This window comes from Nesoenas mayeri (genome assembly GCF_963082525.1).
Source record: "Nesoenas mayeri genome assembly, chromosome: 7".
In the NCBI taxonomy this organism is placed as follows: domain Eukaryota; kingdom Metazoa; phylum Chordata; class Aves; order Columbiformes; family Columbidae; genus Nesoenas; species Nesoenas mayeri.
Genome location: NC_137551.1, coordinates 5,560,752 through 5,632,519, shown reverse-complemented (window position 1 = coordinate 5,632,519; position 71,768 = coordinate 5,560,752). Strand labels below are relative to the sequence as shown.

The 71,768-nt window shown below is 42.1% G+C and overlaps 1 protein-coding gene across 10 annotated transcripts; it reads left to right on the top strand.

Annotated features, from left to right (window-relative positions):
- The first annotated feature begins 13,639 nt into the window (after nt 1-13,639).
- On the top strand, nt 13,640-55,186 carry CCAR1 (cell division cycle and apoptosis regulator 1). Of its 10 annotated transcripts, none has more exons than XR_013922350.1 (27): nt 13,640-13,697; nt 14,490-14,608; nt 21,248-21,420; nt 22,014-22,058; nt 22,725-22,757; nt 23,695-23,888; nt 24,424-24,538; nt 24,622-24,814; nt 25,897-26,029; nt 26,360-26,521; nt 26,959-27,184; nt 28,461-28,574; nt 29,470-29,636; nt 30,349-30,559; nt 31,366-31,449; nt 32,100-32,285; nt 33,861-34,052; nt 34,535-34,768; nt 35,078-35,204; nt 35,465-35,506; nt 36,925-37,007; nt 38,043-38,189; nt 38,565-38,685; nt 39,259-39,444; nt 39,828-40,033; nt 40,785-42,756; nt 55,100-55,186. XR_013922350.1 is itself a non-coding variant. In XM_080347738.1 (27 exons), the coding sequence occupies exons 2-26, from the start codon at nt 14,536-14,538 to the stop codon at nt 40,842-40,844; spliced, it is 3,507 nt and encodes a 1,168-aa protein (XP_080203864.1). In that variant the 5' UTR covers nt 13,640-13,697; nt 14,490-14,535; the 3' UTR covers nt 40,845-40,882; nt 42,661-44,097. The 10 variants fall into 10 exon arrangements, 9 of the variants coding, with proteins under 9 accessions (XP_080203864.1, XP_080203865.1, XP_080203866.1 ...); XM_080347738.1 differs by lacking the exon at nt 55,100-55,186 and having other exon boundaries at nt 40,785-40,882; nt 42,661-44,097; XM_080347739.1 differs by lacking the exon at nt 55,100-55,186 and having other exon boundaries at nt 22,731-22,757; nt 40,785-44,097.
- The last annotated feature ends 16,582 nt before the right edge of the window (nt 55,187-71,768 follow it).

Below are 71,768 nucleotides of genomic sequence, written 5' to 3'. Positions count from 1 at the left end.
ATACATGTAAAAATTGTTGTTGTGGAAATTGTCTGTTCTATTCTATTTTTCTTGTGTGTCTCATCTGTTTAGAACGTAAACTTTTTTTATTGTCCTAACTGAATAAGGCTAAATGAATACTGTAATTGAAAAATATATTTTAAATCTTGTCATGAGTTTTTAAAAAGACTATTACAAATTGTATCATTCCTGATCACACAGAACTTTGTGGGTGGTTTTAAATAAATTTTATACTTCTATTTTGCACTTAGTAGTCTAATTTTTCTTTCCTGCATTTTTCATGCATTTCTTCTTGTAAAATGTTTTAAAAAATAAAAGAAAATTGTTTTCCCAATACAAACCAAACCAAAGTCATGCTGAAGTATATATAAAAACTAAAAATTTAGGCCAGGAGAGCTTTTACCATACAAATTACAGTGAAGTTAATGCCCTGCTCCAAAATACATCATATAATGCTACATATATGCCTTGTTTAAAATTATTACATGCTTGAAATTCTAGACATGGAATTCTAAAATTACTGATTCTAAAACTAGAAATAGTCTAGTCTTGCAACATACCTGAGGGTGCTGAGAACCTCATCAAAGATGTTCTAATAACTAGTCCTTAGATTCTGTATGTTTATACCATTTACCCAATAGTCAGTAAAACAAAAGTTGGTAAAACATCTTTTTAAGGGAGGAATATAAAACTAATGTCTAATAAATGTATTTTAATTTTATGAGCTGTTTTCTGTGCAGAAACTTTGCTCTTATAACCAATAGCCACTGTTACATGTAGAAATAGATCTATGAATTATTAGGTTGGTGCAAAAGTAATTCCTGTTTTGGAGCATGAATTTTAAATCATTATAACGAGGTTCAAACACATCTTTATTAATCGAAATAGGAACCATTACAATCAACACAGTTTTGCCAGTGAGAAATAAGTTTGATTCCTGTAGTGTAAAAAATCCATGCTTTGAGATTTGATGAACCCTTGGAAAGCATTTTCTGCATCCTGCTGGTTGCAAAAGCGTTCTCCCTGCAGAACGTTATTGAGATGCTTGAAGAAGTGGCAGGCGGCTGGTGAGAGGTCAGTTGGATATGGAGACAAAACTTTGTAGCCTGATTCATTCAACTTCTGAAGCGCTGGTTGTGCAATGTGCAGTCAGGCGTTGTTGTGGAGAAGAACTGGGTCCTTTCTGGTGACTGATGCTGGCTACAGGCGCTGCAGGTTTTGGCGCATGTCATTGATTTGCTGAGCATCCTTCTCAGGTGGAATTGGGGTTCCGAAAGCTGGAGGGGATCAGAAGTGGCAACAGACCATCAAACAGTGACCGTGATGTGGGTTTTTTTTTTTGGCTTTGAGAAGTGCTTTGGATGTTCTCAGTTCAGCCACTGAGCTGGTCGTTGCCAGTTGTCATATAAAATCCCCTTTTTGTCATACATCACAATCCGATTGAGAAATGATTTGTTGTTCTGTAGAACGACACTTCAAAATGATGATTTTTTTTTTTTTAATTTTGGCTCAACTCATGAGTCACCCTCTGTCGAGGGTTTAGATTGTGGGGTGACAATAAAACCCTGGCAGATGTACTGTTAACCTCCTCTCCCCCCCACTTCCTCTTTTTGCCTTTCCCTCTCCCCCCTTCCCACTAAGGACAGGGGATCAGGAGGAAAAGAAATACAGGGGAAGAGAGTTGGAAAAATTAAAAATGTTTTATTAATGCTGCTAATAAGAATAGAGAAAATAATACAAAATATACAAAACCAATCTTGAAAGTCTCAGCAACTGCAGAGCTGGCACCCGAAGTCCTGGACTGGACTCTGTAGCCAGCCGGAGCTGGATTCAGTTTCTCACTAGGCCTCAGTTCACAGGGACGACTAGCAAGGTCCTCTCCTAATGTCGGCCATAAGCAAAAGGGAAAAGAAGGCAAAAAAGGATGAGATCCTCGTGATCTCCCACTTTTATATGAAGTATTCAGGTGAATGGGATGTTATACACAGTTGGTCAGTTTCCTGGTCACCTGTTTTCTCGTTGCCCCTCTCGCGAGATGTTGATCTGTGCTTATCAATAACTTCACATTCCATTGCTATGTTTACCAAAACATGTATCTGGTTCTCCAGGAAAATGCAGCTAGTATGAAGCTTTAGCTGACAGGCAAATTCACTAAAAGAGAAACTTGTTTTTTTAACAAAATCACGACACCCACTTATCAGGCTTTTTCACCTTTCCAATTTGCTTCAAATGCTGAAGGACTATAGAATAGTCAGCCCCATGGGACTACAGTAGGTTCACCCAAGTTGGTTTCAGCATTGGAAAGGGACGGGCATACATCATGGAGCTCTCTGGTCCCTGCTGTCACTTGGCGTTTGCTTCATGCAGGACTGACCTGTCCCAGGCAGGGCCGTTCGGCAAGAGAAGCAGCCAGAAAAGAACCATTTCATCATCTGACTAAAAAGGACAAAATGGTTTGTGAGCACAGCTGCACAGAGCATCTTTTCTTCTAGCAGCCCTGTCTGGCAGAGCAAGGTTACAGGAGTCACTGTGGCTTTTACTTCCCATCTAATGGAAACAGTCTAGGTTTTATTTGCTTCAAATCAGAGGGTACATTGTATTTTCTAAGGACAAAACAGCCATCAGCACTAGTCTTCTTTGCTACATGACATTTTAGTGCAGAACAATACTAGACAGAATTCCTGTTGTTTAGAGCTGAAGGATGAATACAACTGTGATTGTTCATATTTTCTTCTTTTCCTTTGGCAGTAAGTGCAGTAGCAAAAGCTGCTGTTACAATAATCTTCCAGATAACTGGAATGTCCTAGAAGGCAGAAAAATGCTGCTATCCTCAGGCTTCAGTAATTTCCTAGTCATAAACTCCCTTATATGATACAGGGCATCTAGTTCCTGGGAGCTCAATGCAGTAATACAATAGGAAGATCTCTGCCTCCTGTGTAATTTGCTGGTCTTTTAGAAGATAATATTTCATGGGTTTTTATAGCAGCAACTTGCCCCAGGCCTCCTCTAAACCGTACTATTAAATCCTTCAACAGAGCTGTGCATTCTACAGTTGGATGTTAAAGCCTGTAAACTATAGCTGAGGTGTCTAAGAAAGCACCTGGATTATAAATGGCCCTTGAAGACCTGGGAGCAGAGCCAAGAACATCATTATCAAGGGAGAAACCTTGATGAGAAACAACATTTTCAAGCTCCCTTTGAGGAACTGCTAGCCAATTGTATATTGCTTCCCCCAGCACCCCCACTGCCTGGTGGATTCCCAGTCAGTGCTGTTTCTTCATACATTATGGAGCATGTTAGATACAGCGATTTTAACACACAGCCTCACCTCGAGCTTGTGGGAACAAAACCAAACAGAGCTTACCTGCCCTGGCACCACTGAAAGGTTGCCAAACATGAGTTTATCTTGTAGAGCTCAACACCTAGAGCTTGCTTCAGTACCTTTTCATGTTTTAGGTTCCTTGCATAAATTATACAGGTAATAGAATATTAATGGAGTACAGTTGATTGCTTTTAAATTCTTAAGATGCTATAGCTTTAAATTAAAATACCTATTAGGATGGTATTACTTGCTAACAGAAGTTTAAACTGCAAGATAAACCTTTTTAGTGCTACCGTTTCACATTTCTGCAGTACTCCAATACCTGATAAAGATCATAGCACAGCAGGGTTCGACTATGTTGGATAAGGTTAATGCCGATTACTGTTGTCATATATTATTATATAATGTTTACATCTTCAAAAGGGGTATTCATTGAAATATAGCACTTTCTGTGGATCTTCTACATCAGAACAAGCATCACATTAAAACGTAATTTAAGCACAAGACAGTGCTTTGATTAGTAGTGTTTTGATTCAAGAATGTCCTAGATAATCTAAAATAATTATCACCAATACCCATCTGTGTTTTCAATCTAAGACACTGGAAAAATATTTAAAATGTGGAAATTTAAGCCCAGCTATTTCAATAACCACTGGATGGAGCACAGTTCCTAAGATGGGCCTCTTAACTCCCTGTCCAGCCTGCTCACTTGTGGATACTCTTGCTTTTATGATATACACGAGTTATACAAAACTCTTAGCAGTTAAATTCTTGAAAATGTCAATGTCTTTCTGCACAAGACAAAAAATTACTTAAAATTCCTACTGTATCATGTGTACATCTCCATTCATTCATAACATAGCTGGGTAACACTTTGCTGTTCAATCCTGAAGTAGGCCTGAACTGCTGCTAGAGGCAGCATGACTTGGCCTTATTTTTCAGCTCAGAACAGTAAAACCTTTGCCTCCTGTGGCTCAAGAAGTCAACAGCTCAGTTTCTTGTGATCACTTGGTTTACACATAAACTTGGTTTTGCCTGGTGATGACTGAGTCCTTTCACTTGAGGAATCCCTCAGGCAAATGAAGTACTAACCCTTTGCTTCATCAAGCAAACACTTTTGTTACAAACCCCCACTCACTCCCACAACAGCTGAAAGCTTTTTAAGGATTCATCTGCATTACAGCTGCTACAAATTTTAAGGGTGAGGTTTGCCAGGCTGTTGCAAATTATCCTGTTCTATGAGGGAAAAAAGCTGTGAGAGGCTCAGGTATGCCACTGCTGAGGAACCCTCCTTAGGTTGAAGCTCTTGTGAGATCTGACTAGCTACCTAGTCAAAAAAAAGAAGAATGCTTTACTGCTGAGGGCTCACCAGCAACACTTTCAGGTGCCAGAGGCTCTGGATCACCCCAAAGAGTACAGGCAAGTACTCCCTTTCTGTGTAGTTTCTATTGCATCTAAGCAAATATTAGAGTTTTACTCTTTCCCCTTTGCCCTCTCACACTGAAAGAGGTATTGCTTGCAGCTCCTACTGCACACACAAGTTCTCAAGATGCTCCCTGCTCTTGCAGTCCGCAGCACATTCAGTCTCTGAATCTCTGCACTTGGCTGTACCCATCCTTCAGATCAGAGGGCTGTGCTCTGCTGTAGGAAGAGTCTAAGCATTGCAGGCAGAAATGGAAATAGCTTTTCAGCTCTCCCTTTCAAGCAATGGAGCTAAGATTGTAAAGGCATTGAGGAATTATCTTCTGATCTCTCCTCTTCGTTGTCTGTCTATATAAGTGCATTAACTCAGTCTTTCACGTGGCTTGGTTACCCCAAGGTTATAAGGAGACAGATGAGAAATCATGTCTTGTATACACAATCAAATCCGATCCATCTAGAAAAACAAGACCTTCCTAAAGGTACTGAGGACTTTCCTAAGGCACAAGTCAGCTTGGTTAAGAAGAAAGGAATCCTTAAACCTATGCCGTTATGCAGGGCAGCTATTGCTGTGCTCCCTGGTCAACATAAATCACACCTCTTTTCCATGAATCGTGAGGAATGATCCAAGCATTATAGCTCTCCTTAGAGAGGAAGCCTCACATTAAACTGACATTCATAACAATATTTTCTCCTTCAACCAACATTAGGTAAGAGCTACTCTGTACTCTCCAAAGAAATACTAGACTCACGTAAGTGTGTCCGACTAAAGTCAGATGTTAAATGGTTAAGCAAAACCAAAAGTCATAAAATTTGAAATAAAACGTCCGATTTTTAGTTCAGCAATTACTTTACCCTTAGAAGATACAGTTACATTTTCCAAAAAGAGATTTCCTCCTTTTGCAAGAAATATTTTTCTGAAATTTCATATTAATTATGACCATCCAAAATTATTTTCAAAAGTGTGGGAGATTTGAGGGATTTTCTTGAAGTTAATGTGTGAATGGGTTTCTGTTAGATGGATATTTGTTACTGAACTAGCCAGGCCCAAAGGAATTTCAAGGCCACCTCAGAAAGCTGAAAACAGGACCTGCTGTGAGAGTGTGGCAGTTCTACAGTAACAGGGCCTCAACAAGACGTAAATCAACAGACCTATTAGCAGGGAGACTCGGGCGCATGGACAGCTTGTGAACATAGACAATATCCAGTCAGCTAATGCATGCTTGGAGCGTGGACGTGTGATCAGGAAATAACTGCATATATAAGGACGCTAGTTTCTGTTATAAATGGCTTTGCTTGAATTCATATTGAATTCTGTGGAGTCCATGATTTTTCGCCCTCGCACAAAAGGGTCTTTTGAATACATTTTTTTCAGTCATAAGAATGGGGTTTTTTTGAACTTTGGAGTGTCAAGTGGAAGTATTTGGAAGAAAAAAAAATATTTTATACTTAGTTAGGAAAAAATGTTTAGTTGCTTATATGAAATTACAGTGCACAAGCTCAAGTTACTGAAAACCAAGCTTTCTTGGGCTTGGCAGAAGAAGAGCTGTAAACAACACAGACCCTGCAGGCTGGTGTCTGGATCTGAGTTCAGAACTGAAATAGGAATGTTTTTAGTAGTCACCTCATTACCAGGGCACCAAGATGGCGTTTAGGTTACATTTCATCTTGGCACTACTGACAATCAGTTCACTCTTGTATTTACCTCAGAATATCTCTGAAGTTATTAGCAGAAACACGTTAAGAGTTTCTTATTTTTACAGAAATATGTCTCTTTCCTGAATCTAGTCTATGTTCTGAATTTTTAAGCTGAAAAATTTCTGTCTCTTGCTTCAGCTGCTTTTTTTTTTTTTAATATAATCACAGAGGCTCTGGAAGGCTTTATGCCATAACTGCAGCCACCAACTACAGTTCAGGTAAAAGCAAGGCTACATTCAATAGCACGCATCTCTTCTGTACCGCCACTGTCACTGTTTGCACCACTTCCAGCTAAAGAGCCCTCCCCAGTCCCATTGTCACTGTGGGCAGGGCTATCCTATTAACAGACTCATTTTTCTACATAGTTTCTACCTGATTTCAAATCCTTTTTTAAAAATGCTACTGTTTTTCTAAATATTTTTGTTGTTGTTGTTCAGAAATCAACTTTGGACATGGCTACATTAGGATGGGAGTTGCTTCTGTTCTGTGTCAGCTCTTTGAAACTAAGTCAGCTTTGTTATATATCCCTTGTCATATCCCCCTTAGTCATCACAGGGACAATTTTGTGAAATCTACTTGGCATACTACTTGTGTGAACTATATCATACACAGTGCAGCTGTGGAGTATTGAAAAGTTCATTCTACCTTTTAAATCACTCTGCATACTTCTAGAGACCTTTAAAACTTATCTGAAAGTTAATTCTTGGTAGCTCCAATGGACTTCGCTGGGGTTCCTCAGTGAAAGGAGACCCCTGCACTACCATCTTTCAGCACCAGTAGTGCCAGATATTCAACTAAGGCTAAATTACAGCTATGAACACTTACCAGCCTTAATAAGTAGATTTTTTTCTATGCCTGGGAAAGACATTAATTCAATTTACCTTCTAAATTCAGTGTAAATAAACATTGTACCACTTACTGAGATCACAGTGGGATTAAATGCTGTATGTCATCTGTACCAGCTACAGCAAAATGCAGACACCCTTATTCTTGACCTAGAGATGTAAGTGGCAGGAATATGAAAGGTGGTAAAATGTGCTATATCAAGACCAAAACCTCTGCATGTAATATCAATGCAGAGAGCTGAGTGATGCTCTGCGAACTATTCTAGGATTCAGCCCTCTGGGACATAGGATCAAACTTGAATTTAGGGTGGATCAACCTCTTGTCAAATACATATTTAATTTAAGGAAATAGTTACAAGTGCATCCAGTCTCACAAACACACAATGGACTAGAGATGTGACAGAAATTCAGTATTTAGGGGATGTAAAGACTTCAGTCACCTTTCTCTCTACGGTAACACCACAAATTTTTTAACCCAGGATGGTAAATGTTCTGATTAAAATCTACAAACAACCCATTCAGCAAAAGGCTTTACATAAAAATTCTAGAAATGGGACCTTTTTCAGACTAGTATCTTCAAGTACCTTTCTCACATCAATAAATGCTAACAACTTTCACCAAGAGATAAGATTCTCTTCTCTGAGCTCCCTCAAAGCATGATCTTATCTCATTTTACTGAATCACTACCAACTCCCTTAGACGGTGAACTTAACGAGTTAAATATATTTTATGTGCTGTTCATAGATCACAGAACACCCCAGGCGGGAAGGGACCTCCAAAAGATCATCAGGTCCAACCTTCTGTGGAAAAGGGAGTTGAGAAGAGATCATCTAGCACCCTGTTCAGTTGCATCTGGCCAACCTCCAGTGATGGGAACTCTACATCATCTTTGTGGAGCTTCTTCCAGTTCTCCACTGTAAAAAAATGTATTTCTTATACAAAGATGAAAATTGTTCCCTGTGCTCCTGGTGTGTATTAGCTTCAAAATAACTAAAATTAGTTTTATTTATGCTAGATCATTTATACTAATTCAAACTTTGTCAAACACATTTAATTTTGTCCCAATATAGTAGACCATGAAAGCCTTTTCTTCCTCACCCTGGGACTTTTAAAACAAACAAACGTTATTTGCAATCTGCTAAAGCTAATGAGGTTGATTTAACTCTGTCATGTTCTTCCCATGTTCTTGAGGGGTCTGACCAGTTCAGAAACACTTTTGTGAAATGCTTTGTATAGCACTATGTAATAAACTTACAGTACAGAAAGAATCCTGTGTTTGGGAAAGTGTAAAGCTGCAGAATGTAAATACCACAACAGAAATTTTATGCAAGAAGAAACTATCATTTTCTCGTAAGGTTATATAGTGCACTTGGCTCCTACAACTTATGCATCAAAAAAGCCATTAACTGAACCGTTGTCATAATCAGGTATTCCTGGATATCTAGAATGGTAAAAATATGTTTAAATCTCTGAACGATCTTTTCTGACCTCCTGAAGAAAATACATAAGAAAATACATCAAGAGCTTGTGTACACATAGGCAGGCATGTTGCAAGAAGAGCCAGAGGCCACGAATGCATTGCAAAGAGCAAGTTTTATTTTAGTTCTTTTCTGGGGGTTCTCTGAAGCCACACCTAAGCTCCCAGGCAGAGGTGACACAAGCGGGCACACAGGTGCTGGTAAGTTCAGCCCTGCTGGAAGATCGCTAGGCCTGCTGAGCTCACCTGTATTTCAAGGCTTCAGGCAGGCGCAGCCTCCCACTCTTTCTCACAACGAAACAGGAATCTCAGATGTAGTGATAAGGTGTTTAGAGTTTCTCACAGGCCTATGTTACCTAACACAGAGGTTCTACTCATCAAGCACACAAGGTCAGTAAAACGATTAGTGTGATGTGTGTGCTTTTTCTACAGACAGGTGCAAGTCACTTGAGCATATTTACATTTAACTAACCTCGCCAAATCTTCTGCTACATTCCCATACAGAGCTACAGTGAGTAGGTTCCAACAATAACGTCTAGATCTGAAAGTTAACTCAGGAATTGATCAGGATGCATAGAAAGATATTTCCAACAAGAATATGAAAAAAACCCATAATGCAAGAATCTTTCATCATCAAAACTGAGTGAAATAACCACCTCCCTGTAAGCGGCAAAGGTCTTAGGTTTAGCTGGACAGATACAATATGAACAGTTACTGATCCTTATTAGTTTTCTGTCCAGTAGCTTAATGTTTGGTATGAAACACTCATTTCTGTGTATTCTCAATTGCACAGATTGTCAAAACTGTGTTCATTAGAAGATTATAATTTGTCCTTCAATTAATTCCCTAAATACATAGTATGAATACTGTTCAATCTGTTTCTGGTTTTATTCAACCAAAAATAAGCCTCTTCTACATTTTGCTTTCACAGCATGCACCTAAGATATCTCAAACTAGTTTTGCTCTGCCTGATGCAGGAAAGATGTACCTCTGTTTTTGCTAGACCATGACAAATGTTTGATCAAAGTGCTTATTTTTGTATAAAGGACACTATATAACTGTCCTGGTTTTGTTAAAAAAAAAAGTTTTTCTTTTAGTGAATTTGCCTGTCAGCTAAAGCCTTCATATTAGCTGCATTTTCCTGGAGAACCAGATACATGTTTTGGTAAACATCACAATGGAATGCGAGGTTATTGATAAGCAGAGATGGACATCTCGCGAGAGGGGCAACGAGAAAACAGGTGACCAAGAAACTGACCGAATGTGTGTAACATTCCATTCACCTGAATACTTCATATAAAAGTGGGAGATCATGAAGATCTCGTCCCTTTTTCCTTTCTTCCCTTTGGCTTTTGTCCGACATTAGGAGAGGACCTTGCTAGTTGTCCCTGCGAACTGAGGCCTAGTGAGAGACTGAATCCAGCTCCGGTTGGCTACAGAGTCTAATCCAGGATTCCGGGTGCTGGCCCTGCCGTTGCTGGCTTTCAAGATTGATTTTGTATATTTTGTGTTATTTTCTCTATTCTTTTTAGTAGCACTAGTAAAACATTTTTAATTTTTCCAACTCTCTTCTCTCTTGCCTTCTTTTCCTTCCGATTGCCTGTCCTTAGTGGGAAGGGGGGAGAGGGAGGGGCAAAAAGGGGGAATGAGGGAAGAGGTTAACAATACATCTGCCACGGTTTTATTGTCACCCCACAATCTAAACCCTCAACAATAACAGATGCTCAGCCATAATGCATGGTGTTAAACTCTACGTATAATGTCAATAATGTATAGTTATTTATAAAGAGTAATAGTGAAGCAACCTGTGCTAGGGTAGGTAACAGGGAACTTGCCTCTGAAGCACACAGTTCTTATTGTTTCCCTACAATCAACCTTACCCGTGTTCTCATTTTCAAAAGAAGGGTAAGCATTGTAAGAGTTTATTGTTTCACTTTATTTCAAAAATAGGATACCTACTTTTCCAAGGCTGTAGGGTAGAACTTAGGCATTTCTAAAGGGAATGACAAATATTATTCACATCTGATACCCTGTCAATCCTTTTAGGCTGCAAAACCCCTGCAGCACACACTTTTGTTTTGTGGTAAGTTTATGATACACTCACCGTTATGAGACACCTTATGGGCACTTTGAAGACAGACAAGATTTATTTAATGGCAAACGTGATTGCTTTTCTGTTTCTTCAATATATCTGGGATCTGAAGTTGGAGTAATTATTCAGCTTCTCTAAAGGCAAGTGTGTTTGTAACCTCTGAAATTAATTACAGGGGTCTTTTTTTCTTTCTTGGCTGAAGGTGAGATACTACACCAAACTACAAATAAATGTGGCAAGTGTTGATACATACCAACATCAGTGCAGGTCCAAAATTTACACCATATGCAGAAACAGTACAATTTCATAATCCTTTAGTTCATGGAGAAACTCCTCTGTCTCAAAGCTAGCCATCCACCAGCTTTTTGAACACCCAGTGTGCTCATCAGAGACCTGTGACACCCACCTCTCAATCCACACTCCACCTACACAACATATCAAGACCAGAATACTTGCTACTTCAGTGTTTATACTTTTTAGAGTATTAGCTGTTGCTTCTACAGTGCTGAATCAGTAATGCCGCATGGAGTTGTGGTAGTTGAACATGTATTTTTTTCTATGATTATGTTAAATTTTATACAAAGACATGTTGTTTCTAAGAGCTCTTTTAGTCACAGATCCTTAAAAACACAACGTAGAAAACTGTTGGTTTTAAACCTTTTTAAAGAACAGTATTTCACCAAGTATCAAATGCGCCTCTGTTCAGAAGGGATATATGTGTTTTCATTCCAGAAAAAAAATCATCGCACCACTGTGGAAGGTGGCACAGAACAACCTCATGCCTGTCCTGAGCACAGGTAGGCAAATGAGTACTAAAGGCCAGAGATCCAAAGTATTATCTGCACTATGAGACTTTACTACTATGTAGCATTTCCTGGTATCAAAGTTCTTTTCTTTGTGCTTTTCTGTTCCTCTTTGTTGAATGTACTGATTGTATCAAAAGACATATGACGTTCTTCAATTAAAGCTCCAAATAATATAATTTCTCTTCACAGTATCCCTGGCTTGTAACTCCTGTAACCACTACGAAGGCTGGAAGCAGGATATGCTTTACGTTTTTTGCCTTCTAATTTGTATCTTTTAATCAACTTGACTGATTATTTTAAGGTAACTTGTAGAAACGTCGTATCTTCCAGACTTTTGCCACTTCATCAATTTTGCATTAAATTGTCCAGTGTATTTAAAAGATACTTATGATGCCTAGAGTTATTTTAAGAAACAGGACTAGAAGTGCTCACATTTTTTCACTGTGATTTCCATTACTACTGTTCTTCTTCCCAACAGCATGGATTATCTTGAATAGAGAATACAGATACCTAAAGAATTTAAAAGGAGTCATTAGTGTATTGTAAATGGCAGCAGCAAAATCTGCCAGCTAATGGTAGCAATATGTACGTGGGAGGGAGAAAGTACATAAAATGATGCTCTACTTGAGGCATGGGAAATCACACTTGTGGATTCTTATGAGCTTCCCAGGTTTTCTTTAAGAGCATCACTAAGAATTATGCATCCTCTGATAAAAAAGGCCCTGAGCCAAAAGACTGCACAGCTACTTTATAAAATTCTGACATTCTCTGATGCTTATTTTCTCCTTTAACACAATTTTGCTATTGTCCTTTTATAGCGTGGGAGAGAGCTCTGTTACCTTTTTAGCCTCTAATCTTATTTCCAGGTTGCAGAGTAGATTCTGCTTTAGTCAACTGAGTTGGGTGGACTTATGCCAGGAAGAGATGTAAGATTTAAAAAGTATAGACTTTAAAATTAAGAACTACACTTATCAGTGTTAAACATCTAAATCCTTGTGTAATTTGCAATATATTTGAAAAGCCTAAGGCAGACCTGCCTTTGTGTACTATCAAGTATCAAATGCTGACACAAATTTCCCTTCCTCTGATGGTCTCCTGCTTCTGTGGTCGTCCACCTACAATACAATCCAGCCCACTGCAAGTGAGTTTAATGTTGTTGCCTCTCAAGGTTTTGTTCAATCACTGTCATTGTTTTTTATAACAAATAAAACACTTCTAAGTCCCATTTTCATTTACCAAGTTTGTCTTGCTGACTTTACTCTCAACTGCTTAGGACATATCCCATATGTATATTACACCTCAAAGCAAACTTGGGTAAAAATCTATTTAATGGATGGAAGGCTCTTTGTAACGTTACCAGAAAAGGGAAGAGACATTACTATTGCCTGTGGACTACTGAACTACTTACTGCAACGGCTCCTGACTGTAATTTCTGTTTCAAAGCATCTTAAGTGCTTTGATGAGTGCCTCTGGTGAGTCTGCTCTCCCTTCACCTCAGACGATCCTCCTACCGTCCCACATACCAGCCTGAACGCTTGTGCCTATAAAATACCCCTCAGGACTTCAGGGGTTCACGCGTGGCTTTGCTTCCGGCTGAGGGCCGGCGGTTTCCTACAGCAGTGAGGCATCTGTGAGGTAACATGAGAAGCGTCTGACAACCGCCCTGACTGTCGCCAGCTACGAGTCCCTTGTGGGGCGGCGCAGGAGGTCGAGCAGCGCGCCAGTGAAGCACCAAGGCTGAGGCCCCGCTGCAAGATGGCTGCGCCACCTGACCCGCCGCCTCCGCCAAGATGGCGCCGAGCCCCTCCCCCACCTGCAAGCCCCTCCGCACGCGGCAGCCCGGGCGCGCGCCCAACCGCCGCCCCGGCACCGCCCCGCGCCTGCGCGCTCGGACCCGTCGACCCCGTGCCGTCGCAGCGTGACGTCAGCAGCATGCGCCGCCGCCGGCCGCGGGGGCGGGCGCGCCTGCGCAGTGGAGCCGCGCTCGGTGCGGGAGGCGCGGAGGGGCCGGAGATGGCTCCGGCGAAGCGGCGCTCAGGTACCGGTGGCGGCGGCGGGAGGGGCCCGAGTGGGGCGCGGAGGCCGTGGCGACGCTGTCGGGGGTTGGGAGTGGGCCCGGTGGGCCCGCGCTCAGGCCCGTATTGTTGGCCGAGGGGGGGCAGGAGGAGGAGGAGGAGAAGAGGAGGGGCGGGCGGCAGCGGCCTCGCCGCGGCGGGGAGTGGGAAGGCGCCTTCTTCCCGCCTGGCCTGCCGCCGCGCCGGGGGAAGGGAAGGGCCGGCCCTCGCTGCCGCCTCGTGTCCTTTCTTCGTGCGGTGGGGCCAGGGTATGCAGCGGGTGTTGGCGGCTGCCCGCGAAAACAAACAAACAAAAAACAAACAAAAAAAAGGCTTCGTGGTGCTGAGGGGGTTAAAGCCGATTTACAAAAAGAATCGGGGAGGTGGGCCGTGAGCGGCCCAGCCGCGTTTAACCGCCCCGGGGCCGGGTGGGGACGCCGCCGTGGGGCCGCTGCCCGGGGAGAGAAATAGTAACGAAAAGTAAACACCTTTCGTTCTGCCGGGTCACCTTTCCCTTCGGCCGCCTTGGAAACTGGAGTATATCTTCGCATTTCGGTAGCTCTGGTCCCATTGTTCGGAAGGGCAGAGTGGAAATCGTGCCTCAGGAAAATATAATAACTTTCCTTGCAACTTTTTGCGTTTCCTTTTTCTGTTGCCCACGAGGTTTAGAGGTGTAAATATCATCTTAAAACACCTTTTTTTTTTTTTTTGACCCAGAATTAAAATAGCCTGATGATATGTGTTTCAAAGATTGTAGCTGCGCTTTATTTTACTAGATTGCAATTATAGAAGATAGACACCCAGGAGATTTTGCCTTTCGCCATGGCTCAGTTTGGAGGACAGAAGAATCCCCCTTGGGCTACTCAGTTTACAGCCACTGCAGTATCTCAGCCAGGTCAGTTTACATATCACTTCATGTTTGAACCCTGACATCTGGTAGATTTGGAGATTCCGTAGTTTGTTATGCAGTTAAGAGTGGCACCATGCTAACTAACTTATTTAAATCCTCATTAAATGGTTTAAGTTGGGAGTTTTTCACATGATGGAGACGTTAAAGATCGTTGCCTAATACTAGCTGTTGAGGTTGTGTATGTGTGTTTGTTTGTATGTTTGTTTTTCTCCAAGGGGTGATAAATAAAATCCCAGGTGAATTTTTTTTAAATTTTCTTGGCCAGTAAACAACATATCCATATTCTTATGTCCAAATATGTGTAAATCAAATTACCTTTCATCAAATTGCATTGCTCTAGGCTAAATGATAACAGCACTAATAAGGCATTACAGATTTTTTAAGTGCTGCCTGAGTTTCATTTCACGGGCAGCCTGAATCAGTGTTTACAGAGTATTTTACCTTTATTAATAGATTCAACATATTTCACATGGTGAAGAGATCTCTGAAATTTGTTACTTGGGTGGGGAGGGTGTTTATATTCTTTAATGCCAAGTTGGGACTTGAAGATCCCTATAACCAAAGGTATCACCCTGCCGATGATAGAGAAGTTCCTTTGATTTAGCTGGGAATCCTTGTTTAATTGCAGGCCAGTGTATTTGAAACCCTAGCCGTCTAGATTTTCATGTTTTGCATTGGTTTATAGTATAAAAGGTTTTGAGGTGAGAACGTGAAGCTTGCTATGTGGTGAATCTTGTTGCTTCCGTTTCCAGTTCTCTGATGCCTTTTTCTATTCTCGAATATAGTGTGTTTCCTAAATATTGTAGTTCTGTTGTCTGATTTGAAAACGCTTCAGCAAAGCTGTGGCACTTTGAGGATTCGAAGTGTCGAAATGTGAGTGCAGGCAGTAACCTTGTTGAAGAGATGTCTTTCTAAAGAGTTGTATGTTTTTTGCAGTTGTCCTTTGCCTCTTGCTCTAGTTTGATATGAAGTTAAATGACATAACTCCTTTGTTAGTGGTTTTACATCTGAGAGCTTAGTAAAAGTCGGGAGTGCTTGCCATGCTTTAGAGGTGTATGTCTGGGGTTTAAGAAAATAAAAAAGAAAAAATGTTTCTCCTGACTCCAGTTTTCTCTCCCGAAATGACTTCTCCATCCCCATTTTTTTCTGTGGGCACTTGTCCAATCTGAGTGTGTATCCTGGGGGAACCGCACCACATGTTTCACAATACTCCTGGTGTGCTTTTCCTTTTCCTCCCTGCCCGTTCAGTCCCACTCTACCTAAACTCTTGCTGTTCTTAACCAGCTGCCTACAAGTGTTTTTTCCCCCTGTTTCTGTGAATAGCTCGTGTTTCCCTTGTCCAAATGGCGCTACTTTCCTGTAAGAAATTGCTCTACAGCTGGAAAGGGTTGGCATTGGGAGCATGGGAGAGACAAACTTTGGTTCTTGTGTCTGGGTGGGTGATACCTCAGAGCAATCAAAGGATGGAGCATTCTTGATCCGTTGGTTGATGTGACATCGGTGGAAGACTGAGGGCCAGCCCAGTGTCCTGTTCCAGAGACATAAAACGTGCAGAAGGGGAGGAGCCGCAGCCATCTTAGAGCTTGATGAGCTGGGACCAGAGGGGGCCCCTGGAGTCGAGGACAGTGGAGCAAGGGCACTAGAAGCACACACAGCTTCTCATGCATTTTCCTATTCCTGTGACTCTGCCTCTGATTAGCCTGCTTCTGGGCCTCCTTAAATTAAATGAAGTGCAAGATTTTAACTGGGATAGGACTAGTTAGTGTCAGTTGCTGTGAGAGGTTTTTCACATGCTCAGTGAGGACAGTATTTCCAGCGATCTGATCCAGCAGCACCTGACTCAAACATGAGAGCCATTAAAGACTAGCCTTTGCTTGTGCTTCTGCCTTCTTTTTCCCCCAGCTTTATATGCTGAGGATAACATCATATGGTCTGGAATATTCCTTTGGTCACTTGGGGTCAGCTGTGTCCCCTCCCCAGCTCTTGTGCACCCCCAGTCTGCTTGCTGGTGGAGTGGTGTGAGGGGAAGAAAAGGCTCAACAACAACTGAAATATCGCCGTTACATCAACACTGTTTCCAGCACAAATCTGAAATGTGGCCCCTTATTAGCTACTGGGAAAATTAACTTTATCCCAGCCAAAACCAGCATAGCTGTGTACATTGTCCCCGGATTTTTTTTTTTTATTGGCAGTGCTGGTTTATAAAACAGAGCACAGGAAAGTTCTTTTGCAAAGTATGCAGCGCTCTTTGGCCCTGCGGATTGCTGAGGAACCGTGTATACTGTTGAGTAGTTGCCTTTTGTGCACTTCTCAACACGAAGCTCTGACTGTCCAGCCAGGTTACTTGCCTGACAGAGATGCTGTCAGTGCTTAGGCATGCTGACCAGCGTGTCCTGTTTCTCAGTTGTGGCTGCACTTGAGAGGTTGTGCAGATTGGCTGACCCTTGGGAATTTCAGTGTTCCCAAACTGATTATATTTTCAGAGGATTGGCCAAAAGTGTTAAATCTGTTTATGCATGCCAGCTGTTTTTTATCCAAGTGTCAGGTTCCTTCTCCAAAGCATCAAGGTGCTTGGGTGTAGGGAAAAGAGATCTTGATTTTTATAACACAAGAAACATGATATATAGCTTTCTCCTAAGCTGTAGACAAAAGTGGTGAGTGATGGTGTTATAAACCCAACTTGATAATTGCAAAAAGGTCATTTCATGAGAGTATTTTTGCTTTGCTGACTTGGGTGCTGTCTTGGCCATCTGTGGTGAAGAAGAACCTAGATGAGTCAAGGCTCTTAATTGTTAAGGTGTGACACCCTATGGTAGTTATAGAGTGACATGCTGTGTAATGAAGGGCTCCTGGGATCCCTTTGGGATAGCTTACTTAATTACTGTCTATGCCTCTGCTATTAGAAGAGAGATGGGTAATTCCAGGTGCCAGCAAAGATCTCTGTGTGAAGAGAGACTCCTGCTTGTAACACAGTGAATTTACTTCTCCTTGTCTCGTGGTTTTGCGCATCACATGACTAAAAACAGTATAAAGTCTCTGCTATGCTGGTTAAGCAGTGCTAGGGCATAAATTAAATCGTGCATACTACAGAAAACTGAAGTTTAAAAAAACTAAAAACTATAAAATCCCTAGATAGCACAGATTGCTTTTTGCAAGTACTCTTTGTACTTTTAACTTTCCTAATGATGTGCAAGTTCCTAAAATGCCTGAAAAGGACAATACCCTCCTATTCTCTCAGCTAATAATTTTTGAAATGTCTTTGGTTTGTATTTCAGCGCTTGGCATATGCTATTCTCAGGGTGAAGATTTCTGGTTGCATAGTGATGTGCATTTTTATGTAACTGTAGTCAGTCCTGGCTATGCTGTGTTCTGTTGTCTTTGCTGTTTCAAGTCTTCATTGCATTACAGTGTAGAACAATACACCTGATGAAAGCAAAAGTGCCTGAAGTTCATTATCTTGTTATTGCTGGTGGACCCTGTGAGGTGTCTGAAGAAAATCTGTGAGAATAGGCCAAGCATGTAGGTGGATCTCGAAGCCACAAAGAAATAGTAGCTGATACACAGTTTGCTGGCTTGCTTTGAACGGATGTCCTGTGATAAATACCCTCAGCCTAGTTTCTATTGTGTGCCTATTAAAAGGAATTATTTTTGGAGTAGGTTGTATGGAATTTATATTGCAAGTGTGTTAAGCTTGAAGAAACTTAAACCCAAGGACCCAAACCCAAAAACTCTGACAGCTGTGAAAAGTGTCCGAAGCCATGGATAAGGGTGCACCTTTACTGTAATCCTAATAAATCTGCATCGCTTACCAATGAGATATATGTAGCTATATACTTTGAAGATGTTTCCCTGATCTTAAAGGTTCTCTGGAGTTTAGAAGCAGCAAGACAGAATACGAAATACTGTCTTTTTGTTTGCTACAACAGACGTTTCTGTTACCTAGAAAGATGCTTGAGCTGCAGCCTAGGACTTCAGTTTCTACCCAGCCCCTTTCAGATGGACGTGCCATGCAGTATTCGATGCGAGTGGAAGCTGTTTAGACTGCGTTTGAAGGAAGGCATCACCATGACTCTGCTTAGGGAGATAATTACAAATCCTGAAAAGCTGTTTGTCACTGCAGATGTTGTTGCCAGTACTAATAATATGGCAGTCGCATGTCAGTTCTGCTCAGTCTGTGATTCATTCTCTCTCTTGTTTTTCTGTGTGATTATTTTTTTTTTTTCAGTAGTAATGCAGATGCAATTGCCTGTTTAATCTGAGCCTGTTTGACTAAGATGAATACATAGATGAAAGGTAGTCAAATTAAACTCCTGGAATACTTCAGGGCAAATCAGTAGAAACAAGATACAGATTTGAAAAACATGTTACTGCAGGTGTTAGCCTGCAAGGGGATCTCAGTGGTCTTTTGTCCTTGTACTTTGTTAGTAAGTTGATCTGCAGTGTTGTATATGATGTGATACCCGGTTAATATTAAATGCTCATACAGTGGTGGTAGAGGTGGCAAAAAACCTTTTTTTCTTTTTTTAATGGACAAAATAAGAGTCTTAGGGTGGGCTGGGAATTGTTTGAGATAATTGTGGGTTATACTGGCAGGGAAATTGTCATAGTGGAAACTAAAGAGCGGAATAACCCCAAGATCTGGTTTTGGCGGCAAGCATGTTAATATTTTTCTGAGTATCTTTGGTACAAAAAGTAGGAAGCAACTTGTGAAACTTGTTTGATGACACTTCCCAGCTCCATCCCCTGTGTTGGTACAACGTTAGAATAGAACATCAGGCTGAACGACAATAGCAAGTGTAGTCAAACAGATTTAACACTAACAGCATGAAGGGAGTTTATACCCTACTAGGAATTTCTGATCAGCATGTGGACATAAGAGGAGAAGCATTATTGCATTGGTTATTTGACTTTTGTGAGTCAGCAAAGCAGTGCAGCCAAGAAGAGCTGAAGTTGTCCCAGGATGCAGCAGCAAAGGATTTTCATTAGTTGTAAAGGTCTGTTGAAGGTCTGTTATTTGAGGTTCCAGATGATCGCATGCTTCTGGATGGTCAAAAAACCACATTCAGATTGGAGCTGATGGAGAGACAAGAGGTAAGAAGATCAAGAGAACATATGGCCTGTTACAGGAGAAGCCTTGGATTTTAACTGCTTGGCTTCTAAATAAACCTGAATTTGGCAATTTTTAAAAGTCACATAATACTGGAAATACTGCGGTTTTGCTGTACTATAGGTTGCTTGATTTCACTATTTAAATGTAATGTTTCATTCTAAATTTGCAAGATGACCAGTGCCATCAAGTTGTTTTCTGAAGATTGTACTTTGCTGGAAAGAACAGCGTGATAGCGGGGATTACCTCAGTCAGGATCTGTTGAGGTGGTTACAGCATTTTTGTGTGTTCTGTGGTGATGATCACCAACTACAAGCAATCTCTTACTTCATCCTTGGGTCAGGAATGACAACTTCATTTTGGATCGGTAAGAGTGGTGTGGAGCACAAACTCTGCAGGAGGAACACTGTAATCTGTTCATTTCATTTCATTGTGTGTCTAACAGATTTGGAAGAGAAAGGAACCGTGTTCAATTTGGATGTTCTTCAGTTCTGAAGGTGGCTGGCTGACCTGTTTTTGCTGGCAGTTGTTTCTCTTTGGCTTTATTTAAACATGTGGACTAGACTGATAGCTTGATGAAGTGGTATTTGATCATGCAGGTGCAGATAACTTTAAAAAAACAAAACAGCAAAAGAACTCCTGCTAAAGAGGGAGCAGTTTTTCACTCAGATTTGCATTATTCAGGGCTTTTTGTCCCTAAAAGTTCCATCTATAAGGCTTAAGCATACCTCATTTGGAAGTATCTCATACATAAGAAGTATAGCATATGGATAGCTGCTCCTCGTGTTTTGTGTCATCTTCTGCAGTGAAGTAAAAGCTGATATGACAAAAAATAAGCTAATTTTTCCTTCTAGGCAGTTTGAGTCTGGGCAGCACAAACCTTTCCTAGTAAGTGGTGGAGAGAGCTTGACTTGGTCCCCTTATACGTGAGGATGGATTAAACTCCCTGTTGTTATGAGGCTGTTCCTTCTCTACCAGCCCCCACATCTACAAAATCCAGCTCACCTGGGGACAAAGACAGTACTGAGTGAAGCGAAGCCTTGTGCATTTTCAGTGGGCATGTTCCATAAGCCTCTGTTTCATAGCTGCTATTACAGTAAAGATTTATCTTGTCCTCAGAGAGAATGAAATGTATTAATTAATTTACAGAACAGAGCAACAGTTTTCATCTGGCTCATCCAAAACCTGAAATACGTTCCAGAAAGGATGTAGTGTGTGAATGTGTTGAGGGTGGGTGTGGATGGGGATGACAACTATTAGAGCTATAAAATCATGAGCAGCTTGAGGGAAGGAAACGAAATCGTCTCTGTGCCTCTCCTGTGGTGTACAATTTGTAAATAAATTCAGAAGCGAGGTGTGATCCTTTATCTTGAATTTATATTGAATTTTGCATTTGATTTATCTACTGCGTGAGCTTCTCTCAGGAGTGCAGCATCACATGCTGTGTCTAGTGTAACTCTCAGAAACCCCAGCCGTTTCAAGTTGTTTGTAGTTCTTATTGTGTGTTTTCTTTCCAGCTGCTCTTGGTGTGCAGCAGCCATCACTGCTGGGAGCGTCTCCCACGATCTACACGCAGCAGACGGCGCTGGCAGCTGCTGGCCTCACCACACAAACACCCACCAACTACCAGCTCTCGCAGTCGGCTGCCTTACAGCAGCAAGCTGCTGCTGCGGCCGCTGCCTTACAGCAGGTAAAGAAAAAGGAACGGTTGCTGTCGACCGTAGGACCTTTAAGAATGTAAAACGGTGGCATTGTAAAGCTGAAGTATCCAAGAGAAAAGCAGAATGGGAAATGGTGGAGGTTGCAGTACAAACCTGTTTAAAAAATAGTGGGATTTTAGGCCTGCAGCTGTCAATAGTTCTATTAATCTGTGAAGGTGGGAATTTTGGCTACGGAGGGGCTGACTATTGGTGGTGGAAAGCCTCCTGGGAAAAGCAGTTTTACTGCAGCTAAGCTGAGAATCTCAAGTGTCTTCCATCACTATATGTGTCCTTAATGGCATTTTTGTACAATTTCATACTGTACCCTAGCTACTGTAGAAGCATCAGGCCTAACAAAAATTGCTGATTTTAGCTAGCAAGAGTACATCAGAGTTCGCTCTAAAGGCTAAGAATATTTGTTATGAAAGTAATATATGTTGAAACTACTAGTTATGTTTTGTATTAGAATTGTTAAATGTGAATCATTTCTGTCTAAAACTTGCTTAGCAGATATCTTGTATTTGGTATTATTGAGGTAATAATACTTCCTGTTTATGAAATATTTTGCTTTTATCTGTTTCAGCAATATTCACAACCTCAGCAGACTCTCTATAGTGTACAGCAACAGGTTTGTCTGATTCTTACTGTGTACATCACAATTAACTTTAAAAATAATGTTGGTTGTGTGTCTTGTAGGATTTGTCTTTGAAATCATCCTTGTATGGGAAGTTGTTAAAGAAACGAAATAATATTTTTTGTAGCGAGAGCTTGAACTTCATGAACTTGGAAAGACGTATCCAGAATGAAAGCCTGCCTACCTTCATGGAAAAAATAGATTTAGAAATATATACTGTTCCATGTGTACATGATTCCTATTAAACTTTGCTCTAAACAGAGCTGTGTATGTTAACTGCTGCAAAGACGCTGTCCAAAAAAAGTTCCCTTTTAAATTTTTTTGTGGTCTTTGAACGTACCAGGATTTTGAAAAAGAATAAAAGGACAGGGAAATTACAGGCCTAACCTTCTCCAGCTGCCCAAACTTGTTTTGGTATTGCTATTAACTTTCAGTTACAAAAACTCCAGCATTTCTGCTTACTGAATAAACATGGATTATACAATTTAAAATGAAGCACATGAACACAGTTTTATGCATATACAAACTGCTGAAATGACCAAACCCCAAAGGACTACTAATTGACTCAGATTAAGCAAATCTCTTACTTGTGAAGAGGAGGTAAAATTGTACAATTTCCTTAAGCAAATAAAATTAATTTATAACTTTATTTATTTTAAGTTGCAGCAACCTCAGCAGACCCTTTTAACTCAGGTTAGTTTGGTTTTATTGTTTGGTCTTCATCCCCAAACACAGATAATGCAAGAGTGCAGATTTGTGACATCTTGGGTATTTTAATCTGTAAAATGAACTAATATGTATGGACATAGTAGTACAGGTTTATTTTATCCAGATGTTAAAATATGCGTAGCCTTGGTTTCAAAAATTAATGGCAACCACTTTTCCTTAATCTTGAAGGGGATATTTGTTTTGATTACATTCTGATTTTTTTTGGCACTTGAACTTCAGGTGTTCACCTAATTTGCAATAACAAACTTTGAACAGGAATTTAACTTTCCGTGCTAACAATATTGCAGTATGTGTATAGAGAAGTTTAAAAAGAACGCTGCTGAGCTTGACAGATTTAAAACATGCAGCCATTTAACACACACTTAAGTTTTTCTAGGTATGATTTCACTTAACCTTTTAAACTTGCTTTAAAAGAAAAGGTAAAAATAGGTTACTTAATTTCATTATCTTACTGTGTTCCGCTTTTGTAAGAAGGCAAGCACATGAATTGTTGTGTTAAGGAAGGATTCATGTTGGCCTCAACCTTTACTGATTTCCAGCAGTCCAGTTGGATTATAAATGGAGAATAACCTTTAGGTGTGTATTCCCAGCAAAGTTAGGAAGTTGTCTCCTCTTCAGGCCCCCTTTGTAACACAGTCTTTGGGTTTTTTTTCCTAGTCAACGTGTGTATTATGGGGAAGTTGACTTTTTAAAATAAAAGGATAAACAAAGACAGTATTCATTAAAAGTAGGAAAGAATTAATAAACAAACAAAAACAACTCACAAAACCAAAAAGCAACTTCCACATTCTGAAAATCTTCGTTCAGAATAATCACTTTAGAGACATTTTAAGCTACATGAGTAAAGGAGCTGCTCCTTGTAGGTATGTCAGATTGATAGTTTGCTTTATTTTGCTTACAGCCAGCTGTTGCGCTACCTACCAGTCTTAGCCTCTCTACTCCTCAGCCGGCAGCCCAGATAACTGTTTCTTATCCGGCACCCCGATCAAGTCAACAGCAAACCCAGCCTCAAAAGCAGCGGGTCTTCACTGGTGTGGTTACTAAGCTACACGACACATTTGGTTTTGTGGATGAAGATGTCTTCTTTCAACTTAGGTAAGATATAAATACTTGCCTGCAGATGTGCTCTGTGGCGCCCTCACTAAATAAAAAGTTTAGATTATTACATTCTAATTCTGTCACTCCATTGATAGTGCCCGCAGTTAGTATGTTTTTTCTGTCAACGTGAAGTCAGATGGTCAAATAAGTTAATAGACACTAGATCTAAGTTTGCTTATGTGGATTTTTGAGTTTTCTTAATGCAGAGCCCAAAGGTGGGAGACTCAGAAGGTATTAAGCTGCTTATAATATGAAAATGCAGAATTTGTGGATGATTAAATGCATATAACTTATATCTGCCTATCTTAACTCAGTACTGTTCAGGGACCTTCTGGTTTTGGAACAAAGACAAGAATTAAGTTCTTGTGCATACTCCAAGCTGAAGCAGATAGCACCTTCACTGAATTTGGGAGTAGATGGTGTTCCTATAAGCATTTTTAAAATGAACTTTATTGACTTTCTCTGAACTTTAACTTGCAAATGTACAACTAGCTGAATAAGACTAACAAGACATTTTCTGTAATGCTTGCAGCGCTGTTAAAGGAAAGACACCTCAAGTGGGTGACAGAGTTTTGGTAGAAGCTACTTACAATCCTAATATGCCATTCAAATGGAATGCACAGAGGATCCAGACACTTCCAAACCAGGTATGTGAGGTTACCCAGCGTACCTTGCACTGACTGCTACTGGTTCATGCTTGCTCACAACTCCTTTTGTCTCCTGCTGTCAGAACCAGGCGCAAGCTCAGCCACTGCTGAAGACACCCCCGGCAGTTCTCCAGCCCATGGGGCAGCAGGCTGCGTTCGGTGTTCAGGCGCAGCCGCAGCCACAGTCCCTGCTGCAGGCACAAATATCGGCAGCTTCCATCACACCTTTGCTTCAGACGCAGCCTCAGCCGCTGCTACAGCAGCCGCAGCAGAAAGGTGCTCCTTCTTTGTAGTCCTTCTGGTGCTTAGGGTGTGATTGCTATTTTGTTGTTGTTGTTAGTCAGAAGACTGAAGTAAGAGTTGAAATAATATGGAAAGGACCTTAGTTCAAAAAATCCCCATGGACTTCTGTTCATATTAAGATTTCATAATCTGAAAGCAGATTCAATGTAGTTTTTATTCTGACACTTTTCACAAACAGGTTGGGGAGTTGAAACTATTAGTGGCAGTGTTGGTCTTTAGCATCTTCTGGAGTGTTCAACAAGATCAGGTTTCACAAAGTTGTAGTGTTAAAACTATTTATATATTTGTGTTTTATTTCAGTTACTCAAGTTGTCATTTGAGAGAAACACTGCCAAGCATGGCACATCTAAAACAAAGGTTGTTGTGGGGTCACTTGAACTTTGAGTTGCTGAAAAATCAGTAACAGAATTGATAATATAATAAGATAAAATTAAGACTTGTCTTACCCACAGTAAAAGCAAGGGGAAAGGATCTGAACCTATCCTAAGCATTTATCCAAAACAGTTCTGCATATGACATTCTATATAGTCCTAGTTGTTCATTAGCATTTAGTAATGTTTGCTCCATTTACCATCAGTTGGTTAAATGTCTTGAGGTAGTGAAAGTATATCCTGGGGAATTGATGCAGCAGTATAATGAATTGATTTAAATATAATTTCTCAGGAATCTAATTGTTTTTATGTATTAATAAGTAACCTCAAAAAAAAGTTTCAGGTTTTCTTTAATTCAGTGAGTAGTTAGTGTATCTATCTTAAATAACTTTTGCAAGGTAAGGGCTAGGTATAGACTGCAATAGCTTCTGTGTGCTTAGATGATATTAAATTGCCTCTTAACATGCTTTTAAACTAATTTCACTTAATATATTCTCAGTTTGCATCAGTGAGGAAAACCATAGGACTCTTGAGTTTCTTGGGTGGATGTTTTTAATAAATATATATATTTGACTCTAGAGTTAGTTAACAAAATGTACACAAGTGGAACAACTGTGAAGCAGCAATGTTTGTGAAGTGTAGTTGTGCCTGACTGTGTATTGATCTTCTAAATTTTTGTTTCAGGTGGTTTGTTACAGCCCCCTGTTCGTCTAGTTTCACAGCCTCAACCAGCTCGAAGATTAGACCCACCCTCCAGGTTTTCTGGGAGGAATGACAGAGGAGGAGACCCCATGCCAAACCGAAAAGATGACAGGAGGTGTGTTGTAGAGGACTAGACTATAATCAAAGCATTCTGTAAAGATTTGTCTTCAAACAGCTGAGCTTCTTGCTCCACAGTGAGTCAGTGATACACAGAAGTGGCTTTACTGTTAGATGTTAGCAAAGAGTTCTTGCCTGTTTGAAATGAATTGCACAATCAGTCTCTCTTGTAAAGAAACAGAGTGTGAGGAACTTCTCTCCTTTTTGTGAATCATCTTGGACATATCTAGCTTCTGTTGTGCTAGAAACCATTTTGTGTTACCAGCATGCAAAAATATGTGTGTCTTGTATGCGTTTTGTGTTTTTTTTTTTTTTTTTTTTTTTGAAGTCGTGAAAGAGAACGAGAGAGACGAAGGTCCCGGGAAAGATCACCCCAGAGAAAACGCTCCAGAGAGAGATCACCTAGACGAGAGAGGGAGAGGTCACCCCGAAGACCACGGCGCGTTGTTCCTCGTTACACGGTTCAGTTTTCTAAGTTTTCGTTGGACTGGTATGTTTATAGTGCCAGATGTTTGCCTACATCTCACTTTAATCGTGGGCACAGATTACTGTGAGCTGTGCCAGCATGTGTGTAGTGAGTGTTAAATGATGATCTTAACTTCGAAGGAAGATCAAATATGACTGAGAACCTTGTATGATAAACTTTTTCTAGGTTCTTTGTTGGTGTTGAATGCTATTACAAAATACCTTTATAATCCTGTTTAATAAATAGTCCCTAATACACAGACACCTGAATTGGAAGAGTGTTTATTAGTCACTCTAACTTCAGTCCATGACACCCTAATTTGTATATATTGCTCTTTAAATTTTATATGTATAGTATTAAGTATACAGTGGTTGTATTTCCAATTAATATACCTTTTAATTATGTGCTTTATTAATGGTACTTTTATTGCTGTATCTTTCAAATAATGTTGTTTATTTCAGCCGTAGCTGTGATATGATGGAGCTGAGGAGACGTTACCAGAACTTGTATATCCCAAGCGATTTCTTTGATGCTCAGTTCACATGGGTGGATGCTTTTCCTATGTCTAGACCATTTCAGCTGGGAAACTACTGTAATTTCTACGTAATGCATAGAGAAGTAGATCCTATAGATAAAAACGCTGCTGTCCTTGATCCACCTGATGCTGATCACCTATACAGTGCAAAGGTTTGTATGGGTTTCCAGTATTATGATGATTCTTTTCAATTTTTTTTTAACCAGTACGGTGAAAAAATGAGTATAACTGAACTGAAAAAACGGTACAGTGATTTGAGCAAAACCCAGCATTTTAAACTTTACTGAAAAGAGCTATGTAGAGCCTGAAGAATCATTACTAAGATTCAGTTTGATTTTCTGTTACTGTTGCTGTCCTAAATCTTGTTTTTACTGAGATCTCTTCCATTCTCTGCCCCTGGCTACACTAATGTGGTTATAGGAAAGGCAGCCAGCTCCTTCGGCAGTTCACTCTGAATAGTTAATGGAGCCCTCTTTTTTTTTCCCCACTTCAGGTGTCCTTTCTGTGCAGTTTGTGCTCTTCTATTTAGCAATATTTCTTTTCTTTCACATTCATATCAATATTATTTTGTTGAAGGAAATTGAACATATTGGGATTTTCTGACTGCCAAAAAATGCTGCATCAAGGGCTGAAATGATATATAAAAGACCTCGGTGTCAAAACATCTTCCTAAAACCTGTTCCGTTTGAAAGCTCTATCATTAAAATAGGTTGAAATTTCAAGGTCAGTCTGTTTGATTAATAGAAGTGTTTAAAGACAGGTTTAGAAATAAAACTGCCTTTAACCCCCGTATTTCTGAAAGACTTAACTTTGCACGTCTTCTGCGTATAAAAACTGTGAAGCCTTGGCTCACTTATCAGACAGGCTGTTTTTTTCAGTCTATTGATGCAGAGCAATAGTTCTCTTTCAGAATGTTGAGCTTCAAAATATATTCAGTAACTGAGGAATTGTATCCTGTTTCATAATATTAACCTGTTCAGGATATAAAGCAACCTTGTTAGATTTGACTGGGCTAACGGGATGCTGCGAGGATGCAGGTGAATGTGTTGGTCAGTTCTCTAGTGATTGTGACAAAATGGAAGGAGTCGGTTACTGAAACTATAAATGTACTGAGTGTGCTTCTTGGTATAGAGTATTTGGCATATAGTGGTAATGGGCAAAGCATGTTGGTTTTTGTATACTTTCAGTTTATTTTGTGGTTTGGTTTTTTGGTTGTTCTTTTTTTTTTTTTTTAAATACAATCACACATAGCATCCATTTGAGGTAGAGGGAAATTGGTCCTTGGCAGACACTTTAACACTCTGTTCTACCATTTTGTTTTACCTTGTGATTTTTTTGGTGACATTAAGGAAAAAGAACTGGCATGTCTGTGTTTGTGAGTTGTGGACATTGTTTACCTTCACAAGCCTGATCTGACTTGCACAACAGGTGATGCTGATGGCTAGTCCTAGCATGGAAGATCTCTATCACAAGTCATGCGCTCTGGCTGAAGATCCCCAGGAGCTTCGTGATGGATTTCAGCATCCTGCTAGACTTGTAAAGGTAAATATGCTTCAGTGCCAGACACTTTTGGCAATAAAGGTTGGTTATAGAGCTTTGAAATGTCTTGATAAGGGAGGAGTTTGTAGGCAGCTAAGTGATGGCTTCATTTTTCCTCTGAAAAGACCTAGTTTATATGTCCATTCTTTTTCCAGTTTATAGGACCTCCATCTTCACTGCTTTCATATTTACTGCTTTATTCAACTTAATCAAACTCAAACAATAGATGTTTGGAGAAATCTATATTAATTATACAATTAACTTTGTTGGCCTTTTTTTACAAGCACTTAGACCCTTTTTTTTAAGGGCTCAGCTATGAAGAGAATGCAAATGAAGAAACAGTTAAGTTACCATTGTATTAAGTAAAATTTAACTATTGTTAAACTGAACAGCCTCTAAGTGCTATGGTGTTTCAGGACAGCACAGACTTGTTTTGCAATTAAACTCCATCATCTTAAAGCACATGGAGGGGTACTTGAGTTTATAAATATAATGTTCTTGTGGTCTTCTGTTTCGTAGCTTTGCTTTATCACTTTTAAGCAGGAAGGTCTATAAATGTGTATGGGAGTTAAGACACTATGTAAATTGTTATCTGTTTGTCTTTTGTGTTAGAAAATTTTAATTGCAAAGGAACAAGCCTATACCAATAAAGAAACCTGATGGAAAGTCTTGCAAACAAGAATGAGTGATGATGTTTTAAACCTATTCCATTTCTGAAATCCTCTGTGGAAGAAAATAACTGAACTCTTTCTTGACTGACTTTCATTTTCAGATTTTGAAATAATGTGACAATTTACTCACAGATTTCAGTCTGTGTGCTATGAAATATTCTTTGTGCTTTGGGAAAATGACTCTTTACCCCTAGTAAGGGAACATTCAGAAGACTCTTTTTGTCTAGTTTTTAGTGGGTATGAAAGGCAAAGATGAAGCTATGGCTATTGGAGGACACTGGTCCCCATCACTGGATGGACCTGATCCAGAAAAGGACCCTTCTGTGCTGATAAAGACGGCTATTCGTTGTTGCAAGGCTCTTACAGGGATTGACTTAAGTGTGTGCACACAATGGTAAGTACTGTACTGCAAGGCAAAGTACACTATAGAAATACTTGTCTGTTTCCAGAAGTTTTTTAAAACAAAAAAGATGGAAAATCTTTGTCAGCTGCTCTTGGTAGTGCAGGTAAACTCCTCAAAGGGTGTTCTGTTCTGTAATAAGCTTGATTGGTGCCAACTGTGCTGAATACTGCATTAAGAACTAATTAAAAATTCTGGATTTATTTTGACATGTTATGCTGTAATTTTTTTAATGAATGTGTGTTGAAAATATTTTTCATTTTGTGCATAGCTGGAGAAGATCGTCAAGAGAACTTCATTTCATTGTTCTTTTGTTATAAATAAATAGCCGTTCATTATATAGCCATATTTTCTCTTGATGAGTTTTTGTCCTGTGTTAGCACTCATTGCAGTTTTACTAATACAAGGAAAGCCCATTGTATGCTGCATTTAAAGTGCTTCAGCAAATTTTGTTTGCATATTAAACTTATGTGTGCTAACCAACAAGTTAAATAAAAAAATTTTGTTGGTTTTCTTCCTTATTCAGTTGTGATACCTTTTTACAAATGTTCCAAAAGAGAAAATATGGCTTCCATAATTTTTTTCTTTAGACAAACCTCAAGGTCTTGCAGCAAAATTTCTTTACTTGATGTGCTACAAGTGATCTAGGCTCTTTAAAAATGTGTTGTAGAATTTTTTTTCCAACATGCTTCTTCCCTTGCAACAGGTACCGTTTTGCAGAGATTCGCTACCATCGCCCTGAGGAGACCCACAAGGGGCGTACAGTTCCAGCTCATGTGGAGACAGTGGTTTTATTTTTCCCGGATGTTTGGCATTGCCTTCCCACCCGCTCAGAGTGGGAAACCCTCTCCCGAGGATACAAGCAGCAGCTGGTCGAGAAGCTTCAGGGTGAACGCAAGGAGGCTGATGGAGAACAGGCACTGAACGCTAATCCCTTTTTCTATTTCTGCTTCTCACAGGCACAGGAACACAGGCACAAAATGCACACCACATACTACACAACATACATACACAGGAGGAACATAACTGGTAACAATGACTGGTAAACCAGCTTTCAGCAGTGTAGCGAATGTTGGTTTTTATTTTTATTTCAGCTAGTTCGCTAACTTTAAATGTGTATGCTGATATCGCAGATGGAATTAAAATGTGCTTATGATGCGCAGAAAATTTTTTATCATAGATATAGTTGCTGGAATCTGGGACCAGTTGTTGAGTGAGATGCAGTTTATGAATAGCTGTCTTTAAACATTTTGCCATTTTCTAAAATTTCTAAATTCTCTCTTGTGGCCAGTTCTAATTGTGATATTTGAAACTATACAAACACTAGTCTGAAACATCTGAATTTCAGGCCATGTGGCTGATCAGCATCTTGGAATAAGGGAAGGTCTGACTGAACAAAGAGTAATTTTTGGGATTTAAAATCTGGGGGAAGATCACACACTGTGTGGTTAATGGAGACCAGCAGTGTCTGTGTAACCCCAATATTCTTTGTGGTGTTGCTTATCACCCTTTTGTGTTCCACAGATCTGGCTTGTATTGGCTGAGTGGCACTGTGATCATTTACAAAGTGGTAGAATGTGTGTGTGAACTTGTCTAAATAATAACTTTAGGAGAAGACTATCTGAAACAGTTGTGACCTTGCACAGATCAGCAACAGAATTTAAAAAATAACTGAAATGCTTTCAGGCTTTCTGAATGATAATTTCTAAATTTAATTTGTCAGGATGAAGAGGAAAAGGATGATGGGGAAGCGAAAGAGATATCTACACCTACGCATTGGTCTAAACTGGATCCAAAAACAATGAAGGTAACTAACAATTTTCTTAAAATTTGGTTCTGTTGTATGTTTTCATTTTTAAGGCATGACCCAAAATATCGCTGTATATTCCCTTAACTGAGAAAAAAACCCTTCAGTAGTGTTTTATCTTTCTTGTGGATTTTATAGGTATTAGATGTGATATCACAGTATGCAAGTGTGGCTCCTGATTTTACTAAGTGAATATAGCAAATTGCAAGTATTCTGAACTTTGTACAATTAAACTGTATTTCATATAGTACATGAACTGGAAAATGAAAATTCTGGAGTAATCTACTTGTGTTAAAAATTGTGGGGTCTAAAATACTTTATTTTTAAGTTTTTGTACTGTAATTGCCTTTTAAAACTATGTCAGGACTTGTAATAAGTTTCTTCAAAAGGATTAATAGTAATAAACTATTTTACTATAGTATAATTCTTTCCCTGCCCCTCTGAAAAGTCCCTCATAAAGGGGTTCTTTGAGAACAGAACTTTAAATGTGATATGTTTTATATCAGTAAATATTAGTGTTTTTCAGTACAGATTTTAAAAATACAGTTGACTTGTCAGTGCTCTTAATTTTTACTTCACCTTTTCTGCTAATCATGTTTTGCAGTGTCACTGGTTGATACCTCTTACAGAGCTTTTTTATTTTTAACAAGGTAAATGACCTTCGCAAAGAACTAGAAAGTCGAACTCTTAGCTCTAAAGGACTGAAATCTCAGTTGATAGCTCGACTGACAAAGCAGCTGAAAGTAGAGGAACAAAAAGAAGAGCAAAAGGAGCTAGAGAAGTCTGAGAAAGAAGAGGAAGAGGAGGAGGATAGGAAATCTGAAGATGATAAAGAGGTTAGGCTTTGGACGTATTTGGTTTGTCTTTATACATATTTAATGTATTATTTATATTTAAGTTTGTATAAATAAATATATATGTAAGTATACAAAGTACAGGAATATGCCTACTTGTGCTTGGATTTTGTAGTTCTCAGATTACTGTACTGAGAACTCTTGCTGTAACCTGAGCTGCTGAATTGGAATGGAAACTTGGCAAGTTTGAATTTCTTCATATCAGCAAAGTCAGCTGAAATGTACAGCTGCACTCAAGGCGTCTGAATTAATGTCACACCTTAAACGTAAGGAAAAAGAAATCCCAAACTACCCAGAAAAACTATGTGTGAGAACAGGTGAACACAACAAGATCTTAACTTGTTAAACCTACAGGAAAAGCATCTGCTTAGTTGTATTGGCTTTTACTGATATACAAACCTTAGGGAGTTACTGTGCAAATAGGGGTGAGGGCAGAAACAGTCCAGTTTCTTCACCTGGCTGATGGTTTGCTTAGGTTTGTTTTGCCTTATTGTGAAGCTTTAATTTTTGCTTTTGGCTAAACTTCCTGTGTGTTGGAGTTTCTCAGTTTTGGCATGGGTAATTTTAGTGTTACTTAGTCTGTTTTGCTGTTTCACAAGGATAAACAAGTTCTGGGCAGTAAAGGCCAAAGCTTAACCACAGAAAAGGGGCATAAATGTCTAGAGAGTGTATTCTGTGTTAGTTGCTTCAAAACCTGCTTTTTTGTGTATTGCCTGCTAACCAATATGGGTCAATTGGAAATGTTATGTACCCGTGAAACCTGTTGAGGAAGCAAAGGCCAGCTACTGCCTTCTCCCACAGCTTGGATGGATTTCAGCTATCTTGGGATTTCTTGCTACAGCTTTCTTTAAAGTTTGGGAAAGGAGCTTTGATTATGCTTGTTTTAAAACGCATAAGCTCTGCCGTTACTTTTTTCTATACTCCTAAGACTTGAATATTTCTCTCTTGGCAATTAGTAAGCTGCTCAGTATTTTACCTTTTTTAACCTGTTATATCTATAATGATTGCATTTCCCATAATCCAAAGAGCCAAATAAATTGTCATCTGGTAATTGTTAAAGCTGTGCTGGATATCTTTGGGAAGATGTTTGAAGACTTTTCTTATGTCAGGAAAAAGACATCTTACTGTACTATAGAGCTCTAAAAACACCCCTAAACAAACACAAGGCTGCTCAGGAGCACCAACTTCTTTGCTAGCTTGCGTTCCACTACTTGAAGTGAACTAGCTTGAGTCCTTTCAGTGTGGAGTAAACATGCTGCAGTTAGCACCGTAATATAGTTGGCAGGTGCCTGTAGCTCTGTGGGCTAAATGCCACGACGTGTCCTCCTTTGTGTTGCTCAAGTTTCCAATTGTCTTAGACGAGTATTGGCAGTGGACACAGTTCACGTTCTGGAAATTCTACTCCTTGAGTTCTGTCTGTCTTCTGTGTTGCATTCAGCAGCTTAGGTTTTCCTTCACTTTCTTCAGAGCTCCGAGTCCTAAAAACTAATATATAGGCTGAAACCGCAGCTTTGGAATATGCTGTATGTTTGGGTTGGTTTTTTTGCCTCTTTTTAGGAAGAGGAAAGAAAACGTCAAGAAGAAATAGAACGTCAGCGGCGGGAGAGACGATATATCTTGCCAGATGAACCGGCAATCATTGTACATCCTAACTGGGCAGCAAAGAGTGGGAAGTTTGACTGTAGCATTATGTCTCTTAGTGTTCTTCTGGACTACAGATTAGAAGATAATAAAGAACATTCCTTTGAGGTATTGTAGCTGTGCTACTTACAGTTAACCATTCTTGTTTCTTTTTAATTCTGTGTGATAACTGCAGTGTTCTTAAACTGTAAAAGTTTCTGATAGCGTTAGGGAGTTTTCCCTAACAATAACATGGCAAAACAAAAATAAGTTCTTTGTGCAATACCTAGAAAAAATTGTCCAAACTTAGTACATGGTTTACGATAGCAGTATAGTAACTGTGTGATATCTAGAAGAAATGCGCAGATTTTCAGGTATGGAACTGAGTTTATAATTTATATAGTTAGTCTAGGTCCTAAACTACTGCAGTACAGGAAAGAAACATTTTTATAAAGTTGTTTAAGGTTTTCATATTCAAATCGGATAGTAAGAAATCTGACACTACATAAAATTATGACGTAGTGAAAGTTGGTAAGATAGCACCTCATAGCTTTTTAATCGTAAGTGTACAAATTTTTAGAACCTTTTGTTACTCTCTTCTTTATGCACAGGTATCATTGTTCGCAGAACTCTTCAATGAAATGCTTCAGAGAGATTTTGGTGTCAGGATTTACAAAGCACTGATTTCTCTCCCAGAGAGGGAGGACAAAAAAGACAAAAAAAGCAAAAAAGATGAGAGGAAAGAAAAAAAGGAAGAAAAAGATGAGGAAACAGATGATCCAAAACCTAAGAGGAGAAAATCTGGAGATGATAAAGACAAAAAAGAAGATAAGGATGAAAAGAAGGTCTGCAGCTAGCTCATATGAAGTTCTATCCTGTCTGGATCAATACTGAAGTGTTTATATTTGAATTGTATTTTATTGGTTTTAGTGTTGGTTAATTGATTTGACTCTATCTATTTAAATATGCTTCAGTCATAATCAGTAATTTTAAACTTTTACAGGTGTATTGGGGGGTATTTTAATATTCAGCTATATCACATAGGTCTGTATTTGTTTTTTTACGTGACTAAATATAAACAGCTGCAAATTTTGAATGAAGAGTAGTGAAGTTTTACTTTCCTGTTTTTTATTTCTGATTGGATAAATTTTTAGGAACTTCTGTTACAGAGGGAAGATAAAAAGAAAGATGATTCTAAAGATGAAGAAGAACCTGAAGAAGAAAATAATCAAGAAGAATATGATCCGATGGAGGCAGAAGATGCTGAAGACGAAGATGAAGGTATCTTGAATTTGGAATTCTGTGGCTTTCAGATTTTTTTTTTTTATTAGCACTGAGTGTGTTCTTTCAAGCTGAAGAAAGCACTGGAACTAGAGAATTAAAATTTGCATTATTAGACTAACTTTATTTTGGTAATTCTGACCAGATCTACTTAAAATGTCAGTGCCTTTATACTAGGCATTATATGAATGTAGTTAATATAAACTAGCTGTGGTACTCAAAGTGAGGCATGCATATAGAAGTGGTTTTATTTTTTTCAGAATGCAGACCACTCGCAACTCCCATTGAAGTCAGTAGGAGATGTGAGTATTCAGCACCTCTGAAAAACCAAGCCACTTTTACGTGCCTGACTTCCTATTCCTCAGTTCTGAAATGTCATCCTGTTTTTATTAGGCCAGAGTGTAGTGTGGGCTGCTCTTTACCTGGCGTTAAGAGGAGCCGATTTCTGTTTGGGTGGAGTTGCGTTTGCCTGAAGAAAAGGGGAAAGCGGCTGATGAACTTTCCTGTCTCCAGGGAGCAGCAGTAGCCTTCTTTCCCTGCTCAGATATTCAGAAGGGCATCAGATAGGTGTCTGTGGTTTGGTTTGTACTTCTTTGGGGTTTTTGTCTTTTAGTGGAGAGTTTTTACTAGGGATGTGGATTGGAACTGCTTAGATATTGCAGTCCCAGCATTTTCAGCTGTATTTTTGGCAGAGTACTGTACCAGCCTTAGGAAAAAAAAAAAAAAAAAAAAAAAAGGTGCTAATCTGTGGTTTCCAAAATAACTCTTGTTTATAATCTGGCTGTGCGAGTGCCTAGGGGTTGTCTGTTCCATACAAGTGCTGCTGCTTCCCATAATCTGTCCTTGTGCCATTCCCAGTCAGAGTTGCTGAGAACAATGCAGCATTCCATGGAAGTGCAGGAGAAAGCTCTTGGTTCTCAGAAACGTGTTGGCAAAATTAGAGAAGTGGTGTGATGCATAGTTTTTCCCTAAGTTTTCCTCAAAAGAAAGGTGAGCTTGAAGCTGAATTCGGCACATGATTCTCTGACCAAAGACTTCCACCTGAGGTACAGAGCTGCATGCTGTAATCGGTCCCTGCGGTTGTCGTATTCCTCCTCCTCTCTTGATTTTTTAGATTTAGTTTTACTGTACTACCTCTAAACCAAAAACCTGCAGTTGTAGTTCGCATCTAATAAGCGATGTGATCTGTAGCTTCTTGGAGAATCCAAATTATAGGATCATTACTGTCTCACTCAGACATGAGTATAAAAACATGCTTTTAATTATATGGTTGATGTGGTTTTTATGATATAAAATACTTGAGAGTAAATAGTACTGATTTTGTCCTAGTAGGAATAACAATAGCTGAATGCAGACTCTGCCAAACCTGATTAGGGAGAATTGTGATAATTTTCTGTATACCACTTAAATAGATTGTGATGTTGGCGAAACTAATTTTGGCCTAGTTAGTGTTTGTTTTAGCAAATTCAGCATTTGTGAGAGAAACACGGGGAGAAAATGGCAAATTGCTTATGTTAAAATAAGATCAGAGAAAACGCAAAACTTAACAGGACTGACTTTGTTTTTTTGATTTTTTGCCTTTTTTTTTGTGTGTGTGAAATTTATTAATTTCAGGTATTTGGGTGTTTACGTGAACTTTTTCAATAAACGTATGTGTTTTGAGACAATGGTTATAGAATCATTTACTGTGGGTATGTTGAATTTTCTTCCTGTTTGACAGACCGGGATGAAGAAGAAATGAACAAACGAGAGGACAAGAGAGAGGGAAATAAGCATTGTAAAGAGAAGCCATCTAAAGACAAAGTAATTAACTCCTTATCAACTACATATAACCCTGTTAGACATGTTCTAATTAGAGCTGAACTTTCTTATAAGACCTAATTGCCCTCCTTGTTTCCTTCAGCACTTCTGGGCTGAAGCATCAAGTGGATATAGAAGTTAGGTAACATGTGACAGCTTTGGGTAAGGTGCTCACAACCTGCTCTCACATTTTAAAGTTCATTCAGTGAAAGCTGTTGGAGAAGCTTTCTTAGGAGATACTGGTCTGTCTGAAAGATGCGAGTACTAATGCTGCACATTAAGAAGCAGCAGACATGATATTATGTTATTTTCAAGTGCTGTATTATGTAAGAAAAACAGAAGCTTAGCTTGATTGATAAACTGCCTTCTCAATTCTGAAGATTTGAATTATTATATGATCTTTTTACATCTCTCTTCAGGAAAATTGATGCTCTTTGTGTCATGAGGCCAATAACTTTCCTCCACGGTTGAGATGAATGAAGAGCATAAGTTCGATTTGTTACATTTAAACTTTCTTTATACATGCAAGAATAAACCAAGTTTCTGATTTCTCCTTTTTTTTTTTTTTCTTCAAGGAAAACTGGGAGATGTAGAAATAGGAATAATGGGAAAATGCAGTCTGCAGAACTGCTGTGACTATAAGAGCTGGATGCTCGTTGATTACACATTTATGGGGATTTCACTTTGAAAACAGCTGTTCAGTAAAATATGATAGAGAGAAGGGATGTTTACTTGTTGAATTAGGTTACTACTTCAAATTTTTTCATATATTAGCATGAACAAAAGGACAGTGTGTCTACCAGATGTTACTGTCCATTGTGCTGTAATACTTTTAAATATTTGAAAGACTGCTTGTCCTAAACGACTTGCTTATGTTATATTTGAGCTCAGTAGGTAAATGCTAGTTATATTAATTACTGAAAGTAAAGTTAAAATGAACAGAGGAAAAGTTCTGTGAATTGAAAAATGTATGTGTTTTCAGTTGATGGTGGGAGAATGTTTTAACTTCCTAATGATCCCATAATGAATTTTCTTTAGGAGAAAGACAAGACACAGATGGTAACTGTTAATAGGGATCTTCTGATGGCTTTCGTTTATTTTGATCAAAGTCATTGTGGATATCTTCTGGAGAAGGACATGGAGGAGATTCTGTACACTCTTGGACTACACCTGTCACGTGCTCAGGTTTTGTATAGTAATGTAGTAATATCTGAAAATATTTCAGGAATGCTGTAAGTGGGAAGAATCTATTCTAAAGTCTGTTGCTTATGTACTTGATCCTTGAATTTTATGTACAATGAAATACTCATTTAATCTTTTGTAAATAATTTTCAAAAGGTGAGGTTTGTACCTCTTAATATGCCTGTATTGTATATGTTGCTTTTGTCTCAAAATTGTATCTTTTTCTTTTCCCCTAGCTTGTTTACATTTTAAGCCCCAATCTGTTGAAGTTCAAAAAGCTGTGCAACTTCTCTAAGTTTTCCAAGTTAAAACATTCTTGTTAGGTAATATGTCTGTATATTGAGTAACACTCTCTTTCTTTCCATGGCTGTGTTTTAGGTCAAGAAGCTACTTAATAAAGTAGTGCTTAGAGAATCTTGCTTTTACAGAAGACTAACAGATACTTCTAAAGATGAAGAAAATCAAGAAGAGTCTGAAGAGCTACAAGAAGATATGTTAGGTGGTGGTTTTTTTTTTCTTTATGCCACAAACTTCCAGAGAATTCTTTCTGTGCAAATGATAATGAGATTTCTGAGATGCTTGCTTTCTTGCAGAAACTAATTCAGATCTGCAGGGAACCTACTGATTTGGAAAAGTAACTCTTGAGCAGTTCAGTAAAGTACAGTGTTTCTGGCCTCTAATACATCTTGTTGCTTCTATAGGATAAATCTTAAGATCTGGGAACAGGAAGGAGGACAGAGGTTAATGCTGAATATTGATGAATAATGTTTCTCATTTACAGCAGTTTTGCAGTGAGGAGGATCAATGCTGTAGATAGTAGCACAGAGCCTGATTTTTGAAAACTAATTACTGCAGAAAGGAGACACAGCTGAATGTCATGGAAGAGCATGCTGCTTTTTTGGGGGGTGGGAACTTGGGTAAGGAGGGAGGGGAGAAATGTGAGGGATAGACCAGCAAACTGGAATCTAAATTTCTTCTTTTAGGAAATTATTTATTTATTAAGAATTTTTTGGAGGTTGTAATTAGAACTGAAAAATGACAGAATTTCCTGATCCTTCTTAATCTAATACAGGAAACAGATTACTCTTACCATCACCTACGATAAAGCAAGAATCAAAACCCATAGAAGAAAACGTGGGCCTCATTGTGTACAATGGAGCCATGGTGGATGTTGGGAGCCTTTTACAGAAGCTGGAGAAGAGTGAAAGAGTGCGGGCAGAGATAGAACAAAAGCTTCAGTTACTGGAAGAAAAAACAGGTGGGACATTACTTTGAAGGTGGTACTGACACGAATGCAAGATGCTAAGACTTTTTAAGAAGATAAAACAATTTGAGTAATATTTGTGATCCAAATTTCTTAGCTGTTTGCTTACCATGAACTCATTTTCTGTTTCGTGAGCCTTTTGAACTTGTATGCCAACTATCGTTGAGTACCATTGTCACCGCGGTGCTTTTATTTTTTTTATTCAATTGAATGTAGGACTTCCAAATGTAGTCAGAGTTGAGTATCATCAAACGGTAACGCGATGCAGTTTTTAATGTTCTTTAAAAGTTAGTAGTTTTGGTGTTGGCATGTAAATGGAATATTAAAACGCAGAGTACACAGCATTGGAAGTGACTGATTTTTGTTGTTTTCCTAAGATGAGGATGAGAAGACCATACTACAACTAGAGAATTCGAACAAAAGTCTGTCTGTGGAGCTCAAAGAAGTGAAAAAGGACCTTGGCCAACTGCAGGAAAATTTGAAGATCTCAGATGATAAAAATTTCCAATTTGAGGCTCAGCTAAATAAGACAATCAAAAATTTAGCTACTGTTATGGATGAAATACAGAGTGTTGTTAAACAGGTTAGAATTGTTTAATTCTATTTTTTTGTTATTGTATGCAGGTTTCCAGTAGACAAAATTATCAGAACAAAAACTTAAGAATAAAAAAGAAATTTCACATTAATTTAGGGCGTGTTTACATAAGGTGCTCAATATGATACTGATTATTTAAAGATAAATAATAAAATGTATTTTTTTCTAAGCTTGAAACACATGTTCTTGACCTAAATGTTTTTAAAAATCTATAAATAATAATGGAAATCTTAAATCATCGTAATGTTTTCCTGATCTTGTCCATCCCCAGCAGACCAAATCTGCCCTTCTCTTTGATCAGTTAGGAGTAATTTTTCAAGGCAGAACTTAAATATTTCTAATCCTGGTGTTTTCAGATGGCTTTGGCCCAGTATTTTAGGTTAGAACTGTTATGGTAAATTATTATCCTAATTTAATGGATTCTGCAAAAACTTTTTCATTTGCTTTTTAAAAACAAAACAAAACCAAAAAACTTTACACTATAAAGTGGGGATTCTGCAGATATGTTTTGTGCTTCTCTTCAGAAGTGCTTAGGTCACATTTGATTTCTGTCCCCTCAGTTTTTCACGAAGATACTGGAAATATGAAATGGTTAGTAACTAAGCTAGGAAAGATAGTAGTTCACATAGTATTTAAAGCTGACATCGAACAGTATCTTTGTTTCATGCTGCTTTACAGTTCACATGAGAAATATTACTTCTAGAATTCATGTTACCCCTCTCCCTTTTGTATTTTAAAGGATATCGTGAAGAACGAAGATAAAGATCAGAAATCCAAAGAAAATGGAGCAAACGTATGATAAAACTGCTGCTGTTTAGAAGAATGATGTTACATAATGTAATATAAATCATGATACCAGAATGTATGGGAAGTGATGCATGTTTGATTTTAGTAGTATAAATATCTTAGTTCCAAAAGGTGTATAAAGTTTTATGAATGTGAGTGTCTGCTTCTGAAGATTGCTTGTAATTCTCAGCATTCAACTTCAGACACTCCTCGAGTGAAAATAATTTTGCATTGCAAAATGTTTTAGGATGAACTTTGTTATAGTTTTAACCCTAATAAAGTTCATCAATGTAATGAACAGTAGCAAGTATTTAATTACCAAATGGTTTTCATTAACGTCTAGTGAAATCAAAATTTTCATTATTTATAGAATTTCCATTTTTAGGGCTTTATTTTATTTTGGTCTAATTAGTCTTTTAAAATTCAAATATAATTCAAAAAATAGCATGCTGCTTAATTTTGCAAGTAAAGATTTTTTTTTTTTTTTAAGAAAAAGCTTCTTGGATTTCTTTTTTTTTTTTTTTTTTTTTTTTTTTTTTTACTTGTCCAATCTTTTCCCTTCCAAATGTAACTTGCTTCCCCAAAGCTGCTTGTATTAAAGCCTCATACAGTAGTTCAGATGAGTTCAGAAAGCAATAGAAACCTACCAAAATAGTAGAGTTGTGAGATTTATATGAAAATACATGGGCCTGTTTTAAATGTATGTCATTTGTGTTCCTTTAATTGTTCTTATCTTTGGATTAATACATACGCTCCTTTTTAATAACAAATGCAGTGTATTAAAATGCATGGTTGGATACCAGGCCAGTAGATGTCAGAATAATGCCTTACGTGAAGAAAAAGCTACCATTGTAAGCCACCTTTAATTAAATTTGGACCTCTTTCTTAATTTGTGTAATTACTTCCAAGACAAGAATGAATACACCAATACCCCATGTTGCAATTACTAAGGAGCAGGACACAACTTGGTTTGTTGAAAGGGGGTAAATTGCTTTCCTTTGTGTCCACAAATCACTAGAGATCTAAACTTAATGTAACATCATTGTCAAAGGCAACTTATTCAAATAACGTGAAATATGAACAATTGTGTTTTCGTGCAACTTCCAGAAAAATTCAGGGCTTTGAAGGTTGGGACAGAAGTGTTTTCTTACAGAAGTGGTTAATTTTAGCAGACCTTTTTTTAGCCTTTAGGCTAGATATCCTAGGTGACTAAATACCTGTGAGGAAAGTCCAAGTGCCATAATATGTATGAATAACCTACATGGAAACTCATGTAGCTTTACTGAGATACACATTAAAATGCCTGAATTTATGTTCAAACGAGTCTAAGCTGGTGCATTTATGACTTCCTTGGCTCTTTAGGAGCTAAACAAGTAAAATATCTTTTCATTGAACTAACATGCATAAGTTTCCCCCTCATTCATCTCAGTTGAGTCACTGTGTAGTATCTTAACTGTTCATACTGAAACGGAAGCTACTATAGAAACACTAATTGCATATAAGCACACAGCAAATGCATGTTTTATGAACTAAGCGATAACATCTCATGAGAGCGATTGAATGAGGATGGTGATATATCAGTCTTACGAAAAGCGTTGTCTGTGGTGTACAGGTGGTGTTAACAAACTTTTGTAATCAAATTATATTTTTCACGTTTACCTTTGTACAAACTGTTGACAGCATGTTTCATTTTTGACGTTGAGCACCGTTTATTTAAATGGACTTGAAAGGATTGCTCTTGAAATAGTTTGTTCATGAATTCTCAGCAGTACATGTGAACATACAAGAAAATAATTCTGGAGTTCAAGATAACATTTTTTTTTTTTTAGGCACACTGCAACATCTGTTGAACTATTTTGCTGGAGTGTTTTACCTTGAATTGCTGAGCTGAAGCTGTTGTTGCAACAAGCAGGCCTCATGTTGCAGTGAGTGGCCCTGTGAGACAGTTGTTAGAGCGATACAGATTTTCACAGTATTTAAGAAAAAAAGTATTTGTTAGAATAAGTGTAATCTTTATATTGTTTTGATGTAGTACTGTTCCAGATACTATGTACAGTCTGCATTTATGTTGGAAAGGAAATTAAAAGGATAAAGAATAAAGAAAAAAAAAAAAAAGTTTTATAACCTACACAGAGCTTGATGAGCCTTCTGAAGTGCAACTGATCTGAGGAAAAACAAACACCTCTACAAACTGGTTTTGTTGCTTTACCAAACAGCACAGGGTTCTGTATATACAGAGCATCCATGCTGGTCATTAGCTAAAGTTTCCTGGTAATATTCCCAGAAATAGAACTAATTATTAAGAAAATTAATTAGAGTATCAGTAATAGAGGTCTGGAGAAGTGGTCTTCTGCCAGTTTTAATTTATGAGCAATGTTTTTGTATTTCATGTCCACACTTCCCAACTCATGCGGTTTCTGCTTTCATTGTGTATGCATTGCTGGTAAAAAGGAGCCTAAGCTGGGTATTGCTCTCTGCCTCAGTGTCCAGTTTGTGGTTTTAAAATCATCATGGATGCTTTATGGAAAGCAGTAAATCTCAGACTGTGTTGTTCTGTAAAGAAGGCACTGCTACAGCAGGCCAGGAAATGGAATCTGATTTCAGTTTACAGATTATTCCCCCCTGCCTTTTGTATTTTGTTTAGTATTGGGGAATTAATGAGTTAAACCCTTACATAGTGATATTCAGACTAGTGGATCTCTGTGAATAAGGCTAGGAAGAAAGTTTCATTTGACAAATCTGCATGCAAAATGGTCTAGAATAAAGTAGACTGTTGAGACACCTTTGTTTTTGCTCTGGTAATAAAAAAGCAGAAGTATATAGTTTCGGGGCAGTTTTCTGAAGGGTTGAAGATTGCATAGGGGGCCGTGGAGCTGCTTTGGCACCACTGCATGTTCTGCCATGACGAAGACATGTAATGTTTTCTTGACTCGCCCAGTGCTTGTCATGGTAGTGCCTGGGCACTGCTGCAAAATCATTGCTTGGTTGTTTCTCTGACTCAGCCTGGGGTACCCTGGAGCGTACAAAGTATAGGTTGGTATTCTCTGGCTTGTACCCATGGGTCTCCACAGTTCAAGCATTTACAGTTGAGATGTTTCCGAATATCATATGAAGCCCAGTCCTTTAACATAACACTTTTTCCACATTTAACTGCTTCGAGAGAGTTGAATGGCTTTGAGTCCGTCTTTCTGCTGAGTAATGTACTGCGTGAGTACATTTGGACTTGTGTAATGCAGTTAACTTCCACTGATAATTTTATCAGGAACGTGCACAAAAGATGTTTTTTCTCTTGCTTCTCTGTAATCTTTGTGTGTAATCTTGACTGCATTTGTTCAGTGCAGTTTATATTTAAAAATATAAAATACAAAATAATTCATTTTGACTGACTGACTCTTATGGACAGCAATAGATTGCAAAATGTGTAGGTAGCACAGTCAATACATTCATGCTAATATATTCCCGAAAGCAGAAATGGTTCAAGTAGAAATTCAACCTGGGACTTGTATATTGCCATACAGCGTGACACTAATAATGAATATGTCTACCCAGCTAAGAAAACTGCCAGTGTTTTACCACCAAACTATTATGTTTCTGCACCCTGGATCTCATTAGATGTATTGCACGAAAGTAGTTACAGTAAAAAGCTCTAATAACAAAATGCATTACTTCCAAGCAAAAATAATTTTCCTTTTTTTATTAATCCACTATATAATCCACAGCATCATGATACAGTGTATAAATTTAGAGTTTTGTAACACACCAAATGTTGCCTGAAGTCATATGTTGTTCTGTAGTGTTCTAACTGTGGCTAGGAGAGTTGCTATTGAATTTCTAGATATGTGATACCTAAATTTGTATCAAAACCATGTGACACTGCAGTTTTATGCTGCTTTTGATTTCTTGTGTCTTCCTGTTTTTTAAATTGTTCTCTTTAACAAGTGGATTCTGACTCATTTGAGGATTCAGATCGAGTAACCCACAGTACGTGCAAGAACCAGTATTTTTTTCAGATGTGCTTCAGTAATCCTGCGAGCTGTTGGATCTAGCCCAGTATTAGTTCAGTTCTCTTTATTCTTCTCTCTAAAATGACAGCAGAATAGTGGTGCTGAGTAGATCTGTTTGTTGTATTCTGCGATTTGATTTTTTTTTTTTTTTGGTGCAGGGTTATGAGGTTAAACCACTAGAGGCTGGGTTTTTTTCTAGTTCCTGTACTACTTCAATGCATTTGGACCATTTGCAGAGCATGTTAAGCCACAGGTGCACATTGAAATACTTCGGTTGAAATTGTTGAAAATAGTTCAGTGATGCCCTTTTTAGAACCAATAGTTTTCCCTTCCACATCTCCCCCAGGCTGAGGAAGGAGCTTGCATAGCAAGGTTTTATTCTTGCTAATAACTTGGTCTGCAGTCTCAAAGCATGGTCTTGTGAACTTCCCCTAAGTAAAAGGCCTCTCAGCATGGTGAGGTCTGGCCAGTTTGGTTTTTTGTGGGAGGCAAGCGATTCAGTCTATGGGGGGGCCTCTAAAAGTCCCTTCTCTCATACGCTCTGGGGTCTCCCACCTTAGCAGACCCTGGAGTGTTGTAGCTATCTTTTGGAACAAATAGGTATTGATAGGATTTTGGCCAAGATGACAGATTCCCAAAGCCACATGTTTTGATAGGAAATTAATTCCTAGATTATTTTTCCTTGGTCCAGTGAGGGTCACAAGTGAAAGGAAGTTAGCAGCTGCTTTGCATCTTAATTCCTCTGGAAATGTTGAGAAGGGAAAAAATCAAACCAAACAAACCCACAAACTACCAGCTACAAAGGGATCTGTAAAATCTTTTCTAAAAATGCCTATAAGTGAAATTGATGGAAGATCTAAGAAGAAATCAGGCTCAGATGCATTCAGGTTGCTACCTTAAATATGTAATTATTCATACAAGAAGATGAGAATTTCGCAAAAAGATGACATATTGCAGCACTGTCTTGTTTCACCCTTTCATTTAAATTGCACGTATTAACATTCAATGGGATACACAGAGAATGTGCTACCAGATCTGGTAGTAGTAACAACAACAAAACAACCTCAAAGGAAATCTGTGAGCATTTTCAACTAGATTGCACTGATGGGTATTTAGCCATCATTTGTTTGCTACCTGCAATTAGTTAATATTCAATTAATTGTGGTAGTGACATCTGCAGATTAATGAGGCCAGGCTGCAATAAAGGGTTTAGTCTGTATGTAAAAGTATGAATGCTGGATTATTGAGTGCTCTTAATGTACAGCTGCCATGAAGAGTCCTCTGAAATGTTAGTGGTTGCAGAATACACCAGCCAGCATGATAATTGTAGTTCATAAGCAGAGCACATTAAATTTCTGTTCCTGGTATTTGCCACTGCCTCACAGCTCTTCAGTTTTTATTCAAGGTGTTGGTTTTGGTCAGTAAATCCCTTCACTGTCTGCAGTTCCTGGGTGGGGGCAGACTTCCATATGATGGGGTCATTAATCCTTGAGTCTATTTTACCCTTGGTGCTGTGGGGCTTGCATCCGTTCGTCCTGTGAAGTGTCCTGGAAGGCTGCTCTTTTCTGACTGACCTTTACCTGGAGGAGACAACACTGTAGCACTCCTGTAGTTGTTATCACAGTATGTTTGGGATTGGAAGGGACCTCAAAAGATCATCCAGTCCAGTCCTCCTGCTGGAGCAGGAACACCTAGGTGAGGTCTCACAGGAACATGTCCAGGCAGGTTTTGAATGTCTCCAGAGAAGGAGACTCCACAACCTCCCTGGGCAGCCTGTTCCAGTGCTCTGTCACCCTTACTGAGAAGAAGTTTTTTCTCAAATTTAAGTGGAACCTCTTGTGTTCCAGCTTGATCCCATTACCCCTTGTCCTATCATTGTTTGCCACCGAGAAGAGCCTGGCTCCGTCCTCGTGGCACTCACCCTTTATATATTTATAAGCATTAATAAGGTCACCCCTCAGTCTCTAAACTAAAGAGACCCAGCTCCCTCAGCCTTTCTTCATAAGGGAGGTGCTCCACTCCCTTAATCATCTTTGTTGCCTTACGCTGGACCCTCTCCAGCAGTTCCCTGTCCTTCTTGAACTGAGGGGCCCAGAACTGGACACAATACTCCAGATGGGGTCTCACCAGGGCGGAGTAGAGGGCAAGGAGGACTTCTCTCGATCTACTAACCACCCCCCTTGTAATACACCCCAGGATGCTATTGGCCTTCCTGGCCACAAGGGCACAGTGCTGGCTCATGGTCATCCTGTTGTCCACCAGGACCCCCAGGTCCCTTTCCCCTACACTGCTCTCTAATATGTAATTTCCCAACCTATACTGGAACCTGGGGTTGTTCCTGCCCAGATGCAGGACTCTACACTTTCCCTTGTTAAATTTCATTAGGTTATTCCCCGCCCAACTCTCCAGTTTGTCCAGGTCTGGCTGGATGGCAGCACAGCCTTCTGGTGTGTCAGCCACCCCTCCCAGCTTAGTGTCATCAGCAAACTTGCTGATAGTACACTCAATTCCCTCGTCCAAATCGTTAATGAATATATTGAATAATATTGGCCCCAGTACTGACCCCTGAGGCACTCCACTAGATACTGGCCTCCAACTAGACTCTGCACCATTGACTACCACTCCCTGGCTTCTCTCCTTAAGCCAGTTTGCAACCCACCTCGCTACTCTATTGTCTAGACCACACCTCCTCAACTTAGCTGTGAGGATGCTGTGGGAAATTGTGTCAAAGGCTTTACTGAAATCAAGGTAGACCACATCCACCACTCTGCTATCATCCATCCACCTTGTTACATTCTCATAAAAGTCTATGAGGTTGGTCAAGCATGACTTACTCTTGGTAAAGCCATGCTGACTGCCCCTAATAACCCTCTTATCCTTGATATGCCTTGAGATGGCACCAAGGATAAGCTGTTCCATTACTTTCCCAGGGACAGAGGTGAGGCTGACCGGTCTATAATTACCCGGGTCCTCGTTCTTGCTCTTTTTGAAGACTGGAGTGACATTTGCTTTCCTCCAATCCTTGGGCACCTCTCCCGTTTCCCAAGACTTGGCAAAGATGATGGAGAGCGGTCCAGCAATGACTTCAGCCAGCTCTCTCAGCACCCGCGGATGCATCCCATCTGGACCCATGGATTTATGGATGTCCAGACTATTTAATTGCTCCCTAACCCAGTCCTCATCGACTAAAGCAAACTCCTCCATTGACCTGGCTTCATCCGGGGTCTCAGGGGTACAGGGCTCCCCAGGACAGCCTCCGGCAAAGACAAAGAAGGCATTCAGTAATTCTGCCTTCTCTGTATCTTCTGCCACCAGGGCACCCACCCCATTCATGAGTGGGCCTACATTGCCTCTGGTATTAGTTTTATCTGCTATGTATTTGAAAAAGTTCTTTTTGCTGTCCTTGACCCCTCTTGCCAGCTGTAATTCTAAGGAGGCCTTGGCTATCCTAGCTGCCTTCCTGCATCCTCTAACAGCAGCCTTATATTCCTCCCAAGTGGCCAGCCCCTGCTTCCATGACCTGTAAACTCTCCTCTTCTGCTTGAGCATACCCAACAGATCCCTATTCAACCACGCAGTCCTCCTGGCTCCCTTCCTTGACTTCCTACGTGTGGGGATGCTCTGATCCTGAGCGTGGAAGAAGCAATCTCTGAATGCAGTCCAGCTATCTTGGGCCCCTTTTCCTTCAAGCAGTCTTGCCCATGGGATTTCCCCCAGCAATTGCTTGAAAAGGCCAAAGTTAGCCCTGCTAAAGTCCAGGGTTGCAATTCTACTTGGTATTCTGTTCCTGCCACACAAGATGCTGAACCCCACCATCTCGTGGTCACTGCAACCCAGGCAGCCCTCAACCTTTACTGCTTCGACCAGACCCTCCTTGTTAGCGAGGATGAGATCCAGCAGTGCACCTCTCCTAGTTGGCTCCTCCACCATCTGCATGAGGAAGCTATCATCAATGCACTGGAGGAACCTCCTGGACTGTGGCTGGCTGGCTGAATGGTCCTTCCAGCAAACATCAGGGAAGTTAAAATCACCCACAACAACCAGGGTCTGTGACTGTGAGGCCACTCTCAGCTGCCCATAGAAGGCCTCATCAACTTCCTCAGCCTGATCTGGTGGCCTGTAATAGACACCCACAACAGTGTCACCCCAGCCAGCCTGCCCCTTAATTCTGACCCATACACTCTCAACTCCTTTGTCATCCACTCCTGGGCAGAATTTAGTACATTGTAGTTGCCCTCTCACATAGAGAGCAACTCCACCACCACGCCTGGCTGGCCTGTCTTTCCTGAAAAGGGCATAGCCATCCATGACCACATTCCAGTCATGTGAACTGTCCCACCATGTTTCTGTAATTGCCACCAGATCATAATGTCCTGACCGAACATAGGATTCTAACTCCTCCTGCTTATCCCCCATGCTGCGCGCATTGGTGTACAGGCATTTCAGGGAGCGAGCAGAGCAGACCAATTTCTCCCTAGGGGCATAGGAGGCCACCTGGTCCTCATCAGTTTTAGAATGCTGCCCAACTGGGACAAGCCCAGCTACAACCCCATCCCCCTTCGAGCCTAGTTTAAAGCTCTCCAAATGAGCCCAGCTAATTCCTGCCCCAGCATCCTTTTGCCCCTGCGAGATAAACCTCACTTTTCTGTGTGGTTTTGACATGGTTAATTAGGATTGCTCTTTGTTGAAGGTGATTATGGGAGATACCAAGTTCTAATTCCTGAGAAAACGCAGGTAAGTGATAAGTGAGCAATGTAGTCTTTGCTTATGTCAGCTCAGATGTCTGCTTTAACCGTTTGATGTGAACCGCTCATGCCTTAACTTTCCCAAAACTAAAGGTTAGGAAGTATTAGCAAACAAACCAGGAATGCTGAAAACAAAGACCAAGTAGATGATCCTGAAGACAGAGCTGTTCAGCCCCATATTAACCACTAGGTACTTGGTGAAGTGCAATCAAATCCCTTTTCAGTTGTATTTCCAAAGGTTAGTAGAGATTTTAATAGCTGTCATTATTTGAGAAATTTATTGTTACCTGAGTGCTGTTCTGTAATCCTCTGTCCAGGGATGAATTATAGCTTAAGTTAGAAGTACATTTTACCTCTGGCAGAACTGGATATAATTAGACCACAAAAGCTTTTGTTAAAGCTTTTTTTGTTGAAGTGTAGTTTTGAATTACTTCTCAAGGCAAGAAATTTGTCAACTTTTGGAAGACTTGAGGAATTTTAATGTTCTATTTCAAAATTTTAAATGGGAAAATTTCTGATGTCTAACCTGTGCTGTCCTTGGCCAGGTGAACCGCTTTATATTTCTCTTAACAATGGCTTTAATTTAAATCACATAGATATTATTTTTTTCTGTTTCTGGTATTCCACCTTCTTTCCCAATAATTTGTGTAGAATAGCCACTCCCTGTTGCAGCCCCATTTTCTGGCTAGAAATTGATCTCTTAATGCAGTGTCAGTTCTCAGGCACTCTGGTAACTTTATTAAACTGGTAACATCTGCTCCAGCATGAGTTCATCTTCCCTGATCACAAGGAGCCTGCTGACCTCTGAACTCTTAATCCGGGGGAGATATTACAAGCAAAAACAGTGTTTTACTTACTGATCTCCATCTGAAAAGCAGTAATATCTCTAGGTATGTTGGGAATTGTTCTCTCTTACTATAATTAAGCTTTATATCACTGGTGAATATTGATATGTTACTTGCCAGTCTCCTGGGGATGATTTAGAGAGTCCTTGACTCCTTTGGTTTTTACCTCTTTGCTTCCCAATAACCTCTTTTCTGATGCACAGCATGGCTGGCTAAATCCAAATGTAAATTACTTTGGTAGATGAATTACATTATTTCCCCGATCATCTTCTCTCTTGCTGCAATAACACCCAAAGGGGTTCCTAACAAGTTAGAGTTCTGTCACAGTTTATTTAATCACGTGCCTTTCAAAAAGCTTCTTTGTGATTTTCACTTTTTCAGACATTTGATGTTGAAGTGATGTTTTCATGGTTTTACTTCTGCTTCTGGAAGCTTAACTGAAACCACTTTGCAATTTGAGTGTCTTTATTTAGGTAATTTTCTGGTTAAAACTGATGTATTCTGTGAGTTGTCTACCATCAGTCACCTTACTTACCATTTTCTGCTCTGGAAGACTTTTCTGCCATTCCCGATTTTGCTCTAGGAAAGCAAGCAACAAGTTAGACAACTAAAATGCAAGGGACAAAGATTTCTCAGTTTTTGTTTTTAAAATTATTTGACAATATTAAAAATGAAGCTGTTGGTATCGTGTTTGCTGTCTCTTTTTAATCTACCTGCTCACATGTTGTTTGCAATAATGTGGGATTCAAGCTGCTTGGGTTTCTCATGCTTCCTAACTATGGCTGGGATGCTGGGAACCAAGCAATGTCCTAAGTGGTTCTTAGGAAATGATTCCTGCACCATGTAGCCAAAGCGGCATCTGTAAACTCCAGCAGTGTTTGGTGAATTTTTGCAGGTATCTAGGGGCACCAGGTGTCAGCGATAAGAATCACTCAGCCTGCAGTATCTCTGTCCTTGGCCACAGTACATTAAAAGTGTCGAGACTGAGTGTTCAGACTCCTAAGAAAATCAGCTGTTTTGAGTTTTTTCCTTTTTAATCCACAACTGCTTTTGTGCTGGACAGTGAATGTGAAACAATGGGCATGCAGCACTACAGCACTAATTTTACCAAGTCACATTTCAGTGAAGAATTATGCTAGGGTCTTGGCATGCTCTGGTCCCTGTTGCACACTGGATTTAAAGCCCTCAGCACTCAGAAATCTTCATCAGTGTTGTATCTCAAGGAGCTTTCCTGGCTATTTCTCATTATTAGAAGACACTGTGGTCCTGCAGATCTTTGTGTTACTCTGTATCTCAGCAGTTCAAGTGAGGTTTGTTCTAGAGAAACATACTGGGGAGAAGGACATCCTGACTTCATGGAATAGACTACACCTTGATTGATGTCCAACATTGGAAGATTAATCAAATAATGGGAAAATCCAGTCCCCCAAATTTACAAAGAATCACAAACTGTCCTTCTGTGTTTATTCCCAGCTAAAGTCCAAAATGTCTTTCTCTGTCCTCATGTGGAGCCCAGCTTCGGTTTGCATGGTACACCCAGGACTGGGTGGCAGCTGTTCCGTCCTTCGGGGACGGAAAGGAAGAAAGGCAATTCAGATCTCCCTCAGCAGGTCAAGTAGGAGCTAGTTTAAAAAACCTTTTACTCTTGATCTGATAACTGGAGGGTCTTGGTCGAAATGCTAACATCCCTCTGTCAGACCATCTCCTGTGTTTAGCTGAGTTATTCAGCCAATTGTTAACCAATCGAGGGGCAAATTGCTCCCTCCCACCTTTCCTGTACAGCCACGGGGGATGCACACAGGGCAGCGGGGAGTGGGGCAGGGGACTTTCAACTGACATTAGATACAACTGGAAATACTCAGTCTGAGGACACTGACCTGGACATACACCTATTGCATATTCATTTGTTTCTACCACTTAGTTAATACATTAAACAGAAGTTCTTTTCATAACCCCACCCTTTGCTGGCAGTCCATCTTTGGTATTCCAGAGTCTTCATCAAGGGTCTCTAGTGGTCCCCAGTGTCCTTGCAGTCTGGTGCCCCCCTGCCCCGGTGTCGGCTTCTTGACCTCATTTCTTGAGCATGCCTATTGTCATTTTGTGCTGCTACTCAAGTAGCTCCTTCTCCATTTAGTGGAACATTCAATTTTCCCAGCTTGCAAGCCAGGGACATCCCGCTTTGCCTCACCTCCAGTCTCTGTAGAGCTATTTTTACTCTGTTAGGTTTCTGTCACATTAGGCCTTGTCTTGCTACGTTATGCCGAGGGCTTTCTAAAAGATTTTTGTTCTTCTTATCAATGGGAAGCAAGACAGAGGGCAACAGGCAAAAACGATGACAGAGAGAGAGAGACTGTGAGAAGCACAGGGGGTTGGAGGAAGAAAGAGAGGAATTAGGAGCCCTGCAGAGAGACTGAGGACAGGAAAAAAGAAAAAAAAGGGGCGGGGGCAGGGAGCAGCACAAAGGCTTAGAACAGGAATGAGGATGGGAACACTGCCATACAGAATGAAAAAAGCCAGCAACACTGAGCACAACAAAGGCATAGAGAGAGAAGGCGAAGGAAGGAAGGAAAGAGAAAGACAGGAAGGTAAGGAGACAGAGCACCGTGTACAGACACAGAGAGGAAAAGAACAGCAGGGAAAAGAACGGGCCAAAGAAAGCATGGGGAAAAAGGAGACTGAGGGGCAGGGAGGCACCAGGACACACAAGCTGGGGACGAGGCCCCAAGGGCCAGGGACTCACAGCAGCTCTCGCTCTTGGTTGCTGCCGGGCGTCTTCTAACAGCTCAGATGCTCCATCTCCTTCTCTTCTCCCTTCCTCTTCCGTAACTCCAGGCGCTCAGCCATCCTCAGCCTAGGAGAACATGGTGGGGTGTTGGGGCTCCTACGAGATGAGGCTTCGGGGACATGGAGCCTTGCTGGCTCACTCGCCACCCAGCCATCCTGCTCCGGGTTGCATGCACAGACCCTGCCACACACGTTGGCGGCTCGGCCCGCTGCAGGCCACACAAAGGGACCCTTTGACACCTGGAGAGAGGGGCTCTCTCTCTTGCCCACCACAGGAAGCAGACGTCAGGCTGATGGCCCTGGATTTCTTCTTTACCTCTCTCCAAACTCTCTGGCTCCAGCCGCGGCAGCCCCTGTCCACGGACGGGACGTACTCCCCTGTCCCTTTTCCTGCCACGCTGCGAGACGAGCCTCACCAGCCCAAGGTGGGTGCAGCCAACAGCATCCCCGGGGTGGGAGCAAACGGCCACATCCTCAGCGTGGCCTCTGGGATGGGGAGAGAAGAAGCAGCGGCCGTTAGAGCCGCAGCTCACCCCTGCCTGAGCCTGCTCCTTCCGCAGGGGCCACTGGAGAGGTGCCGAGGGCCAGCTTGCCACCTTCACGGTGGGACTCGGGAGCAGCCCAGAAACATGGGACGGGTTTGCAGGAGCTGCCAGAGCTGGGGACGGCTGCATGGGGGGAGTGGGGCCACGGGAGGAAGCTCAGGGGGAGCTCTGGTGAGCTGGGATGCACCCGGCATCTGCCCCCGCCTGGCTGTCGCCTCTTGCTCCTCTGCCGGCTCCGGGGACCTCCGTGGGTGCTGCCCTGAGCCGGCTGCCTCCAGACCCCTGGAAGCCGGCCATAGCAAGCGCCCTGCAGCCTCCCGTCCCGCCCTGGTGCCCCCTGAGACCCTACGGACACCCGGGATGCACTATTGACACTGGAAGGAGCTGGTGCACTCTGATTGGCTGCTTTCCACCCCACCGTGCCATCCCATTGGCTGCTCCGCCCCCATGAACCCTCCTTGGGATGCACCAGAGTGAGAACCCCGCAATTTGGGCATGTTTTCCACAAAAAAACCCCACGGCTGCCGGAGCTGACTCTCCGGGACAGCTCTCTGAGAAGGAGCGGAGCAGGCCGGGTGGGGCCGGGCCGGGCACTCACCAGGGCCTCGCAGAAACAGCGACGAGTGGCGGCGCGGCGAGACCGCTCTGGGCTCCAACAGTGGGCGCATGTGGCCGCCGAGAATGCCCCCTGCACTTTGCAGCGGCCATTTTTGCGCATGTGCATTGGGAGCCCCTTCCCCCGTGGCCCGCCCTTTCTTTTCCCTCTCTGCAATCTGATTGGCCAGCTACGCACGTCAATTGCCATTCTCTCCACCTATCATCATCCCTCCCCGTTTGCCCCGTGCTGCGCTCTGCTATCTATTTAGGCTTCAATACATTTAAACTTCTATTTCAACACTCAAATATCTTTGCAGATTTACATATTTTGACATATTTACAATTATATAGATTTAGACTGAGATACCTATTTACACTTATTAACAAATAGAAGGTAAGTATACGGGTATGAGTGAATATATAGAGATGATATTTAATATCTATTTAGACTATGTAACACACAGTAATTATACATAGCTCCATCTACTCACATTTTTTCTATTTTAAATTGCTTTCTATATAATTTTTTTTCAAGTCCTTCATTTTTTAATTTACATATAGACAAGATATTTGTATTTTTAAAACCATCAACAGGAATTTTTTACATTCTAAAAATCCTTTATATAATATAGTAGAAAAGAGGTTTTATTTTAAAATCATTTGATAGATACATAAATACCATTCTTCAGTGTATAAATACCAAGGACAGATTTATCTCTGTTTGAAATTCTTACACGCATATTTACAGGTCTAATACGTTTTATCCTTCCCCAGGAATTTGCAGGCATTTTTGGACTGTGACCCCCTCTTTTCAGGGGGACTCCCTTTTGACCCCCACGTTGGGGGAGATTTGAGGGATTTTCTTGAAGTTACTGGACATTCTATGGAACTGAACTGAACAGACCTCTGAGGCCTATGGGTCCAGCAAGAGAGCAAGAGTCGAGCAGCCTAGATGTCTTACGTGACTCTGTACAACCTTGACTAAAACAAAAGAAAGACTGTATAGTGAAGAAGAGTCAGTAAGTCAGCTATAATACAGATACATTTTGCTTAATATTAGCGCTTGTGCAGAAATTTATAATCCCATCACCTATTAGTTTGTGGTGTGTGAACAGTAGCTATTGACCAACTACAAGCAGACTCGTGATGTGTGGACAGCGCGTGAACAGGTCAAAAGATACAGAGAGCTGTAACAAAGAATAAATGGCTTTACTTAAATTCACATTGGATTGTGTGGAGTCCATGATTTTTTGCCCTCACACCCCATCCTCCACTCACCTGCTCCCCCACCCACATCACCAGCCCCTGCTCACACTGGGGTGCCACAAGTGACACCATCACACAAAACAGAGGAAACAGCCTCAACAGGCAGCTCCTTACTCTCATAATGCCATTTACATATGTACACACAACAACCTCCAGAAAGTGGGAGGGCTCCCCGAGGAAAACAAAGCGGGGGCAGCACCCCAAACAGCTGCAGCCCCCATCCCACAGGCCAGCAGCTGCCCCGCAGCATGGTGGGGATGGAGGACAATGCTGCTTCCCACGTTCCATTCCCCAACTGGGCTGGGGGGTCTGCTGAGCATCAGGCGTTCACAGCTCTCCCTTTGAATAACAAAAATTCCAAATTGGAGTTTTCTTGTGTAACTGAAATGTCAGTATAGGGAATCTGTCTATGTCAAACACACGTCAGTCCTTCCTCGGTTTTGCTTTGTTGCCTCTACCTACATGATTTGCCTTTTCCCTGTTCACTTGAGCAGTCATGACTGTGCTGTTACACACAGGCACAGCCAACACACACAGTGTGTCAACAGACACACTCAGCTGAGCTCAACACTAGCACAGATGCACAAGTGCGATGAAATCAACACACATGCGTGTTGAGGGAAAGACATGTACTCACATGCTTGTGGAGAGAGGGATAGATTCAGCAGGTGCTAAAGAACACAGACTTTCAGGCACACTGTCTCCACAAAAACAGGGTCAAATCTGCAGATATCCTAGACGTTGATAGTCGAGCCCACCACATGTAACTGTGCAAAACTATTAAACGTTGAAAGTAAGAAACCAATCTTTTACTTATTTGCCTGTGTAATAGTTGTGTTTCCAGGAGAGCTGCTAACGCGGAAGGTGTCAATCAGCTGAGACATGAACCTCCTCAGAAGCACCGCCAAAACAGACTGCATGCTCTCTAAAGTACGCTAGATGGCAGCAAAGACCATGAAATAAGTAACGTCAGTTTAACCCTAGGTTTATGCAATTCTTTCTTAGTATAGCTGCGTTGTATGTTACAAGTTCCCCCAAATTGTAATGAATATGCAATAATTCTGTGAATACAAGCACCACAAGAGCGTCCAGTTTTTGGAGCACTTATGGAGCATGACAAACCCTGACCGAGTCCGACAGAACCAAACAGAGCTTGAAAGAGCCCGACAGTGCCTGACAGCAAACAGTAGAGTCCAGCAGGGCCTTACAGAGGCTGTCAAAACACGACAGAGCCTGAAAGAGCTCAACAAAGCATTACAGAGCCCGACAAGGCCCAACAAACTTGAAAGATTCCAACAGCCCCAAAGGAGCCTGACAGAGCCCGACAATACCGAACAGCACTCAACAAAATCTGACAGAGCCCTACAAATCTTGACTTGGACTGACGGAGCCTGATAGACCCTCAAAAAGGCTGACAGAGACCGATAAAGCCTGAATAATGGCAAGAAAGCCCAACAGAGCCTGAGAAAGCCTGACAAAGCCTGACAGAGTCTGACAGGGATCAAAAGTGCCTGACAAAGCCTGATAGAGTCTGACAGGATTTTACAGGGCCCGACTAAGCCCAAAAGTGCCTGACAAAGCTTAACAGGGTCCGACAGAGCCAGACAGAGCCCAACAGACCTTACAGAGCCCAAAGGAACCTGAGAAAGCCTGACAGAGCCCAATATAGTCTCACAGGGACCAACTGAGACCGACAGAGCCAGAAAGACCCTACAGAACTCGACAGGGCCTGACGAATACTGAAAGTGCCTAATAGCGAGCAATAGAGCCTGTCAGGAACTGACAGAGGATGACAAAGTGCAACAGAGCATGACACAGCCCAATAAAGCGGGACAGAGTGCCACATTGCCAAACAAAGCCTGACAGAGTCTGACAGAGACCGACAAAACCTGACAGAGCCAGATGGAGCTGGACAAAGCCTGACAGAGCCCAGCAAACCTGACAGGGATCAACAAAGCCTGACAAGGCCCGACAGAGCCTGAAAAAGCTCATCAGTGCTTGTCAGGGCCCAACAGAGACCGACAAAACCTGGCAAAGACCTACAAAGCCCGAAAGAGCTTGACAGAGCCTGAAAAGGCCTGAATGAGCTACAAAGCACAACAAAGCTCAACCAAGACTGACAAAGAGTGACAGAGCGCGACACAGATAAACAGAGCCTGACAGGGCTCAACAAAGCCCAGCAGAGCTTGACAGAGCCTGACAAAGCCCAACAAAGCCTGACAAGGCCCGACAGAGCATGACAGAGCCCGACAAAGCCTAAAAGTGCCCAACAAAACTCGACAGGGTCCGACAGAGCCAGACAGAGCCCAACAGACCTTACAGAGCCCAACAGAACCTGAGAAAACCTGACAGAGCCCGAATACAGTCCAACAGGGCCCAACAGGGCCTGAAAGAGCCCAAGAGAGCTTGCAACAGTTCAACGAATACTGAAAGTGCCTGATAGTGAGCAATAAAGCCCGGACCTGCAATAAAGCAATGGACGTGACAGAGGATGACAAAGTGCGACAGAGCACGACACAGCCCAATAAAGCGGGACAGAGTGCCACATTGCCAAACAAAGCCTGACAGAGTTTGACAGAGACTGCCAGGGTTTGACGACTCCTGACAGCAACTGATAGCGAACAATAGACCCCGGCAGGACCTGATAGAGGCTGACATAGTGCGACAGACACAAAAAAAGCTCAACAAAGCATTACAGAGCCCGACAGGGCCTGACAAAGCTTGACAAAGCCTTACAGATCCCGAGAGAACCTGACAGAGCCCGACAGGGTACAACAAATCTTGAAACAGCTCAGCAGCACCCAATGGAGACAGACAGAGCTCCACAATACCCAACAGAGCCCGACAAAACCCGACAGAGCCCTACAAATCTTGACAGGGGCTGACAGAGCCCAATAGAGCCCGAGAAAGCCTGACAGAGCCCAAAAAAAGCCTGACAGATCCTGAGAAAGCCTGACAGAGACCGACAGGGATTGAAAGAGGCTGACAGAGCCCGATAGAGTCTGAAAAAACCCAAAAGAGCACGACAGGACATAGCTAGCCAGGTACTGACGGAGCCCAAGAAATTCCGACCAAGTCCTACAGAGCTTGACAAAGATTGATAGAACCTAATAGGGCTTGACAGAGCACAATAAGGCCTGCCACAGCCCGACGGAGCATGACAGTGTCTGACAAGGCTCAACAAAGCCTGCAGAGCCCGACAGGGACAGAATGAGCCTGATAAAGCAGACAGAGCCTGAAGAAGCCTGACAAAGCCCAGCAGAGCCTGACAGGTATTGACAGAGCCAAATAGTGCCTGACAAAGCTCAACAGGACCTGCAGAGCCACACAAATTCTGACAGAGCACAACAGAGACCGACAGATCTCCACAAAGCCATACAGAGCCAGACAAAACCCGATAGAGTGTGACAGGGCCTGACCAAGCACAACAGATCCCAATAAAGCCGGACAGAGTGCCACACTGCCAAACAAAGCCTGACAGAGTCCAACAGAGACCAACAAAGCCTGACAGAACCAGAGGGAGCCTGACAAAGCCTGACAGAGCCCAGCAAACCCAACAGGGATCAACAAAACCTGACAAGGCCTGAAAAAGCTCATCAGTGCTCAACAGGGCACAACAGAGACCGACAAATCCTGACAAAAACCTACAAAGCCCAAAAGAGCTTGACAGAGCCTGGAAGGGCCTGAATGAGCTACAAAGCACAACAGAGCTCAACAAAGCCTTTCAAAGACCTACAAAGCTCAAAAGAGATTGACAGAGCCTGACATGACCTGACAAAGCCCAGCAGAGCTTCACAGAGCCTGACAGAGATTGACAAGGCCTGACAGAGCATGACAGGGCTTTACAGAGCCTGAAAATGCTTGGTAGGGCAGAAAGAGCCCAAAGGAGCTTGACAGAGCCTGAGAGAGACCAACAGATCTCGACAGAGCCACAGAGAGACCGACAAAACCCAACAGAGATTGACAGGGCCTGAAAGAGCCTGACAAAACCTGACAGGTATTGACAGAGCCTTGCAGACAATGACAGTGCCTGACAAAGCCCAGCAGAGCCCGACAGATTGTGACAGAGATCGACAGAGCCCGAAAAACACGCAGAAACCTTTCCACAAGCATCCAGCTATGTGCAACCACAACTACGTGCACCTACAGCCAATTGCAGCGGTGTGAGCAATCAAATTCAGACAGATGCCTTTAATCTCACAGAAGCACCAACGTATTTGCGTTCAACCATATAGCAGAAACAATATTGTGGACAGATGATCTGCTGGTATTTTCTCTGTTCGGCATGCTTCGTTGTAGCTCTCTTTCCGATCGCAGGCTTAGCTGTTTTCTTTGCGCGACTAGGCATAGCGAGAGAGTTAGTGTGCGAAATCTTGCCTTCTGCTTTCTTCACTCTTGGAACCTAGTTGCTACGCCTTCTGTTTGTCCACGTGCACACACGATTCCTCACCGAGAAACACGCAGAAACCTTTCCACAAGCATCCAGCTATGTGCTACCATCATGTGCACGTATACACAGCTACAGAAAAGCAAAACCGAGGCAGGATTGACGGGTGTTTGATATAGAGGGATTCCCTGCACTGACATTTCACAGTTACACGAGAAAAAAGCTGAGAAGTAGATCTACCAGAGCAACGCTTCCAAACAGGTCATTTAGCACAACAACAGCAGTGTGCGCAGCTGTGCAGAGCATGGCCGTGCCCTTTGTTAGAAAGGTTCTTTTTGCATTCATCGCACTTTGTCAAGCTCCGTTAGATCCTGCTGTGCTCTATCATTTACTATCATGCGCTGTCAGGATTCATCGAACCCTTTCGAGCTCTGTCGGGCTCTATCAGGCTCTATCTGGCTTTGTCCTACTCCATAAGTGCTCCAAAAACTGGATGCACTTGCGATGCTTGTATTCACAGAATTATTGCATATTCATTACAATTTGGGGGAACTTGTAACATACAACGCAGCTATAGGAAGAAAGAATTGCATATACCTATGGTTAGCTTGATGCCAATTATTTCATGGTCTTTCCTGCTATCTAGCGTCTTTTCCGGGCATGCACTGGAATACACATTTGGAGGTTACCTGCAGATCTGTGCCTGTTCCTGGATGGCCCTGTGCGTGAAAGCATTTGTGCCTAGAAACGCCTGTCTGTCCACGTGCGTGTGCCTTGATGTGGGCTCCATTCATGCTTAAGTTTGAGTACGTGTACTGCTGTGCTCTTTGTTGGAAAAGTTCTGTGTATATCTAGTTGCACAGTCCTGCATTTCTCATGCGGACAGATACAAGGGAGCTCTGCTCGTAAAGGGACAAAGACAGTCGTACGCAGTACCGAATGTATGCTGTATCAAAAATAGCGCGGTCAGCAGGACAAAGGAAGTGATCCTTCCACTGTACTCTGCATTGGTGAGGCCACACCTGGTGTATTGTGTTCAGTTCTGGGCCCCTCAGTTCAGAAAAGATATTGAAGTGCTGGAACGGATCTAGAGAAGAGCAACAAGACTGGTGAAGGGACTTGAACACAAGCCCTATGAGGAGAGCCTGAGGGAGCTGGGATTGTTTAGTCTGGAGAAGAGGAGACTTAGAGGTGAACTCATCACTCTCTAGAACTACCTGAAGGGAAGTTATAACCAGGTGGGGATTGGTCTCTTCTCCCAGGCAGTTAGCAATAGGACAAGGGGGCACGGGCTTTAACTCTGCCAGGGGAAATTTAGCCTGGATATTAGAATGAAATTATTTACGGAGAGAGTGGTCAGGCACTGGAATGGCTGCCCAGGGAGGTGGTGGACTCACCGTCCCTGGAGGTTTTTAAGCTGAGATTTGACATGGCACTTAGTGCCATGATCTAGTAAACGGACTGGAGTTGGACCAAGGGTTGGACTTGATGATCTCTGAGGTCTTTTCCAACCCAATCGATTCTGTGATTCTGTGAATGCTGCTCTATGGTAATTCTCTGCCATGGCAAATGCTTCACAGTGGCCTGAGGAAAGACACTTAGCAATTGATCTTCAAGAGAAGGGAAACAGACCATGCCATAACGTGAAAGAACAGCAGAGCATCTCTTCACAAGCTTGTCCCTGATATAGAAGCTGAGGGCAAACACTTGTGTGCTTGTGTGAAAGCAAGTGTCTTTCCTGTAAGTGTCTGATAGTCTAGCACAGTTACATGTGGTGGGGCTCGATTATCAACATCTAGGATACCTGCAGACTTGACCCTGTTGCTGTGGAGACAGTGTGCCCGAAAATCTGAGTTCATTAGTGCCTGCTGAATCTATCCGTCTCTCCACACACCTGTGAGTATGTCTTTCCCCCAACAAGCATGTGTGTTGATTTTGTCCCAGATAGGCATCTGCGCTAGTGTTGAGCTCATCTGAGTGTGTCTGGTGACACTTTGGTGTGTTGGCTGTGCCTGTGTATAACAGCACAGTTATGACTGCTCAGGTGAACAGAGAAAAGGGAAATCATCTAGGTAGAAGCAACGAAGCAAAACCGAGGCAGGATTGACGGGTTTTTGGTATAGAGGGATTCCCTGAGCTGACATTTCAGTTACACGAGAAAATAACTGAGCAGTAGATCTACCAGAGAAACTCTTCCAAACACGTCATTTAGCACAAAACCAGCAGTGTGCGCTCCTGCTGAATCTATCCGTCTCTCCACACGCCTGTGAGTACGTCTTTCTCTCAACAAGCATGTGTGTTGACTTCCCACCTGCAGCGCATGGAAGCCTCAGCCAGGCTGCTGAAGAGACCCTCGGTCGGGGCACTGAGGTCCTGGGCTGCGGTCAGCAGTGTCACAGGGTGGTTGGGCAGCTCCTCGCAGGGCTGTTCATGCCGTCTCCTCTGGTTACCCGTGTTCTGCCGCTGCTGCGCGGTCTCTGAGAGAAAGGAAGAGAGAGAAGCTGTCAGAAGAGCTTCGCAGCCTGGGCACTGTGGCCCCAGGCCCAGTGGGGAGGCTGAGGAGACACTTCCCTGATGCAGACGCTGCTGCTGCTGCTTCAGCTGCTCCTGCTGCTGCTGCAGGACCTGCTCCTTGTGGCCGCTTTGGGTGCAGAGCAACCGCCCCTGGTCCTGCAGGTCACTGCACAAGTTTGCCATGTTCTCGATGAAGACCCAATGACCTTGGTCAACTGATTTCTGCCCTCAAAGGCTGACTCCATCATTCCATGTCAAATTTCCAGTTTCTACCACCACTGCATGTTGGTTTTCACATCAAATCTCCATAATTAACCATTGCAAAATGCTTTGAGATAGTGCTACAAAAATAGGAGCAGTTGAAAGAAGGGCAGAACATCTACTATCAGCATGTGGTTAATTAGTACAACTTTTTTTTGTCCTCAGAGCAGTATCACTGTCTTCTCCTTTGAGTTCCTATCAACCAAGAGAACGGTGTCAGTGCTGGGGATGGCACAAAGGCAAAAGGAGTATCTGCAGGGCAGTGAAAGAAGGATGTGCTGGAAAACACAAAGGTGTCTTCTGGAAAGCTGAAGGAAATAGAAGCTCCAGGGAAGGAGGAGTGACTTCCTGCGGTTTGGACTGCTGATAGAATGTGAGTAAAGAAACTAGATGGTAAAGCTATAGAGTTAGTGCAGGATTGGAGAGGAATCAATAAAATTAAACCTTACACATTGTTAACCAAATTATGGTTATATTATCGAACCAACATCAGTAAACTCTGTTTTGCAGTATGTTACAGGAAACCGTATCAGAACACAGCAAAACTCACTGGGGAGCTGATGCTCTATCCCAATACCTGATTAAAAGGAAAGAGTGAATTTATATAGCAGAGAAGGACCGTGGAGCAGCATTCAGTACTGCCTACGTCTGCTTTTCTTCCTTTACTAGCAGAGCTTCCTTGCATCTGTCCGCATGAGAAATGCAGAACTGTGCATCTAGATACAGGCGGAACCTTTCCAACAAACAGCACAGCTGTGCTCTGCACGGCTGCTCACACTGCTGTTCTTGAGCTAAAACACACCCAGACGCATTTGAACACATAGTTTTGCATGCATAGCAGTACCTCTGTTCGGATGAGAAAATGTAATCGCGTGTGCACGCACAGAAGAAAAACCAGAAAATTGCCATGGTGTGAACATGAAACAGGCGTCTACACACTCGCAGACAGAGCATCGTGCATCATGCAGTCACATAGCCACCACGTTTTGAAGACCGGCTGTACTGGTTTTGGCAACTTTCAGGCACACTTGTGAAAGCCGCGCACACTGCTGTTCATTCGCTAAATCACCTCTCTGGAAACGTTTCTCCGGTCGGTCTGCCGCTCAGCTTTCTTCTCGTGTAACTGTGAAATGTCAGCGCAGGGAATCTGGCTCTGTCATGCACACGTCAATCCTGCCTCGGCTTTGTTTCTTTGCCTCTACCTAGATGATTTGCCTTTTCTCTGTTCACTTGAGCCAGCACACACCAGATGTCACCAGACACACTCAGCTGAGCTCAACAGTAGCGCAGATGCACATGTGAGACGAAATCAACACACATGCTGGTGGAGGGAAAGACATGGCCTCACAGGCGTGCGGGGCGATGGATAGCTTCAGCAGGCACTAACGAACACAGCCTTTCAGGCACACTGTCTCCACACAAACAGGGTCCAGTCTGCAGGTATCCTAGACGTCGATTATCGAGCCCACCACACGGACCTACGCAAAACTGCCAAACACTGCCAGACTTACAAATGCAAGTCATTAAACTTGAGATTTTTAAAATCCAAACATATGGACCCCATGGCAGGCAAGATTTTGACCTCCAAATAAACACTAATTAATAAGATGTTAAATTCACAGATACAACTAAAAATCACAACGTGTTCACTAGCAGAGCTCCCTTGCATCTGTCCCCATGAGAAACGCAAGACTGCGCAACACGCGGAACGTCGCCAACAATCAGCGTAGCTGTGCACTCCCTCCAGCTTAAACATGAATGGAGCCTGCATCAAGGCACGTGCATGCGGACAGACAAACTTTCCTAGGCGCACATGCTTTCACGCACAGCGTCGTCTGAGAACAGGCACATATTTGCAGCTACCCTCCAAATGTGTCTCCTCGTGCAGCCACTTCTGCGTGTGTGCAGTACGCCAAACAGCAACGCAGGCGATAGCCCTCAAGCATCTCAGTACTTTTCACGTACGTCTTTCTGCCAATAGATGGGAGTGCGTGTGCTTGCGGAAGTGTGCAAGTGTGTGGCCGCGCGTTTGCTTACGCCTCAGCGTGTCAAAAGGTAGGTGCCGTTATGTAGCTGCGTATGTGTGCGTGTGGTGGTGGTGGGTGCACATCCGTGGGTACTTGTGGAAAGGTTTCTGCGTGTTTTTCGGTGAGGAATCGTGTGTGTGCACGTGGACAAACAGAAGGTGTAGCATCTAGGTTCCATCACTGAAAAAGTCAGAAGGCAAGATGTCCCACGCGCTCTGTTTTCCTCCCCGTACTTAGTCGTGTAAAGAAAACCGCGAAGCCTGAGATTCGCAAGAGAGCTACAACGAAGCGTGCGGAACATAGAAAATATCGGCACATCCTCCGTTCACAACTTCGTTTCTGCTCTGTGCTTGTACGCAATAACGTCCATGACTCTGTGAGGTTAAAGACGTCCGTCTGAATATGGCATCGTGCACACCGGTGCAATTGGTTGTAGATACATTCAGTGCTTGGGTGCGGTGCTTTCAGAACTGTTTCTGTAGAGACGCCTGCTTATATGCGGCTGTTTGTCCACGCACACTGGATTGCTTACCAAAACACATGTAGACGCGTTTGAACACGTCGTTTTGCACGCACAGCGGTACCTCCGTTCGGAAGAGACAAGGTAATCGCCTGTGCAAGCACAGAAGAAAAATCCGAAAATTGCCATGGTGTGAACATGAAACAGGCGTCTACACACTCGCAGACAGAGCATCGTGCATCATGCAGTCACATAGCCACCACGTTTTGAAGACCGGCTGTACTGGTTTTGGCAACTTTCAGGCACACTTGTGAAAGCCACGCACACTGCTGTTCATTCGCTAAATCACCTCTTTGGAAACGTTTCTCCGATCGGTCTGCCGCTCAGCTTTCTTCTCGTGTAACTGTGAAATGTCAGCGCAGGGAATCCGGCTCTGTCATGCACACGTGAATCCTGCCTCGGTTTTGTTTCGTTGCCTCTACCCAGATGATTTCCATTTTCTCTGTTCACTTGAGCAGTCATGATTGTTCTGTTAGACACTGGCACAACCAACACACACAGTGTCAACAGACACACTCCGTTGAGCTCAACACCAGCGCAGATGCACGTAGGTGACGAAAGGATCACACACTCTTGTTGAGAGAAAGACACGAACCCATACCCATGTTGAGAGACAGATAGATTCAGCAGTCTCTTTTGCATATAGCCCTTCAGGGTGACTATCTCCGCACTACACCAAGTCATGTCTGCAGGTATCCTATACGTTGAGTCATGACAATACACCTAACTCTGCCAAAATACCAAACACTTACAGGAAAGACGCTTGCTCTCACACAAGCACACAAGTGTTTGCCCTCATCTCTATGTCAGGGACAAGCTTGTGAAGAGATACTCTGCTGTTCTTTCTCGTTATGACACTGTCGAGGGTTAAGATTGCGGGTTGACAATAAAACCAGGGCAGATATATTGTTAACCTCCTCTCCCCCCCACACTTCCCCTTTTTGCCCCTCCCTTCCCACTCAGGACAGGCGATCGGGAGGGAAAGAAGGACAGAGAGAAGAGAGTTGGAAAAAATTAAAGATGTTTTACTAATGCTACTAATGAGAATAGAGAAAATAATACAAAATATACAAAACCAATCTTGAAAGCCTCATCAACTGCAGAGCCGGCACCCAAAGTCCTGGACTGGACCCTGCAGCCAACCAGAGCTGCATTCAGTCTCTCACTAGGCCTCAGTTCGCAGGGACGACTAGCAAGGTCCTCTCCTAATGTCCGCCATAGGGAGAAGGGACAAGATCCTCGTGATCTCACACTTTTATATGAAGTATTCACATGAATGGATTGTTATTCACACTTGGTCAGTTTCTTGGTCACTTGTTTCTCGTCGCCCCTCTTGCGAGATGTCCATCCACGCTTATCAATAAGTTTGCATTCCATTGCTAGGTTTACCAAAAAATGTGTCTGGTTCTCCAGGAAAATGCAGTTAATATGAAGGCTTTAGCTGACAGGCAAAATTCACTGAAAGAGAAACTTGTCTTTACCAAAACCAGGACAGACACGTTCTCTCTCGTTTCTCTTGTGGATGGATTGCTAAGCGTCATTCTTTGGGCGACTGTGAAGCATTTGCCACGAGAGAGAAGTACCGTGGCACACCATTCTGTTCTGCCTATATCTGCCTCTGATTCTTTACTAGCAGAGCTCCCTTGCGACTGTCCTCATGAGAATTGCAGGACTGTGCATCTAGATATGTGCGGAACCTTTCCAACAAAAAACACGCTGCCTACACTCGCTCGAGCTTAAGTGTGAACGGAGCCCACATCAATGCACACCCATGTGGACAGACAAGCAGTTATAAGCACAGCTGCTTCAATGCACAGGGTCGTCCAAGAAAAGCAGAGAGCTGCAGGTACCCTCCAAATGTATATTTTGGTGCAGCCTCGCGCAGTATCCCAACTATCAAGAGATGTATTTAGCCTCAAGCAGGAAAGTGCGTTTCACGTACTTCTTTCTGCAAAGAGATGTGAGAGGGCGTGCTTGAGGAAGTGTGCGTGTGTGTGGCCACGCCTTTGCTTATATATCAGTGTGTGCAAAGGTATGTGCTTTTCTGTAGCTGCGTGTGCATGAACGTGGTGCTGGGTGCACATACCTGGACGCTTGTGGAAACGTTTCAGAGTGTTTTCGGTGAGGAATCCTATGTGTGCCCGCGGACAGAGAGAAGGGAGAGCAACTAGTTTCCAACACTGAAGAAGGCAGATGGCAAAATTTCTTATACTATGAACGGCGTGTTCAAACGCGTCTACATGTGTTTTGGTAAGCAATCCAGTGTGCTTGGACAGACAGCGGCATTTAAGCAGGCGTCTCTACAGACACAGTTCTGAAAGCACCACACCCAAGCACTGAATGTATCTACAACAAATTGCACCGGTGTGCACGATGCCATATTCAGACGGATGTCTTTAACCTCACAGAGGCACGGACGTCTTTGCGTATATGCACAGATCAGAAATAAAGTTGTGAATGGAGGATGTGACGTAATTTTCTCTGTTCCGCATGCTTCGTTGTAGCTCTCTTGCGGACCACAGGCTTCGCGGTTTTCTTTACACGACTAGGTACGGGGAGGAAAAGAGACTGCATGGGACATCTCGCCTTCTGACTTCTTCAGTGATGGAACCTAGATGCTACACCTTCTGTTTGTCCACGTGTGCACACACAATTCCTCACCGAAAAACACGCAGAAACCTTTCCACAAGCACCCACGGATGTGCACCTACCATCACCATGCGCACGCATACGCAGCTACATAACGGCACCTACCTTTTGACACACATAGGCGTAAGCAAACGCACGGCCACACACATGCACACTTCCGCAAGCACACACACTCCCATCTATTGGCAGAAAGACGTACGTGAAAAGTACTGAGATGCTTGAGGGCTATCGCCTGCATTGCTGTTTGGCGTACTGCACACACGCAGAAGTGGCTGCACGAGGAGACACATTTGGAGGGTAGCTGCAAATATGTGCCTGTTCTCAGACGACGCTGTGCGTGAAAGCATGTGCGCCTAGGAAAGTTTGTCTGTCCGCATGCGCGTACCTTGATGCAGGCTCCATTCATGTTTAAGCTGGAGGGAGTGCACAGCTACGCTGATTGTTGGCAAGGTTCCGCGTGTTGCGCAGTCCTGCGTTTCTCATGGGGACAGATGCAAGGGAGCTCTGCTAGTGAACACGTGATTTTTAGTTGTATCTGTGAAGTTAATGTCTTATTAATTAGTGTTCATTTGGAGGTCAAAATCTTGCCTGCCACGGGGTCCATATGTTTGGATTTTAAAAATCTCAAGTTTAATGACTTGCATTTGTAAATTTATAGAAGAAAAATCATACAAAAAAATATCCAACAGAACAGAATTTAAATGTCATGTGAAATGTCATAATTATATTTCAAAAGTATTACATGAAAGCAGGCTTCTCTTCTGCACAGCAAAAATACAAATCTTCAGAACTCTGACTTCTTCCTGACCTGCTTATCAGCTTCTTCCTATGCTCTCACAATGTCTCTCCTCCTTTTTATATTTAAACTCTAAACAGCATTACAAAACACTGCTATAAAGTCACTCTCATTGTTGTTTGGGCTTCCCCACAAAGACTTGGACAGTAGTTCCAAACTGACTCGCTGTTCCAAGACTGGCTTGTCCCAAAGTCTCCATGTGCCGACGAGGGCTGATGGGCTCTGCAGAAAACTTCACGAGCCAAAAAGCAGCTCTTCAACACCTCACCCCACCGTGTAGCAGCCAGGGCTGCTTGCTGGCTACCACAGCACACTCACTGCAAAATTGTGAGCCTGTGTGTATAAGCCACCAATAAGAACAGACAGCTTCAAGGGTTCCAAGAAAAAGAGGTTCTTCTGATCCCCACAAAGGCTGGAGTAGCCAGTTCATTAGCAACGGAATTTGACTTGTAACTCTGATATATGGTGGAACAAGAGTCCACAAATTTAATGGAGAGGGATCCTGGTGGACAGCTGGATGATCATGAGCCAGCACTGTGCCTTTGTGGCCAAGAAGGCCAATGGCATCCTGGGGTGTATTAGAAGGGGGGTGGTTAGTAGATCGAGAGAGGTCCTCCTTGCCCTCCACTCCGCCCTGGTGAGACCACATCTGGAGTATTGTGTCCAGTTCTGGGCCCCTCAGTTCAAGAAGGACAAGGAACTGCTGGAGAGGGTCCAGCATAGGGCAACAAAGATGACTAAGGGAGTGGAGCACCTCCCTTATGAAGAAAGGCTGAGGGAGCTGGGGCCCTTTCTTTTTGAGAAGAGGAGACTGAGGGGTGACCTTGTTAATGCTTATAAATATATAAAGGGTGAGTGCCATGAGGATGGAACCAGGCTCTTCTCGGTGGCAAAGAATGATAGGACAAGGGGTAATGGGATCAATCTGGAACACAAGAGGTTCCACTTAATTTGAGAAAAAACTTCTCAGTGAGGGTGACAGAGCACTGGAACAGGCTGCCCAGGGAGGTTGTGGAGTCTCCTTCTCTGGAGACATTCAAAACCCACCTGGACATGTTCCTGTGTGACCACACCTAGGTGTTCCTGCTCCAGCAGGGGGATTGGACTAGGTGAAATTTCGTTATAATCCTGTTCTCTGTCCCATCCTCTCTCACTAACACCTGGTCTGCCTGGATGTCTCTTCTTTCCTCTATTCTTTCCTTTTCTCTCACTCTCCTGCTTCCTGCCTCTTTTCCTTCAATTCCTCCTTTTCAGTCCTGCAGCCCTGCACTAGTTTTTCCTCTTTCCTCTTTTTGTCCTCTTCACTTCCCTTTCTCCCTCTGTCCCATAACCTTCTTCCCGTCTTTCCTCTTGGAGACTTTGGGCCAGTTTGGTCCTAAATCTGGGGATGTTTTAGCCAGTTTTCAGAGGTTAATTCTGGAATTTCCTGGTTTTGCGGAGAGAAGCTTGCGAAGAGTACTCTCATGTTCTCTCTTGTATTCACACGTTCTCCTTCGTTTCTCTTTTAGATGGATTCCTAAGCGTTGTTCCTTGGGCGACTGTGAAGCATTTGATACGGGAGAGAAGTACCATGGCGCACCATTCCGTTTTGCCTATGTCTGTCTCTGATTTTTTACTATCAGATCTCCCTTGCGTCTGTCCTCATGAGAAATGCAGGACTGTGCAACTGTGCGGAAACTTTCCAAGAAAGGCATATGCTTATGAATCAGTGTGTGCAAAGGCACATGCTTTTCAGTAGCTGCGTGTGCATGCATGTGGTGGTGGGTGCACATAGAGGGACGATAGTGGAAATGTTTCAGCATGTTTTCGGTGAGGAATCCAAAGTGTGACCATGGACAGAGAGAAGGGAGAGCAACTAGTTTCCAACACTGAAGAAGGCAGACAGCAACTATTCCTACGCTATGCTGTGCATGCAAAACTACGTGTTCAACAGCGTCTGCATGTGTTTTGCTAAGCAATCCAGTGTGCGTGGACAGACAGAGGCTACAACAGAGCATCTCTTCACAAGCTTGCCCCGATATCTAGCTGAGGGCAAACATTTGTGTGCTTGTGTGACAGCACGTGTCGTTCCTGTAAGCGTTTGGCAGTTTTGCGTAGGTCCATGTGGTGGGCTCGATAATCGACGTCTAGGATACCTGCAGACTGGACCCTGTTTGTGTGGAGACAGTGTGCCTGAAAGGCTGTGTTCGTTAGTGCCTGCTGAAGCTATCCATCGCTCCGCACGCCTGTGAGGCCATGTCTTTCCCTCCACCAGCATGTGTGTTGATTTCGTCTCACATGTGCATCTGCGCTACTGTTGAGCTCAGCTGAGTGTGTCTGGTGACACCTGGTGTGTGCTGGCTCAAGTGAACAGAGAAAAGGCAAATCATCTAGGTAGAGGCAAAGAAACAAAGCCGAGGCAGGATTGACGTGTGCATGACAGAGCCAGATTCCCTGCGCTGACATTTCACAGTTACACGAGAAGAAAGCTGAGCGGCAGACCGACCGGAGAAACGTTTCCAAAGAGGTGATTTAGCGAATGAACAGCAGTGTGCGCGGCTTTCACAAGTGTGCCTGAAAGTTGCCAAAACCAGTACAGCCGGTCTTCAAAACGTGGTGGCTATGTGACTGCATGATGCACGATGCTCTGTCTGCGAGTGTGTAGACGCCTGTTTCATGTTCACACCATGGCAATTTTCTGGTTTTTCTTCTGTGCTTGCACAGACGATTACCTTGTCTCTTCCGAACGGAAGCAGCGCTCCCTCCGGGCTGTGTGCCAGCTCAGGAGTTGCTCAGTTCCCCAAAGAAGCTGAATTCTGCCAGTTGCTGCCTTTGCTGTTGAAATGATGTCATCAGGTGGGTGTTTTGGTGTAATACACTGAAAATCAGAGAAGAAATGGTGAAATATTCCAGTGGCATGCATGATCCCTAACAAAAACCACCATGACTCAACCTAAGGAGATCTGTAGCTTATTTTTTTGTACTGCCAGCCCATTGTGGAAGTACAGTATAAAAAAC

Excerpts from the sequence above, each read along its gene's own strand:
- CCAR1 (XM_080347738.1), top strand. The coding sequence starts at position 14,536 with ATGGCTCAGTTTGGAGGACAGAAGAATCCCCCTTGGGCTACTCAGTTT. Across the intron at positions 30,560-31,365 it reads AGGAGGCTGATGGAGAACAG|GATGAAGAGGAAAAGGATGA; the intron begins GCACTGAACGCT and ends TTAATTTGTCAG. Across the intron at positions 31,450-32,099 it reads TGGATCCAAAAACAATGAAG|GTAAATGACCTTCGCAAAGA; the intron begins GTAACTAACAAT and ends ATTTTTAACAAG.